This window comes from Ailuropoda melanoleuca, chromosome 1 (assembly GCF_002007445.2).
Source record: "Ailuropoda melanoleuca isolate Jingjing chromosome 1, ASM200744v2, whole genome shotgun sequence".
Lineage (NCBI taxonomy): Eukaryota > Metazoa > Chordata > Mammalia > Carnivora > Ursidae > Ailuropoda > Ailuropoda melanoleuca.
Genome location: NC_048218.1, coordinates 123016484 through 123078548, shown reverse-complemented (window position 1 = coordinate 123078548; position 62065 = coordinate 123016484). Strand labels below are relative to the sequence as shown.

Here is a 62065-nt window from a genome sequence, read left to right as displayed (position 1 = left end):
CCAGGATTCAAGGCTCCAGTGCCTCAAAATGCAGGCTTTGAGGTAGTGTTGAGTTGGTGAGGTGCTGACTACAATACTCTGCTGGAAGAATATTCCAGGGCCATCGTTCAGACCCTCAGCAGGTGTCTAGGGCAGCTGTGCTACAATGTGAAGTGGGAAAGAGCCTGAGAACCATGGTCACATCTGTGCAGGAAAATGGCAGATGGAAAGAGGTTCTATATAAGGTGATTAATGTGGTGGTGAGAAATTCGTTGAACATTTCTTTTTATCATCCTCTCTTTTCTAGATTTTCACCAATAAGAAAATCTTCATTCGGGGGAGAAAATCCACAGCCATCTATTCTTTTATGAAAATAAATTTTATTTCATGTTGTCAGCATTCAGAACTCTTAATTATTTCTCTCAATTACCATAAACTTTTCAAACACTGCTGAAGTTAAAGATTCAACAAGAGTTGGCCATAAGGAGACTTAGTGTGTAACGAAGTCTGTGCCAAACTTCCACCCAAATAGTCTCTGGTGTGTGTCAAGTGACAAAAGTGAAGCAATTCAGTGTGTAGAGTGTGCTGTCCTTTATTCAAAGGAGAGCAATCCATGGGTTGGGGAGCTCAGTGTCTCACAAGCAGGGGAGCACTCTGCCCCAGGGATTCAGGGCAAGAGGGAGTTTTATAGAGACTTAGAAGCAGCAAAGGGGGAACAGGGAGGATGAGCTGGGAGGTCAGGGGTTTCCTTCCAAGGCTGGCAGGTCAGTCAGGGAATGAGGAGAGAGTATCTGGCTTAGGTTGATTGCCTGGGGTTGCATATCTGATCTTATCACAGATTCCTGATGTTTGGGGCCTGACTGGCTGGGATATACCGTGTTTCTGGTCAAGGGCAGCATTCACAGGGACAGGAAAGTCACCTAAGTTTCAGTTTGCTGACTTGGCATCCGGGCAGGAGCGCCTCCGTCCTGGGCCTGGAAATGCATTTCTACAGGTGACAACTGTTTTCCGGTCCTCGTTCTCTCCCTGCTGTTGTGCGGCTGTGCTCTTCTGTAAATGGTCCTGAGAGGTCATACTTCTCTGAAATTGACACATGTTTAAAAAAATAATAGGAGGAAACTCTTGAGCGGGACAGCAAGAGTAGCCAAGCTCCCTCTGCCCCCCCGCGCCCTGTCAACAGATGATGAGAGTCAGGCTCCTTGGACATTCCTCACATCGGACTCCTTCAAATAGCTGAGCAATCTGATAATCATTGAAAGGGCTTTATCAGAAGCAATTAGCATCAGTTATATTGGCTACATTTGACTCTCCTCAAAAGTAAATGGACGTGTGTTTGTGTGTGTGTGTGTGCACCTGCCCATAGCAAATCATTTTGATAGAGGAAATACTAGTTCTTATATTAGCGTAGTAACTTAGTTTGACAGTTTGTTTCTCCTCAAGGGAAAAGGCAGCCTCACATAGCATTGACAGATCTAATGGGGAAAAAAGTGCAAAGTTCTGTGAAATATTTGGACATAAACTACAAAATTATTTGTTGTTTATTTGAAATTTAGGGAAATGCAAATCAATTCCACAACGACATATCACCTCATACTCGTTTGATTGGCTATTAATAAAAAGTACAAATAACAAGCATCATCACAGAAGCTGGGCAGTGAGGAAGGGCAGGGACTCGGGGTGACCGTCCTTTGCTCAGGGACCCTATGTGCCAGGGACAGGAGGCTGCCCCAGGAGCAGCTCTGAGAGCAGAATCTCCCAGGCAAGCTCGATGTCTTGCAGGCCTGGAAATCCTTGCTGGGCTAGAAGACTCGTGGTTTCAACATTAATAAAGTATAAAATTGTCATCACGCTAGAGTGGAAGGATAGCTCTTAAAACGAGCAAGTAACAAGAGAAATCTCCTCCACCGGAATGGTAAAGAAACCATAAAGCTCCAGCACCGAAAGGGGGGCGCTGTTGGCACCAGACGTTATTCATGGAGCACAGGGGCCCCAAGAGACAGTGTGGGGAGAGAGAGAGAAAGAAAATGAAAGCAATCTTAAATTTCCTCTGGACTTAGTGTTGTTTGTGATAACCTTAATGTTCAATATATTTGTATTTTTATAAATGTATGTTGATGGTGTTCGGCCCCAAGATTCCAGGGCAAGGCAAAAGGCAAATATACAAACTTTGAGGTTTACTAAAACACAATGATCTAGAACTTGAATCCATTTTCTCTAAAAATTATTCCTTTATTGGGTATCCACTGAGAAAAAGAGAAAGAAAGAATAATCCAGAAGAAATGAGCACTCCTAGCACGTGTATGGCAGGAACAAATACCTTTTCTTACTGCAAGCACCAGGGCTCAGTTGAGAAATGACTGAAAACAGAAGTAACACAACCATAAAAGAATCAACCACTTATCTGCCCGTTTCCATACAGACTCCGTTTCAGGCTACACAGAGCTTACGAATGACAGCTCTTCTCTACGGAATTATTACCACCGCTAAGTGCAGGAGGAATCAGAATTCGAGAATTCGGAAATCACCCCCAGGCACCCCCTAATGAGTCACTGGATCAGACACTGTCCCCAGGGGTCCGCAGCTCCCTCACTGGCACCGGTCCTGCTCCTGTCGTCCTTCTGTCCCTCCCCCCACTGCTCCCCCTCCTCACCTCCCTCTCTCCCCATGGCTATGCCCACACTCTTTCTTTTTCTCCTGTCCCGTTGCTGTCCTTCCCTCTGCGTCTTTCTCTCTTCATCTCCCCTTCTAGCTGGGTCTCCTTCTCCTGCTTTATTTCTCTTTATCTCTCCATTGTCTCCTCCTGATCTGTCTGTCTCTGTGTCTCTCTGTTTCTCTCTCTGTGTCTCTCATCTGTGTCTGGACTTCTGTCTCCTGATGTCTGTCTGTCCACCTCTACTTCCTAGTTCCTTCATTTATGGACATCTCTCTCATCTATTTTACATGCTATCTCTATCTCTCTACCTCTCTGTCCATGGTCACAGTAGCTGCTTTAAATTCTGTGTCATTCCGTCTGTGTCATTTCTCTGTCTTCTGATGACCACTGTCTGTTGCTCTCTGGCTCTCTTCATATAAGCTTCTTCTGTCCATCATCCCTTTCTTCTCTCTAGTCGGGTCTCCTGGAGCCTGTGGGATGCAGGTCTGTGGGTCTGTGCTCATTACGGTGGCAGGATGGGTCCAAGTTCACAAATTCTTTACTCCTTTGGCTTGTCCTATGATCGCACCTGACACACAGCAAGACATCAGAAAGACGATGGCAGTGACAGAAGACTTGTCACCAGCATTGCTGTCCTGAGGACACGGTCATTCCATAGACACTAGTGCTTACATTTCTATCTCAGGTGGTCGTGATGTGCTAATATCTACTGATATAAGAATATCATAAGATTTCATGACCTTTAAATGGGTCTCTCTCTGTGTCGTTTTCTGAACATAGTGGGACAGGACAATAATATTCTACATGACCTGTGTGAAGGCACATACCTCTGTATGGCGAGCTCTAGGAGAACAGCCTGGAATATATATATGAGATACTGCACCATGTGTATGTTTTAGAGAAGTCTTATAAGTATGTCAATAAAACTGAATAACATAGTGTGTCTTTCTTGCACAGCAGATGAGAAGAAACTATCAGCGAACAGTATTTTCATGCAGTCAGTCTGGGCTGAGACTTGGATGAGAACATGACTTTAAGCAAATCACCACTCAACACACTGGACTGAAATAGGGGTTGACAGTGGGGGAGACAGGAATCCAAACAAGGGCCCAGTTCCTGCTCCCGGGCCCTGTGCTCCTCGGTGCTGCCCAGCAGCTTCCCAGACACCAGCCCCATCTCCTGCTGGTGCTGTGGCAGGCCTGGCCCAGGACAGCTTCCAGAAGAGTCCAGGGGAGCCCAGGACACTCAGCCAAAGCTTCCCATCTGCCTGCGTTTCCCACAGGCCCTGCGGCTGCCAGGTGCTCGCGGTCTGAAGGGAATGGTGGGTTCAGACCCACTGCACGTGCCTGCCAGCCTCCCAGACCTGCTGGCCTCGGGAACGCTCCAGTCACGGGGCCCAGCCTGGGAGCCCAGCTCTCCACACAGCCCACGATGTCATCTGATCAATGGTGCGCTGAGGGGAGACGTCCTTCTCAGTCCGGAGCTCCAAAATGGGACACTTCGGAGAGGCTGAATGATACCTCCTAACTCTGGGAGGACTTACTGCTTCGACAAGGACAGGATGATGGCTCCAGTCCAAGCCCTGCCACTTGGAGGATGTCTGTCCTTGGGAAAGTCACTGAAAATGGGAATAATAATGCTCGCTTTGCAGACACCAAGCATCATGGACCTGGGATTGGGACAAGCTAGTTGCTTTGTAAATAAATACTATCAGTCGGTCTTATATCCAATGTGATTCTTACAACCATTTGTTCCTTATAATAACATGTCAAGGTAATTATAACACCCACATTTGACAGATCAGCTAATTGGGACATTTAAACCGTTCACTTGCTCAGAGTCATGTAAGTAACGGAGCCTTGATTCAAACCCAAGTGTAACAAAGTCCAAAACCTGTGACGTAATCCTTTCCATACATGTAGAACTCAACGTGTGTGTGTGTGTTGGGGGGTAAAATTTCTTTCAAGCTCTGAAGTGTGAGAGATCATGAGGGAAATTTCAGCGAGGTCGCAGAACTCAAGAATCTCTCACGTGCCAGGGAGCAAGGAGCAGAAGCTGTTCTTGGAGAGCAGTCATTCAGGTAACAGTGCTGGACCACAGAACGTAGTAGAGATGCTTCTAGCACTGGTGAATTACTAATAGTTGCTTGCCTTTTGTGAGAGACTAAATTTTTAAAGGTCATAACAGAAAACATTGATCCATTGAATAATGTCAAATACACTTTATTGAATGTCATACATGATACATACTGATTCCTTCCTTGCAAACATGAAGAAGGTGATATTCATCCCATTCTGCAGATGACACAGAGGCCTTGGGAGGTTGAGTCACTTACTTGAGATTGCCCTGCAAGGAAAGACCGCACCAAGAACGTCAAGTCAGCCAGGTTCTTGAAGCCTGTGGCCCACATAACCTGCTGGGATGTTTGTGACTCAGGAATTAATTTTGTCCTCATTGTGCTGTTGCTTTGAATTCAAATTGTGATGTTGATTTCAAAAATGAGCTTCCTGCTTAAAAACTCTATTTTGCTTGTTCCTTACACTGACTTCTCGTTCCCCCTGCTGGCCATTGCAGGTATGACATACACCTTACAGTCATCGGTTGTATCCCAGGTAAGTGAAGTCTATCACAGCAAAGTCTCAGCTTAGTTTTTGGAGGAGCCCAGAAATATCGGCAGGAAACCTGTCTTTCCAACTGTGTACTCAGTGTGCTTGGTAGTTTTAAGTAACTGACTCCTCCTTGCAAGGCCCCCATTGCCCCAGCCTCAAATTGTCTGATGCGCTTGGTGTCCGATGTACCCGTGAAAACTGCAGAGATTTGCTTGTGAATAGTGCGTATTTACATTTATATAAATGGCACACCATTCCCGTCAATCCATGTCTGTCCATCAGTCTGTCCCCCAGTTCACTGCTCCTCAGTGCTGCTCCTGGTGCTACTGGCCGCAGCCACTGCATGAATTCATCCACTGAGAGTGACAGACACTCGTCCGGTTCCCAGACTGGCTGTCACCAGCAAGGCTGTCGCCCACAGCTCAGGGCTCTGCACGGGGCAGCAAGCAGATCCCCGGGAATCTCATCCCAGGGTTGCGGGTCCCAGGAAACACCACACAGGTTCTCCATAAACACGGCCCGTGCTGTGTTTTCCGACAGCTACGTGTTTACCAGCCTGACGGCTCCCACGCAGGATCACGTTGTTCGAGGAGGTTATGGGCTCCTGGGTGATGAGGAGGAAGCCGAGGGTCTCTGTATCCCTGGTGTCCATGGAGGGTCTCCCTCAAAGAGGAGCTTCTCCGTGGGCTGCAGGTGCAACGATGGGAGGCCAGCTCGCAGAGGCTCGAGCGCACCGCAGAGCCAGGCCCCCTGCGCTGTGGCCGGGCCTCCCCCCCGCGCCGTGTCCTGCCTGGGAGCCCCGGAGTCAGCGCTCCCGCCGCTGTTTCTCAGCTCCTCGTCTGCACAAAGAAAAATCAGCAAAAGGGAGAATGGTCTTACATTCTGTAAACTTACTGAGTATGAGAATGTAAAATGCCGCCTCTTCCACGAAGCTCGCTCTGCTTGCGAATTGTGTGTCTGTGTTAGTATCTGTGTGTGTTTGTGTGTGTGTGTGGGCCCGCACCCGCGTACGTGCACCGGCTGTGATTTGCTAACAAACACTGACTAAACAGCTGTGTTAATACTTACAAAACCTGACACCCGATGTGCCCTGGCGCCCATGGTGTCAGTCAGGCTACTGTTGGCATCACTCTGGGCAGGTGTCATGTTGCTGGGAATCCTAGTTGGGGGTGAGGGACAAGGCCCAGGTCCTGTGGGATGATCTCTGGGCTCCCCAACCACTAGTGGGAGCCCCCCCTGCATTTCAGGGGTCCCTGCTGTGGGGACAGTGCCTTAGCCTGTTGCACCTTGTGGGGACAAAACTTAGTTTCCCAACACACTAACCTGCTAGACCCTGGGTGGAGGGAAGGCAGCAGCAGCCAGGGAGGGATCGGGCACCACGGAGAAGCCCACGCTGGCCCCGTGCGTGTTCAGGGGCTGGAGACACAGGGACGTGGGCAGGAGCTGGCCTGGCAGAGCTTTCCAGGCATTAGGAGATTCTGGCTCAGACGGGTGTCTTTTAGAAGCAGGTGCCTTCCCAACGTAAAATATGTAATTCGAATGATGCTGGATTTTGTGTCTGTCATCTGAGGACAGCAGTGACCAGTGCCTTTTACTCCCAAAGTGATCCTGTCACAGGTCCAGCCTCCCCCGTGTTCTGTACCATCACCGTCTATAATGGGGAAGCCTTGTTTTCCAGTGTGAGCGCCTGGAAACTGCATTTCCCTCTCCTGGTCACGTCTGTCCTTCTTGCTTTTCTCCCAAGGGGCTTTCAGCTACGTGCTGCCCATTATCTCATTCCTCCTTGCCTGCATGGAGACTTGGTTCCTGGACACCAAAGTGTCACCTCAAGACCCAGAGTAGGAACCAGTAAGTGTCTCCTGACGCTAGTCTCCTGAGACCAGCTAGGGACTGAGCTGAAGGAAGACCCTGGAAGTCCTGATTGGAAAGGAGCCGCACTCAGGAGAGGTAAGGTGGGTCTCAGTGGGCCCAGCAGACATCCAGAGCAGGTGGAGGACGGGATGGGGAGAGAACGTGGCTCCTCTCTCGAGCGGTCAGGCCAGGCTTCCCTAGAAGACAGTGTGAGGCCCCGGGGGGAAAGGACATTCCAACCGCAGAAACACCAGCCCCTCTGTATCCCTGGGATGGCAGTCCTAGGACACTCAGCACTGTGTGCGTCTGAACAGCCCTGTTCCTCAGGGACAGAGAGATGGAAACCAGTCGGGCTGAGCTAAGACGGCAGCTCTGAGAGTCAGCGACCCTCCAGCGTCTCCCGTGGCTGCCACGGAGCAGGGGGCGGCTTTGAGGGGCCACCGTCAGCACAGGTGGTGCCTGGAGGGGACGAGTGGTGGGTGAGGGAGGAACACGGAGGGCGGGAGGAGGGAGAAGCTGGCCAGACACCTGCTCAGTCATCCAGGCTTCCCCCATCCTCCCGTGGGGAGCGGAGGGATTCCCCGCGCTGTGGGATCCTGAGCCCTGCCAGGGGGTTACCGTCCCCTGTGGGCTTTGAGACCCCGGACGTTGAGTAGGAAGCCTCGTGACGGACTGAGCCGCACGGTGCGTTATTGGGCTGGAATTCTTCTCTGCACGACGGCCTGAGTGGAAGCCCAGGGGCCACCCCTGCCCTCTTGCTGGTGACATGATCAGACCCAATGCAGAGACCAAGGCCGTTTCCGCCCATGCTCTGTTTATGCTCAGTCAGGAATCTGGCTCCATTGGCCCTGCTTAATAGGAAAAAAGGTCTTATGTTTTAGAGGAAGTTACGCCTGATTATAACCTTAAGGAATAGTGGAGGAAAAATAACCTTGTAAATGTTTTTATTTTGGGTAATTGTATTTATAGAGCAGAAATCTATAGGACAGAATTATTGTTCAGGTGTAATTTTAAATCACCCGAATCAGATCAAGATACGTCTTCTATCCTCTGCCCTCTGTTCTTCTATGGACCCCGATCCTGGAGCAGCGGCAGAGAGAGCTAACGGAAGTTGCTTCTGTGATTGTGTGTGAACATCAAATTGAGCTTGGTTGAAAGCATATCACCTACTGATGTGAGTGAGGCTTGAATGCTTTCGTGATTCCACCAAATTCAAAGGCACTAATAGAGCAGAACGCAGGATGAATGCGACACTGAGAGCACCCGTGTTCGCAGACTCGGTAGCAGGTAGGATGAGACCGCTGCTTCCTCCAGCTTCTCCCAGGGTTACCTCCTCTGGGGTCCTGACCCTCACTGTGATGGTCCCTCATCACGTGGGAGTGTGCTGAGCTCCCACACCGGCCTTCCTCCCCCTTCCTCTTGTAATTCCCTTCTTTTAGTTGGGGACAGTTTTATCGAGTAAATATTTATTCACCATCTTAATGACACTTTATAGATTTATAAAAGGCTATGCATTTATTATGCTTTACAGTTGACATTTCTGTAATAAAATGCATCCTATAGGCCATTGGTCTGATCTGATTAGGGTTTTTGAATTGCTTTGTGTTTTTTTAATAATTTTTATTTTGTTATATTGGTCACCATACAGTACATCCCAGTTTTTGATGCAATGTTCCATGATTCATTATTTGCATATAACACCCAGTGCACCATGCAATATGTGCCCTCCTTAATACCCATTACCCAGTTACCCAATCCCCCACCCCCCTTCTTTCTGCAACCCTCAGTTTGTTTCCCAGAGTCCAGAGTCTCTCATGGTTTGTCTCCCTCTCTGATTTCTTCCTATTCAGTTTTTGTTCCCTTCCCCTATGGTCCTCCACACTATTCCTTATGTTCCACACATGAATGAAACCATATGATAATTGTCTTTCTCTGCTTGACTTATTTCAGTTAGCATAATCCCCTTCAGGTCCATCCATGTTGATACAAATGGTAGGTATTCCTCCTTTCTGATGGCTGAGTAATATCCCATTGTATATATGAACCACATCTTCTTAATCCATTCGTCTGTTGAAGGACATATCAGCTCCTTCCACAGTTTGGCTATTGTGGATATTGCCTCTATGAACATTGGGTTCATGTGCCCCTTCTTTTAACTACATCTGTATCTTTGGGATAGATACCTAGTAGTGCAATTCCTGGGTTGTGGGGTAGCTCTATTTTTCATGTCTTGAGGAACCTCCATACTGTTTTCCAGAGTGGCTACACTAGTTTGCATTCCCAACAACCGTGTAAGAGGGCTCCCCTTTCTCTGCAGCCTCACCAACATCTCTCCTTCCCTGACTTGTTAATTTTTGCCATTCTAACTGATGTAAGGTGGTATCTCATTGTGGTTTTCATTTGAATTTCCCTGATGGCTAATGATGTTGAGCATTTTTTCATGTGTCTGTTAGCCATTTGTATGTCTTCTGTGGAGAAGTGTCTGTTCATGTCTTCTGCCCATTTCTTGACTGGATTATTTGTTTTTCGAGTGCTGAGTTTGATAAGTTATTTATAGATCTTGGATACCAGCCCTTCATCTGAAAAAATGTCATTTGCAAATATCTTCTCCAATTCCGTGGGTTGCCTCTTAGTTTTGTCGACTGTTTCCTTTGCTGTGCAAAAGCTTTTTATCTTGATGAAGTCTCAAAAGTTCATTTTTGCTTTTGTTTCCCTTGCCTTTAGAGACATGTCTTGAAAGAATTTAATGTCAAAGAGGTTGCTGTCTATGTTCTCCTCTAGGATTTGGATGGATTCCTGTCTCACATTGAGGTCTTTCATCCATTTTGAGTTGATCTTTGTGTATGGTGTAAGAGAATGGTCCAGTTTCATTCTTCTGCATGTGATTGTCCAGTTTTCCCAGCAACATTTATTGAAGAGACTGCCTTTTTTCCATTGGATATTTTTCCTGATTTGTCAAAGATTAGTTGACCATAGAGTTGAGGGTCCATTTCTGGGGTCTCTACTCTGTTGCATTGACCTCTGTGTCCGTTTTTGTGCCAATACCATGCTGTCTTGATGACCAGAGTTTGTAATATATCTTGAAGTCAGGCATTGTGATGCTCCAACTTTGGTTTTCTTTTTCAACATTCCCCTGGCGATTCGGGGTCTTTTCTGGTTCCATACAAATTTTGGGATTGTTTATTCCAGCTCTGTGAAAAATGTCAATGGTATTTTGACAGGGATTGCATTGAATGGGTAGATTGCTCTGGCAGCATAGACATTTTCACAATGTTTATTCTTCTAATCCATGAACATGCAATACTTTTTCCATTTCTTTGTGTCTTCCTCCATTTCTTTCATAAGTGTTCTGTTGTTTCTAGAGTATAGATCCCTTACGTCTTTGATTAGCTTTATTCATAGGTATCTTATGGTTTTTGGTGCTATTGTAAATGGAATAGATTCCTTAATTTCTCTTTCTTCAGTTACATTGTTAGTGTATAGAGATGCAACTGATTTCTGTGCATTGATTTTGTATCCTTCCATGGTGCTTAATTGCTGTATGAGTTCTAGTAACTTGGGGGTGGAGTCTTTCTGGTTTTCCACATAAAGTATCATATCATCTGTGAAGAGAGAGAATTTGACTTCTTCTTTGCCAATTTGAATGCCTTTTATTTCTTTTTATTGTCTGATTGCTGAGGCTAGGACTTCTAGTGCTATGTTGAACAACAGTGGTGAGGGTGGGCATCCCTGTTGTGTCCCTGACTCTATAGTCACTTGTCCCTGTAGAGGCACTGAAATGACTCACTCTATGACATTCAACTACCCAGTTGCACTCAGGGCCTCCATATGTCTGTGTTCTTTGTGGAAAGAAGCACCTGCTATTGTGCCGTCTACCGTCTACCTGTGCTAGTAGCTTCATGGGCACGGATCTCATGTCACCTGCCTACACTGACACAATGAGACCGAAAGTCCGAGCCTCAGTAAATCACCTGCCGTGGAAAAGTGCAGATCCAGGTGGATCACCTAGTGCTACAGGTCTGCGTGCTGTTTCCTTCAGAACAGTGTCATCAGAGTGGCCTGAGGGTGCAGCGTCTCCACAGTCCTGGTCATACGACCCCAACTCACATAGCAGCTCCTGGAATGAATTTGGTATAAAATAGGGGGACCCCCACCCACAGCCTGAGAGTATGCTTGACAGCAGGAGCGTGCGTGTGCAGATGGATATGTTCTTCCATTAGCTCTGGCCTTTTGGAAGTGAGCTAGTTGGCTGTGGATTTAGTGTCCTTATTTCAATATACAACACCCAAGCTACAGCTTGAACAACCCCAACCAGAAGGGGCCGGTTTGACTCCAAGCATTTTCCACAAATCGAAACATTTGACAGAGCAGATGCTCAAAAAAAGCCTGGGAAAGTAGTACACGATCACCACACCAGCGCCCTCCTGCCCCCCACACCGTCTCCTGCTCCACCACCCTCCCCCTCTCTGCACCTCCCTGTCCAGGACAGCCCAGGTTGGGTTGCTAAAGAGTTGGAAGCCACAGGAGACACTGCCCAGGAGCCCCGGAAGTGACATCAGCCCACACAGCTGTCGGACATTGGTAGTTTCCCCTCTGTGCCTCCGTGCTTTCCACATGCAGAAGCATTTCCACATTAAGTAGAGGCCTAGGCATTTGTCCTAAACAGGTCCGATATATTCCTGAGACTCAAGGCGTAGATTGAAATTAAATTTCCTCTTCCTTTATCTGCTGGGTCTTAGGTTGTTTCCACATGGGAAACTCTACTTGGTTTCCAAAAGCACCTGTTTCACAGAAACTGAAGCTGATTGTAAATAAACAAAAATCCTTTCCAATTTGAAATGAGACATTGTTTGAATTCTAATATATAAAAGTCATTACTCTAAATGCATTCATAGTGAAAATAGGAAAACATACAATCACTAATTTTTTCACCAACTTATCACATACTGAACATTTTGTTTTACAGCCATGTTTGTAGAAATATACAAACAAATGTAAATGAGTGTCCTATATGTTAGTGTGTATGCTTGGACATGTGTGTTTCTATTATTTCTAACTTAGAGCTGCCAACAGTAGGTGCTAATGCTGTTGAGGATTTGTAGGTACCAGCAAAATTATCCCATCCATGCAACTCCAGGACATGGGGCACACTGTAACTCCATCTGACAAGTGAGAAAATTAAGGCACAGAGAGTTCAAGATTTAAACCCAGACACTTGGGATTCAGAGTCCAAGAACTTAACCCCTCCACAACCCTAACTTCCCAGTGTTAGTTAGCTCTCCTGTGGTTCTTGTGAAATCAGGAAACACGGCACCTATGACACACATGACACACTGGAATAGGTCTGAGCACACCCAACAGTCATGCGACTTGTTACACTGTCGCCACCAGAGTGTCTTAAACCAAATGAGCCTGAATCTGCTGATCTTTGAAGGAGAAATAACCTGGGCATCTTCACTGGCTGTGGCTCCCCTGGGGCTGGTGCCCCAAAGAAGGCATCATAAGGCCGATCTCAGGAAAAGAGGTAGAAATGCGGAATTGACCATTATTACAATCACTGCTGAATTGGAAGGCTTAGGTGTCATGCTGTCCCTTACCTTGGACTCTCAGTTAGATTGCACCAAATGAAAGAACACAGAGACCAAAGTAGAATTTTCATTCCTTTTATTGTGCCTATTTTGAAAAACACTACAAACTGCAGGTAGCAAGGATGGCAGATTTCAGGCATGGAAAATAAAAGGCTTCCAGGCAGTCATCTGGTGAAAGAGCCCCAGGGGACACGACTAGAAGCTGCATGCTGGCTGTGCACAGAGGCATGGGCACCAGTTGGCTGAGGAGCTGGTGGACATTAAAGAGAGAGCAGTGCTGAAGCCCCTGTGGATGGGTCCCCTGGTCCCACCCCCGAGTCATTTGTTCTTGCTGCAGAGTGAAAATTTCTGTTTGCCCAGTGGTGTGTAAACTCATTCTTCAGTAATGACACAATAGAGAAGACACATGTGAACTGCAATAACCCAATCTCAGAAAGAAGTCCCTCTAGATCCTCAACAGAAAATTTTAGCGACAATAGCCATGGAAAAAAGTGGACCCTTTGTGCCACCATGTGTTAGGAACTCTTCCCGTTGCCACAGAGCGCTGGTCTCCCGAGCAGACAGATGGCAATGATGGCGGAGTAGACCAGGGTCTTCACAAGGAGAAGGAGGTAAGTGTAGTAGGCAGACGTGTTCGTGAGCTGTAGCTGCAGGGTGTCTGAAAGAAGCATTTTATTAATTTCACATGTTGTTTTGAAAGGCTAAGACTTCTTAATGGGAGAGAGGTGATAGTATACATTTCTGATGACTAAGGTTGAAGTGACACTCTCACACCAGCAAAACCGGATAGTAAACACCAACACCACCACCACCACCACCGAGACAACTCAGAACCCAGTTTGCAGGTAAGTCAGTCAAACACCTGTGAAATTCACCTAGAATTTTCCGAAGTATTAAAAGTAATGTTGTGTTTATAATGAGTGAATCCAATGGGAAAAAAGCATTGGTGATAAATAGCCTTTAGCATTTCTTCATCCCCACTATGCCTCTAAGTAAGAATAAGGGGCAATATCCATTAAGTACAAAATAAATGTCATTTATTTTGAGATCTTTGTGTGCAAAGCTTAAATCTTATTTAATTTTCAATAACCTATGAAATTATTATTTTCATTCCCATTTTACAAATAAACTGAGGACAGAGAGAGAAGCCATTTGCCTGATTTCACGCAACTAGAAGTACTAGAATCCAGATTTCAATCCCAGCAACACGGCATTTAAGGACACTTTCTCAGCTGCTCTGAGATGTAATTCTGCATCTCCATGTACAAAAAATACCCAAGACATCAAAATGATTAAATAACAATATAAAGTTGGGTGATGATGATCTTGAAGATGAGATGATGGTGATGATGGTGATTGGAGTCCATACGTCCTTTGATATTGAACATGGAGCGTGGATCAGCAGGGCTAGAACCTATGATCCTTGTCATTTCCTTTCTACATATGCGGGAAGAAGAGCCAGGAGCTAGTACTTATCATCCAGCCCCTAAGTGAGATACCACATATGTCACGTTATATGTTAGATGTTATTGTTAGGTGTTATTTGTGTCATTTTTGGTGGGTTCAGAAAATGTAAATACTTTACCCATATCCATGCAACTGATAATTAAAAGAGTAGAGTTTAAGTCCAGTCCGAAGCAACAGAAGCCTTGCACTCACACCCCCTCCCCACGTGTGCACCTGTCTCAGGGTCTTGGCTTTGGGAGTTAGAGGAAGAATAAAAACTGAGTAAGTGTGTGAACTCTCGATTCAGATGGTCTGGGTTGAAGGTGTAGACCTCACTGTGTGGTGGAGACTTAAATAATTTGAGCTCATTGCCTTCATGTGTAAAACGGGAATAAAATCCTTCACAGTGAGTATTAAGAGACTTAAACAAAATGCACTCGCAGTGCAGCACAACGCCTTCTGTACAAGGAGCTCTCGGTGTCAGTTCATGTTATCAAATATGAGCAAAAACAGAGACTTAAAAAAATTTACAAGGAACTTGATATCATGTTTCCTCAGTCAGTGGAAACAAAGGTCACAGAAATGAATGAAGTTCATTGTTGGAAGAATTCAGAGCACATCACTGCAGCCCGAATTTATAGTCCTCTCCCACCCAAACCAGCACTCACTGTGTGAAGATGACTCCTGAGAAATGATGGATTGACCCCAAATATCACTCAGTCTGTTTTGCAAGATCCAGCCATTCTGAGCTTTCCCTTGTGGCTACAAAAGCTCAAAGGTTAAGTTGACCAGATGGAAAAAATGCTATAGCATAACATAAAGGTAAACATAGCAAAGACTTACCATTTTCATCATTCAGAGAAGCATCTGTGGAGTTAATAGCAGTGAGCTCTAAAAGAAATGAGAGCAAGTATTATTCAATTGTTCATAACCATACTTTTACATGTGTCTGTGTTGTGGATAGATGGATGGATGGATAGATAGATGATAGATAGATGATAGATGATAGAATTTGTAAACAAAGAGGAGAGAGCCGTTACTAAAATGCCCCACGATTCCAGAAACGATTGTTCTGAGTCTGTGAAATTCAGCAGATCAATTCATATAATACATTTCTGTACAGGAAGTTGCTGAAGTTCATGAAAGATGTACTTTTTTTCTTTTTTGTCACAACTGGAGGGTAAGTGCTGAACACCATCTTGTTTTGCTTCTGTGATCATAGCTCCTAGCACAGAGCCTCCTGCAAAATAGGTGATCTATAAATACTTGTTGAAAGGAAAAATAACCAGAAACATTGGCTGATCGACAGTCCTCAGCACCCACTGCTGACATGAAGGGTTGCTACCAAAATAAATTTGTCCATCCCTAGAATCCACAGCAGAATCGTACATGTTCGAAGGAGTTTGGTTTAGGTAAATTTCCCCTCTAAGCAAAAGAAAGCAGTCCTTTGTTTCAAATCACGCATGCCCCAGTATCCTCAACTCCTGCACATGTTTCTCTGGAGTGGTGGGTGGTGTTTGAAGTCATGACAATAATACTAATGAAGGCCAAAATCTATTGAGTGGTTATTACTGTGCCAGGCACTATGTGAAAGTTCACAGGCATTGTCTCATCTGATCTCTCTGTTACACTGATACAGGCTGTATTTGGAGGACTCCATATACACGGAATGAAGTAAGATTTACGATTCCAAGTACCTTGCCAAGAATCGTACCAGTGATTGTCAGAGCCTGCACTCAGAGCATGGTTGTGGGCGTTTAAATGAATTGGAGCAGGTGGAAAGCACCTTGTAAAACAACCCATAGAAATCAAACATAACTCCACCATTGTGGCCTCTCAGACATCATCTCTTCCAGATATCTTCATTAGTCTTAGCAAATGACCTTTTTATTACAGAAGCTCAGCATTTGAGCAGGGATAGAATGACAGGCCAAGGCACACTGATAGCCGTCTAAATACATAAAACCTGGGGTGAGAGCTGTACTTACCTACCGTGTAGAAAGACAAAACAAACAGAACAAAACAAATCACCCAACATACATACAAAGACAAAAATCCTTAAAATGATCATTGACCACTGGATGCGGGAAGAGAGAGTTGCCAGGTTGTTTCGGTTTGTCCTTTTTCTGCTCCGTGTGTCCTTGTCCACACAGACATGGTTCTGGTATGCAATTTTATGCACTCCACACAATCTTATTTTTGTTGTGCTCTTGAAGAAATGGATTTGAGATATAGGCCTTGGGGTAAATCCCAAGAAGAAAAATATTAGTACCATCATGTTAAATGTTAAACTATCCCAAATAGCCGACTTCACAGTGCATTAAATGTCACTTTCTTTTTCACACAGTGACTTCATTCATCATATTGTACACCTGAAACTAACATAACACTGTATTTTACTAACTGGAATTTAAATAAAAACTTCAAAAAAGATAAATAAAAAATATCTTATCATCATGTATCGATTCACTTAAAGCCAGTGAGGCAACAATTTTCAGAATAAAAGTAGAATGCGTGTCCTAGGTGCCCTTTCTCAGTCAAGGTCGGTCAAAAACGTGGACAAGATAAATTTTGTCTCTCTTCGGAATCACTTCATTGTTCTGTCCTTTCCTGTATATACACACATATATACAAGCTTTCATCAAAAAACAAAAACAACCAAAAACTTCCATGACCAGGACTAGAAATCTGCTGTAGAATTGCATTAACAGAAGTGCCCTCATTAGCTTTGTTGCTATGAGAAGACCTTGGGAGAAATTTGTTTCAGAAATAAGTGCCACGTAAAACCTATCATAAGCAAGAACGTCCCTCCTGCCATAATCATCACCATGGAACTTACTACACTTTTCACTTTTCTCTGCACACTAGAAAAATCAGAACCTAACAGGATACTTCAGCCCAGGGATTACATGAAATTTATGCCTTGCTCATTTGCTTTTCCTCTCTGTTAGCTATGGAAATAAAAAATTAGGGCCGTATGTGTAATATTACTTTAGTTAGTTTTAGGAAAGGATTAAATAAATACAATACATATAGAAATAAATTCATCCATGCTAGGTTTTCAACAGAGAGCATTTTCACTGACAAAATATCATTTGCTCTTCATCACAGGTCAGGTGAAAGCAAAGGTAAATGTTTAACTCAATTGTGATCATGGGACAAACTAGGACTGTGAAAAAACAAAAATTCAATTGAGTAAATTTTAAAGATCTAATTGGCTGTATTTATCAACCTGTTCATGAGTCGGGCATCACCCTATCTAGCAAGTAGAGGGGAACTCCAAAGGGTTACAAGAGATTTTTCAAGATAGAGAGGGTGTGAAAAACAAATTATTAACAAAGAATCCATTGTTTTAGGCAAGGTCACCCTCCTAAGGGGAACAGAATGGGTCAGTGAATAGACTTCCTAGTGCTGACCAGGAAATTCCCACCTGGACTGGTTACAGGTTACAGTTCTGGGTGTTCAAACTGCAGCTGGGGAGCTGTGAAGACTTGGTTACTGACTTGTGGTCTTAAGATAAGTGAGTACATTTTGAGCCTGTGGTTTTCCTTTTTTTTTTTTTTTTTTTTAAGATTTTATTTATTTATTTGACAGAGAGAAATCCAGTGAGGGAGGGAACACAAGCAGGGGGAGTGGGAGAGGAAGAAGCAGGCTCCCAGTGGGGCAGGGAGCCCAGTGCAGGGCCTGATCCCAGGACCCTGGGATCATGCCCTGAGCGGAAGACAGACGCTTAACGACTGAGCCACCCAGGCGCCCCTGTGGTTTTCCTTTTTAACAACCCTGCCTTTTGATCAGATTCTCAGCTTAACTGAGCGATGGGATCAAAATTGAGGCATTACCACCACTCTCAGCAACTGCTCTGAAGTTTTCACAGTATTTGTTGTTCCTCTGGGTGATATTCACAGCTCTTGGCCTTTTTACTTAACCCTTGTGACATTCACAGATTACCACTTCAGCTTTCCAGTTTTTGAGTTGGTCATTCCCTTCATTCTTTTGTGATGTTCTAGACTTAGAAAGATCATTTGCTTGAGAGTTACTGGCTTTGAATTTGCATGTCAAAGCTTCTGAGAGAACGTAACACACCAAGCAGGTTGTGATGATGCCTATAAACAAGGTAATTCCCCGTGTTTGCAGTGCTATTTGATGCCATGGTCCCCAAGACTCAAAGCGATTAAAATCACATAAGCAAGAAAGACCCTGCTGAAGGAGTCACTCTTTTAAGCCAAGTGGCTTGGCACCGTGATCTGATGTTACTGGGTTTTAACTTCCCCGATAGTGTTCATCTGGGTATAGCACGTGGTGTTGCCGACAGCACAGATCCAGCCTTGCTCAGCTGAATCATAATCAAGGGCTATCTGACTTTCAAGAACTGCTTTGGCCAGAGTCTAAGGATTTTTGTTGGGCAGCCATTGCTTCAGGAGTGATTCTGCAACGATTTCAAGAATGGAGGAGAAAGTCTTCATCATACCCCATTTACATTTATCCCTAACCAGGGAGGTAGGACAAGGCAAATTAGTGAATCCTGGCGGCTTCTTGGTAGTCCCTATTAACTCTGGATGTAAATTGAGGGGAGTCATCCAATGAGGCGTCTTATTTACCTTGAGAAAATTTAGGGCCAGGGTTAGATTTTTCTTCTAGCCTGAAATAAAATGTTGCTCTGAATTCCAGAAGGTAACCCCCTTGGCAAAGACCTGGGAGATACAGACCATTGCCAGAGTAAAGGAAATGAAAAGAGGGAGAAAGGATTTCATATTTAGTTCAAGTATGACGTCTTGAACCCCTGTTAGGTGAAGGCAGTCTGTTTGGATGTCAGCTACTTCTCTGTCTCTCCATTTGGTTCAGAAACTCTGGTGTCTGGGCAGACCCAGGTGTCAGGTGGAGACTTCTCTAGCTGTGGGATGTGCACCCTAGGCTCAATACTTTCTGGTTTTACAGCAGGAGCACGAGCACGAGGTAAGGTCCCTCTTCTACTGGGATTTGAGGGCTGTCTTCCTCTGATGGTGTGTCTAAAATACCTTGTCACCAGGCTGTAACCTGTGACCGACAGGACCTTTTTTTTTTTTTTTAAGATTTTATTTATTTATTTGACAGAGATAGAGACAGCCAGTGAGAGAGGGAACACAAGCAGGGGGAGTGGGAGAGGAAGAAGCAGGCTCCCAGTGGAAGACCCTGATGTGGGGCTCGATCCCATAACGCCCGGATCACGCCCTGAGCCGAGGGCAGATGCTTAACGACTGAGCCACCCAGGAGCTCCCCCCCCAACAGGATCTTTTTAATTGTGATCTAGGGAAGGTTTCCCTAACCTGGTGATGACAGGCTTGAGCATCAGACATTGGAGACTTACTCTAGCTGGTCAGACTAGCAGGCAATACAAAACACTGAGACATTCCAGGAAGTTTGAGAGGTTTTCTTAAAGGCTCCTGTGATTTGCCCAGTAACGTAGGAGCCTTGGTCACTGCATATCACAGAAGGTGTGGCCCAAGGGGGAAACCTGTTTTTAACAGTGTTTTCGCACAGTGAGAACATCAGTTTCTTGGCAGGGAAAGGCTGTAAACCATCCAGAAAATATACAAACAATGACAAGGGCATATTGACCTCCCATACTAAGCTACAGTGGAATGCAGTCTGCGCAGGTGTTCAACAGGTCCAGAGGAGGAGGCAAGAAGCCTCTGAAGAAAGAACAATTTTTCCAGGATTAGGGACATTGATGGATATCCATTTTGTACTATTATAAAGGTCTCCCCACTGACGTCAATTTATAATTTGAATCATTTTAAATGCCCTATGGTGGGTAGAGAAATGAAAAAACCAAAAACCAAGAGAAATAGGGTTTGTCAGGGAGCTTGGAAGAACAAAGCGGCTGTCCTGGTTTTCCCTTAGCCCTGAGTTTTTCTTTACTACACTACCATATATACCCTCTTTAATTTCTCTGATTCAGAAGCAGACCGGTGCTGTGTTACAAGGACATCAGGATAGCCAAAGTCTGGCAATAAGGTCCATTTTTTTCTAGAACCAGAATAACTTTATCTACATGTGCTACAGTCTTACAAATACAACATAAAGAAAACTTAGCATGAAGTTTTCTTTGACAATGCTTCCCATGTAATTTAACATACAAAATAAGCAAACTAGTTTAATAAATCCTTTGGAATGTTCCAGGTCAAAGAGACTTAAACAGACCAAAATGCTAAAGAAAACAAACAAACAAACAAAACCCTATCAAAACCATTTGTCTTTTGGCAGAGAGAAAACCAGATTCTAAATCTGTACCAGCTTACTTTTCATATGAAAATTCTTTATTCTAATCTTAGTCCCTGTCCTAAGATCCCCTCTGTATAAACCTCTTCAATTTTCTCTTTTACACTCAGATTGTTGTCCTGAGTTTGCCCTCTTTGTTTTTTTTTAAATAAAGGTTTTATTTATTTGAGAGAGAGAGAGAGAGGGCACAAGAGTGGGGGCAGGGAGAGAGGGAGAAGCAAACTCCCTGCTGAGCAGGGAGCCTGATGTGAGACTTGATCCCAGGACCCTGAGATCATGACCTGAGCCAAAGGCAGACATTTATCAGTCACCCAAGTTTACGCTCTTTGGATGACCAGCCGCCCTTTAGGGAAAACCCTTTTTTCCCGTCAAAAAATATATTTCCATTCCTCACAGTTTTTCTTACTAAAAACACACATCTTACTTTCCTTATATTCTGGGTTGTTTTCCATATTATTTCTGCATTTCCCATATTTTTTGAATAATTTTTATTTTGTTATATTAGTCACCATACAGTACATCCCCAGTTTTTGATGCAATGTTCCATGATTCATTATTTGCATATAACACCCAGTGCGCCATGCAATATGTGCCCTCCTTAATACCCATCACCGGCCCATTTCCCATATTATTACTACATTTAATATACTAGAATTCTTAACCCCTAGAAACCTTCACTTTTGAAGAAATCTAGTAAGCAAGCAGTTGTGAACTGTCTTTAACCAGCATTCTTTAGATTGGCAAACTTATGAACACATTTCATAATTTCTAGAAATGTGTGCTTCTTCCTAAAACAATCTTTCAGTAAAGCACAAAATACATTTATGACCAGGTCCACATTTATCCTCAGTTTCTCTGCAATAAGGAACCCAAAAGTAGATAAACCTACGTTTATTCACTAACACTTGAGTATTTTATCTTGCTTGGAAATGATCTAGATGTTTAATGAATATAATTTAATTTAGCAGTTGACCTATCTCAGCAAAGCCTTAAGGTTTAAAGCTCCCCGAAACATTTGGGAGACAATTTAAAACGTTAGCTAAAATTTTGTTATTAACAGATGTATTGTTATAAGAGATGATTTGTTATAAGAGATGTATTTTTTTACATCTCTTCGGTGTACTTGTTCTTAACAGTTTAGCTGAGATTACTGATAAAAACTTAATGAGACATGGGGAGGGATGAGTGAAATGGGTGATGGGAATTAAGGAGGGCTCTTGTCCTAGAGTCCATAGTTTCTCATGGCTCAAACTGAGACTGAGGGCTTCAGAGTGGAGAAGAAGTGGGGGCCTGAGATAGGCTGGTGATGGGTAGTAAGGAGGGCACGTATTGCATGGAGCACTGGGTGTTATACGCAAATACTGAATCATGGACCGTTGCATCAAAAACTAAGGATGTCCTGTATGGTGACTAACATAGCATAATAAAAAATTATTATAAAAAAAAAAGGAGGGTTCTTGTCCTGCTGCGTACAAGTGATGTATGGAAGTGTTGAATCAATATACTGTGCACATGAAATTAATGTAATACAGTGTGTTAATTAACTGGAATTAAAATAAAAAAATTTTAAAAACCTTATGAAGCATCAAAGTCCATCTTTCTCCCAAGCTATCTCCTGTAACATTTTGTAACAGAGATCACATCTATTTACTTGACTTTTAGTAAACCCAGACACCTGAAATTACTAATTTTAGTGCTGACAAAGCAATAAATATATGCCCATTTTACTAAACCCACAACCAATATTTGATCAGATCATGTGAGGATGAAACACATGTGGGTCAGTTTCAAATTTTCCGAGAGTTTTAGAATGCCCAGTCCATATAAGTGTTTATGTTCAGACCAAGGAAATAGAACTCTTTACAAATTAATTTCGGCAAAACCATCTAGAGAGAAAAATATCACACATTGGCAATGTATACTTATGGACACACAGACTGGTGCAAAGACTCTAGAGCCACTAATATTTATGGAGAAAATGTTAAGATTTGCATTTGTTGGGGCGCCTGGGTGGCACAGCGGTTAAGCATCTGCCTTCGGCTCAGGGCGTGATCCCGGCGTTATGGGATCGAGCCCCACATCAGGCTCCTCTGCTGGAAGCCTGCTTCTTCCTCTCCCACTCCCCCTGCTTGTGTTCCCTCTCTCGCTGGCTGTCTCTATCTCTGTCAAATAAATAAATAAAATCTTTAAAAAAAAAAAAAGATTTGCATTTGTCTCTGGAATTATTAAGGAGACTGTGCTAGGGGTTAGGCACAAGAGCCCTTTAAGCAGTTTGTATTTTAAAAGGCCTCTTTCCCTGGTTTCCCTCAGTCTCAGGCATTTGTGGGCTGTGTTTATATCTCAAAGACATGATAAGGTGTATAACCTTTAAGGACAGAGAAAGAAAGAAAGTTCCTCCAAGAAGGACTTTTCTTTCCTAAAGGTCATCATTTATAAGCCCCTTTCCATAAATAGGAGAAGTTTGGGGAAGGGTAAAGGAATAGGGGAACTTTGAATTGCCTCAAGACCTGCGTTTCTCTAACAAAATAAAAATTATTTAAAAAAAAAAACCACACACACACACAAAAGACCTGCGTTTCTCGTTCTATTAAGATATTTCATACGGTTGCTCTCAGTTACTCAAAGCCTTGGATTTACATGAAATGACAACATACGTTGATCCAACCTACCCAAGCTCACGAGCCTCAATGTGCGTCCTTCCCTCTGGGTGCATAGTTTTAACTTCAAGGATTTCTGGCAGATGGAATAATATCCATGTTCCCAGGATTCCCAAAGAAGGTGCAAAGGATATCACCCTCCCGAGATCCAGAGTCACTCGCAGTGAGAGCCAAAGGAAGAACCAACAAGCCGCACGTCCTCGGCAGACAGAACGCTAAGAGCAGTCATGCGGGATGCCACCAGCAGGAAGACAATAGCCATCTCTGCCAGAGAAATGATCAGTAGCAATGGATCTGGATTTGGAAAGGATGGGACAAGGTGAAATTTTATTCTCCTCTCTGGACCAGGCACTGCGGACAGAGATTCAGAAGGAGCTGATTCCTCTGAGGGTTTCCACCCATCCCTGGCTTCTGTCAGTTTTTTCAGGACCCCTTCTGCAGGCCCTGGAATTTACCAGAATTTCCACTTGGCTGTTTAAGAGAACAATGTGCTGGTTTGCCAGAAACCACACAGTTTCATCAACTCTGGGAGGGGCTCATTTGGGGGCCGTACTATGGAAGTAGATATGAGGGTGTCTGTAAGGCCATGACCTTGGAAGACTTCTGTTTCCACTTCAGACTAGAACGAGAGCTCCAAGGAGCAAAGAGGGGAGCAGGGGAGTTCCATCAGTCTTAGAGTCTTTTGTTTTAGATTCCTCTTCCACGGTTAATTTTTCATTAGCCTTTTGCAATAAGTCTTTCCATGAAACAACCTTGGAATATTTAACCTTTTGGAGACTTCTGTTTAATTGGAGAACCCTTGCTTTTAAGTGCACTTCTTAACGATCTTGTCTAATTGGGAAGTTCCCTGTTGTGGCCATTATATCTAGGTTGTCATTGCCCTGAGGTCTGGCAACAGTTTGCTTGGACACTCGCCTCAAATAGAGTTAACCCACACCCCAGTCCCACCATATCTGGCCGCAAGTGAGTTGTACCCCATATTTCTCTCCAGCATTATTTTGGGTTCTTCAACCCAATGGTTACCAAGCCAGTTCCCAAGGACATTTAGCAAACTTGATTTTGCAATTTTGCTAGGTATATGTCATCTGGGAATATAGTTCTTTGATGAAAAATAAACACGTTTACCAGACAGTTTTGTGCTTGACCCTATAGAATGTAAGGATCCCATTAGCTAAGACATGGGCTTCTCAGAGCCAAACTAACCCCTAAAAGGGATGTGTCATGGAATTGGGGACTGTGTGTGTTTTAGTGTGGCTCCTTGCACAGAAGTTTTCTTAAGGTTGATACATGACCTAGTGCTGATCCAACGCATTTCCTGACCAACTCGTACTATCGGGAGTGTTCTTGAAATAGCAAATGATCTTACAGCCTCTAAATGCTTGACTTGTGCCCACCAATTTTTGTGGCTTTTTCCACCTTCCTCTGTTAGCAGTAGCTTCATATACATGAATAAAGACAAACAATTATGTGCACATTAGTGTATGGACAGTAAGAGATGTTACTGTGTTCTGGCTGCAAGAAGATTGCGTGCACCACCAACAATTCTAGCAACTTGCTGAAATTTCTACCTGGGACTTTGATCTAAAAGGTTAGGGGCTTGGCTCTGGGTAGGCTTTTGGCTTCTGCCCCTTCAGTTGTCTCTGTGTAAATATGCCAGATCGACGGGGCTCCAAAGCTTCTAGCTCAGCTTAACACTGACATAACACTCTGCCAGCCGAAGCTGACCTGCCCTGTAAAGCAAAGCCAATTAGATTAGGATTCGAGCACAAAGAGAATGGAGCTTAGAACCAAGCACTCACCCACAGCCCTTGGAACAGGAGAGAAAGATCCTGAACTCGAAGGGCTCACAGTTACCACGTCTGTGTTTTGCTTTGTCTCTGAATGCCCCCTGGAGTCTGCTTCGGATTCCATTGCTGCCACCAAATCTGTTAAAGAACAGAAATTCAACAAAGTAAATGTTAAAGATCTAATAGCTCTATTAATTGATCAATTTATGAATCACACCACATCCCATTATCAAATAGAGGGGAGCTCCAAAGGACTTCATGAAAGGAAAAGGTTTTAACAATAGGGAGTGAAAAAAAAGGAAATAATTAGCAAAGAATCCATTGTTTTAAGCTAGGTCACCCTCCCAAGGGGAAAAAAGGGGTCAATCAGGAAACCTTGGGGGCTGACCAGGATATCTCCATGTTGACTGGTTAAAGGTTACTCTTTTGGGGGATTGAAACTGCACTTGGGTTAGGTATTAAGTCTTGGTTTAGTGACTTGGGGCCATAAGGTCAATGTTGCCCTTATTGGTCTGTGGGGTTTTTTTAACACTCCAAGAACACAAAGGCTTACTTCAGAAATTCAGACTTGTATATAGAAAGTTCTTCACACATCTTGTTATGCGCTTGTTCCCCACTGCTTAAAAAGTTCTTGCAAACCACAGGGAAAGTACAAACTGGTTCCTTCTGAGGGGCCCTTTGTGGCCTTGGTCTTGATGTTAATGCCAGGATTTAACTTCTGAGTCTAGTGAGTTACTGCATCACAGCGGCCCAGGGCACATCCTGCTGTCTGCCCACACTGTCTAAATATGACCAGCGTCTACACCAATGGGGCTCCTTTGGGTCACCATGCCTGAATCACGAGTGACCCAGAGTGGTTGGGAAAAGTATATTCTCTCTTCTGTAGGGCTCCTCCTTGGGACAGTAGTGTGTCCTGCATCCCTTCCAGGCCTGGCACACACTAGGACCGCAATAGTGTTTGCTGAGCCGCATTTACCAGTGGTAAGAAAGCCATTCCTTGTGTAGAATGGAAGAATGTTTGTACATATTAGCCTCACCCAATCTTTATTTACCAAATTTCACCTTATGGTGGTATATAAAATTCAAATCTAAAAACTCAAGACCATACTATAACCTCAGTAGCCAAATTACTATTTCTGGTTGAGCTGTGATCCGGGTCCATCAAATGAACCGCATTTTGTCCCCTGTAACTCATTGTCTACGGGTTATACTTTCAGTAGAGCAAGATTGAAGTGAGAAGGACTTTGACTACTGAGTAGAACATTGTGGAAAGATGTATAATTGTTCTTATTTCCCGATCAAGTAAAATCATCAAAAGCGGACTCTCTGAGCATTTATTATGTGCAAGGTTGCTAGGTGCTTTCCTGTGTATTATTTCATTTAATCCATGAAACGATTATAAAAAACATCACTGTGACATTAATATTTTGGATGATGAAACTGAGGTGAGAAAGGCTAAGTGAATTATTCTTTTTCTTCTTCTCTGTATGTCCAAAGCCCATACTATTTTTTATTTTTATTTTTCTAAGATTTTAGTTATTTATTTGTCAGAGAGAGGGAGAGCACAAGAAGGGAGAACGGCAGGTAGAAGGAGAAGGAGGCTCCCTGCAGAGCACGGAGTCCGGTGAAGGACTCGATCCCAGAAGCCTGGGATCATGACCTAAGCTGAAGGCAGATGCTTAACCGACTGAGCCACCCAGGCATCCTAAAGCCCCTACTATTTTTTTAAAGATTAATTAATTAATTAATTTATTTATTTATTTATTTAGAGAGACAGCATGATCCCACTCGGGGGACAGGGTAGAGGGATAGAAACTCAAGCAGACTCCGTGCTGAGCACCAAGCCCAAAACTGGGCTTGATCTCATAAACCTGAGATCATGACCTGAGCTGAATGAAGAGTCAGAGGCTCAACCATCTGAGCCATCCAGGCACCCCCAAAGCCCATACAATTTGAATTCTATGAGTAAAAAGCAGTACGTTTATGCTACCATTAGAGGCAACAGCATTAAAGAAAAAATTTCTAATTGCTTGTTTTCATTAATACTTGACAGAAAAAGTAGGGGTTTCCCTTTAAAACAAAGAGTTCTGGGAGGTTATATTCATGTTTATATGCACATACCTTTGTCTATTGAAGGAAAAAGAATCTCTTGATCAACCCCCTTTTTATTTTTATCATGTTTGACGATACATTTGTGTTCTTTATCCAACGACGCTTCAGTCAAGGTCAGCCAACTGAATTTCATGTACGTGTCCTCAGTCTTCACGGTGTCTCCCTGCTGGGATGTCAGAACTGTTTTGCCATCCTTTTCTTTCCAATCTATCTTGATAACATCAGGGAAAAAATCCTCAAGAAGACAAAGATATGTTCCAGCCTTCTGGACTTTTATTTCAGCAATTGAAGGAAAAAAAATTGTGGGCTTGGGGGATATGTCTTCATCAGGGCTTTTATCTGTGGGAGAAAATAGAATAACAATTAAAATGTAATTAGAGAAACACAGACATTGTGTGGTTTGGAATCACCCAGCACATAGTAAAAGGAAAGAAAGATGTCCATGGAATTAGTGCCTACCATGGCCTTTCATCCACAGTGGATTATGAGGTGCTTATTTTCTTAGTTTCCATGGGAAAGGAAGTTCTAGAAGTTATGTACTTCCCCAAAGTCACAGCTATTAAGGGAAAAGGCCTGAATCAAAACGTGGAATATTTTTACACAATACACAGTCACTTGTTTGAATGGGAATCTATTGAGTTGACCTTTTAGTTACAAATATGGATCCCATGCCCACCTCTGAGTACTAGAATTCTATTCTCCTTGATTTCTGATTTTATAGAACATCTCCTTCTCACATCTGAACAATGCCAGGATTTTGAGTAGGGCAATGTTTAATGCTGCACCTCCAAATTATTTACAAGCCTTAAATTTAGAAACAAAATGGACAGAGTTCCAAAACTTCTATTTTAAAAAACTTACTGATTATTTTCAGAAAATGTTCTTATAATAACCTAATCAAGTAAGCAGTGGTCGGAATTTTGTTTTGCTTCAGGAAAGGTTCACTAAAAGTATATTTTACCCTGGAATTTCATTTGAAGTTGAATTTTGACTAAGAAGACACCATATTTGACACTTGGCATCTCCCTTCAAATCTGAATCTGCCCTACAAGCCTGCTGAACTTGTTGTAGAACCCTTCAATTTTCTTTCATTTAACCTGCTGAATAAAGTCATATCTAATGGTGTCATGTTAACAGTCATCGTCCAGAGTTTCTTGTAAACATAATGTCAAATTATATAATGAAGCATCATGGTTTTCAAGGGCATGTCACTTGAAGGCTGGAATATTCCTTGGTTGTACATTTATTATTAATTAATAATTTAAATTATAAATGTAGAACCCTTTCCAATTTGAGTTTCAACTGAAACACAAATGCTTTACTGATTTTCTCTTTTAACTAGTTTGGAGTTAGAATAATAATTTCATGGGCAACTTCCTATGAAAAGAAGAATTGGATTTCTCTGTTGAAAAGAAAGGAAAAAAAATTCTCCAGAATTTTTGCCTATGCACCAAAGCTCCTAATTTTTATACTAAATGAGTAAGCAAACAATGATGAGTATTTTAATTCATGGTGTAAATAGGTATTAGGTCATAATGTACTCGTTTTAATTTTGTACGTCTTCCTTATAGTGCCAATAGTATTTTACTGATTGTAATTGTAAGACACTGTATATTTCCTCAACTATGTATTTTGTTTTTAATTTTAAAAGCATGTTATATAAAGCAAGATTTATTTTTCAAAGTACATGGTATTTACATAATTTTTGCCTCTAGTCAATACATTAGAGAATTTAGTTTTCATCTTAAAAAGTTTGGTTTTTGATAGGAATACTTCTGATTCATCATAGTAAAGAACTTGAAAACCAAATTTCTGGATGGTAAGACACTATATTTACCTCCTGTCAGTTTTCCTTAGCTAGATTCCTGAAGTTTCATTCTTTTCAGGATAGTGGGAATCTTGAACTTCCATAACCATCTCAATGTGATAGTTAACTGAGCATTAGTGTTCTTGATTATATATGGTCAGTGCCTATGTTTTACATAATCAAATTACATAGTTTTTCTTTCAGCATTCTTTTTTTTTTTTTAATTTTTATTTACTTATTTTAGAGAGAGACAGAGTGGGGGGGTGTGGGAAGAGTAAGAGGGAGTGAAAATACAGAGCAGACACCACGTTCAACCTGGAGCCTAACATGGGGTTCAGGGCTGGATCCCACAAACCTCAGATCATAACCAGATGCTTAACCAAATGGGTCACCCAGGTGCCCCTCAACATTCTTTATTAAACTTATTAAGAGTGTTTCTTATGGCCACAATCACTTGATGTATAAAATAGAAACCAGTTTACAAAATAAATTAATTTTTCCAATATGTTTATATATATTCATAATAAAAAAATTTTTCAGGTTAATTTCCTGAGTTGTATATATTTGATGACTATGAAGCAGTGTGAAACTATATGAACTAACCAAATGCAATCACATATTCAATTAAGTATGGTATTTCAAAACGGCATATTAATATTGTTTCAAAATTCCTCTATTTTATTCTTCTCATTCATCTTTTATTAAATAAATAATTAAAGCTATTTCATATGTAAATATGAATTTCAAATTTATGACATTTTAAAGTATATTTAAAAGTACTAATTGTACCTCTAACCGTATTTCCAAGTATATTCTAAATAAAATTTCAAATTTTAATTGTTTTTCTACTAAATACCAGTATGAAGCCCAAACTTGGTATTAGACATGATATCAATTAAGACAAAGGATTAAGATTTAAGTACATAGGACAACTACAAAAATACAAAAACACCTGACATTTTAACGTCATTTTTGTGCCAAGTGATGGAAAAGTCCATTAAACAAATACCTCTAAATTCAAGGGGTTTCTTTTAACATTTTTCAAAGATTTTATTTATTCATTTGAGAGAGAGAGAGAGAGCGAAGGAGAGAGAAAGAGAGAGAGAGAGACAAAGAGGATGAGCAGGGGGCAGGGGGAGGCAGAGGGAGAGGAGAAGCAGACACACAGCTGAGCAGGGAAACGATGTGGGGACGCAATTCCAGGACCCTGGGATCATGACCTGAGCTGAAGGCAGAGCCTTTTTTTTTTTAAATAATAATTTTTTATTATGTTATGTTAGTCACCATACAGTATATCCTTAGTTTTTGATGTAATGTTCCATGATTCATTACTTGCATATAACACCCAGCACACCATGTAATATGTGCCCAGACCCTTGACCGACTGAGCACCCAGGTGACCCAAGAAGTTATAAAATATTACAAGTGAATATGTGAGGAGTGCCTGGATGGCTCAGTCTGTTAAGCATCTGCTTTTGGCTCAGGTCATGATCTCAGGGTGCCGGGGTGCCTGGGGCACCCTGCTCAGTGGGAAGTCTGTTTCCCCCTCTGCCCATCCCCTCAGCGCCTACACGGGCTCTCTCACTCTATCTCTCAAATAAATAAAAAATAATACCTTTTTTTTTTTTAAAGTGAATATTTGACTTGAGGTAATGCTTCCTACATTCTACTCATTTTTAGAAACATGTAACAGTGAGTCTTAGAAATTGAAATTACTCTGCAAATCCTGACCAATCGTTCTAAAGTGACCTGTAAACTAGATCTTAATTAATGCATTTTTTTCTGTACTCCTGATTTAAAAACAACTCCACTAGGTGATAATTTGATTTTGTTGAACTGACTTTGTTAATGAATTACCAAGTCCCAACCTAAGCGGTAGCTATTTCCATATTTAATTTCATTTAGTTCCACGGCACCCACTTGAGATGGTTGTTGCATCGACAGAATGAATGGATGGAGATATAGCAATGTTAACAGAATAAGTGTCATTATAAATTTTTAATATTTTATTTTTTCTCTTTTCCGATTTTTCCTTAATGGGGATATATTATTTTTATACTGGTAAGAAAGCAATAACCAGTGAATCAAAATTTATTTGCTGAAGGATGATTATACCGAAAGTGATAGATCCAGAATCACGGTCCACATTATTCTCTGCACCTCACTCTCCTAAAAATTTCTTTTCAACCTCGTGAATTACATCTGTGTCACCGTTATTTAATTACATTGTTAGAATTTATATTGCAGTCAGTTGGAAAAAAGGGGACTAGAAAGTTGCTTTTCAATTTATGGACTCATCTGTGCCTATGATCACAACCAGAAAGACACCAAAATATATCATTTCTTTCATTTTCCAATGTTTTACCAGCCTTGTGAAAACTCCTTGAAAACATTTATTTGCCTAGATCCTATAGGCTAGAAGCATCCCTGTGAGATGTTCTCCCTCATCCAGGCAAAATTTTATCTCTAAGTCTACTGAAGGACGGACAAATTCAGTAGACTGCAATTGGAAAAAAACAAATCCAGCTTATGACATTCTTGGATACGTTTGTGCTGTTAAATATGTCGATACTTAATACAAATAGCCTTCAGACAAAATGGCAAGTTTACCAATTTTTTTGTTCATTCTTTTTCCATTGGTTATTTTTGGAATCAAATAAATAAGATACGCAAATTTATTTACAAATCTTTCAACACAGAAATCCTGAAGGAACCTCACATCTCCACCCCTCAGGGAACCCCTGTTGCTCTAGCTGGTTAGCTCTTTTTTAATTTCCTCCATGAGAACTCAGGCAGCAACTACCCCCTAAGACTGGGACAGAGTCAACTACTTCTCCAATGATCCCGCTGCTATTTATGACCACTGTGACCAAATCCTGAGCCAGAATTCTGAGCCAGCACCAACACCTAGCCTGTCAACACCTGCCTCCCCTCCCTCCCTTATAAGGAAGAAATAAATAATATTTTACCTGTAACCCTGAGCATTGTGCCAGGACCAAACACTTTGGTTTTCTTCCAGTTCTTCCACTGTCTGAAAAGCTTTTACAGAAATCTCCCTTTGTACCTCTTTAAAATTATGCCCATATTTTTTCAATACTTATATAAATATATAAAAATCAGTCTTGCTAACATTAAACAAAGATGAATCTCAAGCAAAGTCGCATTAGATACGAACAGAGTCAAGAACGGATGAACTGACCCCTCTCTGCCTGGTCAGCTTGGCTCTGTCTTCCATCTCACTCACACACATTGGAGAATCTGATTTTACCTTTCCTCATCATTTTCCTGATCCTTCCAAATCTTTTTTCTTAAACAGTCTTCATGTGGCCAAAAGCATGAGGTCCAATCAAACCACCATCTAGAACATGTATCCACTAGGCTACAAGCATGTAAGTGTTGGGACTGTGTCTTGGGCACCATTTAACTCTAGCGTCCAGCATAGAAACTGTCCTTCAGTAACTATTTGCTGAGACAATAAATGAACAAACAAGGATGTAAAGCTATGCTGACAGCCTCTTTGCATGGCCACTGGAACAGAAATGGTTTACTGAGCTCACAAATTCCATTAAACTGGATCATCTCTGGGCAATATCACAGGAGTCACAATAGCACAAATTCTGACCAGTCTCAGCCTACCCACTAAGAAGCTAGAATAAAAAGAATATGTTTCCCAGAGTCCATAGTCTCTCAGGAGGGGGTGGGGGAATGGGATAGGCTGGTGATGGGTATTAAGGAGGGCACATATTACATGGAGCACTGGGTGTTACACGCAAGTAATGAATCATGGACCTTTACATCGAAAACTAGGGATGTACTGCATGGTGACTAACATAACATAAAAAAAAGAATATGTTGATTTATTGATGTTCTATAGTCATCCACTGTAAGTGTTAAATTTTTTGCACTGCACTTAAAGATGAGATCGAAAGCAATCACAGTTTTTTCAGGTTATTAGAGAAAGGAGCACAATTGACTAATCAAGGAGCAGTGTTAATACCACAGCTAATTCATCAAAATGCTTCTCACTTAAAGAGCATCCACAAAAAAAACATCTTGAACCTACGCAAATAGTTCACAGACACGGTCACAGAAATATTTTAATTTCAAGCCTGCATCTATACTTTTGTGTGTATATTGTCTAGAAGTAGAATTTCAATCTGCTTGCAAATAGGCCAGTGAAAAAACTCTTTACCAAGTAGTTTTGTTTCCATACATGGTGACCAGTAGCTGCGTAATTGTTCTCAAAATGCTGAGGTGATCCTACATTGTGTTTTTTAAAAGCATCTATCAGTTTTTCATTCACAGGATCTAAAAAGAACAAAGTCACTTACCAGGAGGAGTTACTATGAGCCTAGTTCCTTCTGCAAATACCTTGATCCAGCCTGGTTAGAGGTTCTCACACTGGTTAGAGCCTCTACAAAAATGCCAGCCTTCTCCTGAGCTTCATGGCAGGACCAGCAGGTAGAAACCTTGTACTGGCAATTTGATCTTCTGTGGTCATTGAAAGTCCTTGAATATAGGCTTCATGGCATCTGATATTTTATACACTTTTCTCACAATAATTGACCCAAATGTCTGTTTTGATGGAGGCAGTAATCACAGAAAAGTGTTGATAGAAAATGGAGACAATGAGAACAAATGAAAGAAAGAAAGAAAGAAAGAAAGAAAGAAAGAAAGAAAGAAAGAAAAAAGAAAGAAAGAAAGAAAGAAAGAAAGAAAGAAAGAAAGAAAGAAAGAAATGAAAGGGAATGAGAGAGAGAGAGAAGAAAGGGAGAAAGAGAGAGGATAAAAGAAAGAAAAAGAAGAGATAGTGATCAAGTGGTAAACGAACTACTTTTCTAAATTACCAGAATCAATGTTCAGAGAATTAACAGGTTTTGATTCCCAGGTGTTGAGGTGTGTGAAACTGCTCAGAGATGCATCAAAGGAAAAGCCCTTCTGTTCTCATGAACACCAGGCCTGCTGTTTCAGCAATTTGGGACTGTATTTCTGAAAGAGGATATGCCTCAGTAACCGAAAAATTGAACATGCCAACAGAAATATACTTGAAAAATGTGAACAATGGTCTCTATTTTTTTAGTAAGCCACTTTTACCATTTGGAAACACTAATCCTTACCAGGCAAAGGAAAATGAGAAAATAATTTCCTTGATGAGAATATTTCCCTGGAACGAAAAGAAATTAATAGAATTCTATCTCCCCTAGAAAAATAGATCTCTTATTAAAACTCAAATTGGGAAATAAACCCAGTTCTCTGATATGTTGAATGAAGAAGCCTCTTGGAAGCTATTCTGTGATCTTCAGAAATGCATCTATAGCTTGCCTCTGTGGATAACTAGCTTTGGACAAGGCATTTGCCATCCTTGGGTTCCCACGTCCCATTTGCTCTGTGGGCATTGGGCTATGAATGTCCATAGGGCCTTTCCTGTTCCAGCAGCTTATGAACCTGTGACGAAGAGCAGGAAAGGGTCTGCTGTGGTTGCTCAAGTGAGAAAGGAGTTGAGGGTTAGTAATGGAGAAGGTTTTCCTACAAGTCCTTTCTGACTTTGTGACATTGTGAGATGCCAGCAGGCACGATAGCAGGTGGTTTTAACATCAGACTTGGGGACATTAAGGATTATCAGGAAAAAGACTACATTTCCAATCTCTGTCTGAGCAGGAATTGGGCTGGTATTGCTTGTAATCTTGCATGAACCATCCAGGATTCATTTCAGCAGCTCTTCTTTTTGTTGGTACCACTGCACACTGGCCTTCTCCAGGGAAACCTTACAGAGAAATCAGAGGCACTTGAACAACTTGACAGTGGGCATAAAAACACTGAATAGACAAAAAAGGAATATAAGGACCCAGCAAACCCAAGCCGAAAACACCTGTCCATCCAGGGGGTTGGCATTGCCCCTGGCTAGTAAGAATTTTCTCCAAGAGAGGGCATGCATCAGGACTGGGGAGGCGGTAGCAGCCCTGTTCTTCAGAGACCAGGACAGGAGAGGAAGGTTTGCTTTAGAACCAAGGAAAGACCTTCTCAGTAAGATGTCTCAGTGTTATTTTATTATCTCCTGGTGTAAAGAACTCACAGATCCCAGAGGACCTCACCAACACACCCATGTTATAGTAATTCATTGTTATCTTTCTTCTGGGGGCCACACCTTCACAGTTTTCCTTTAGGTTTTGCTTCAAACACACCTATCATTGAGCTCTTTTTCTCTCTAAGTTTTGTGGGTTTTTTTGGTTTTTTTTAAATATTTTTTATTATATTATGTTAGTCACCACACAGTACATCCCCGGTTTTTGATGTAAAGTTCGATGATTCATTAGTTGCATATAACACCCAGTGCACCATGCAATACGTGCCCTCCTTACTACCCATCACCAGCCTATCCCATTCCCCCACCCACCTCCCCTCTGAAGCCCTCAGTTTGTTTCTCAGAGTCCATAGTCTCTCATGCTTCATTCCCCCTTCTGATTACTCCCCCTTTGGATTTCTCACCATATTTGGCTAGAGTGTGGGGAACTATAAGGCTATCATGAAAATTGGAAGAAAAGACTTACTACTATGAGATAATAATCCCACAACTTTATGAAGAAATATATACATTTTATAGATCAGTAGTTTGAAGAAAGTTCACATATTTGGGGGAATGCTAACAATTGCTGTAGTTTTTGCTTTCGATGCTATGATGTTATTATACTCTGCTGTGAATGAAGAAAAATCTTGGAGGAAAAAAATCCTTTGTGTTATTACCCTGGACTCTTTTCCTATTCACAATTCTTAGCTTTTCAAAATGAAGCAAACCTTACTGTTGTTTGGAGGACAATGTAAGGTGTAACTTAAAGAGTCCCTGAGTTGCTGTGTTAGCTGAGATGGCTCAGTGAAGCAGCTTAGTTGTGATGGGAAAGGACACTGATATGTTGACCCTGTGCTAGACTGTCCTCTACGGAACCTCCTTCCGTCCCCAGCAACCCTATGAAAAAGGTTATGTAACTTGCTTGGATGGTGCTGTCAGTTAAGTGGCTAAGCAGGTATTCAAACCTAGTTCTCTATCACTCCAAAGGCCTTGTACTTTCCATCATTCATTCATTCATTCGTTGTGAGTCAGCATACCATTTTGCACACTGGTACAGCTTCCTTCCAAGGAAACTTCTTACAGATGGAGAAGCAGAGAAAATTCACACTTTCAGAAGCCAGTCTTGTCCCCAGAGAGGTAAGTATAGAAGATAAAGTGACCTTGGATCACGTGGGCTTGGGTTAGGTAGTCAGGGATTAGACTGGATTTGAAGTTTATTATTTCTATGCTATCAGGGTTGAAACTTGTTGTTGTCAGAGTTGAGACACTTAAAAATCCTCTAAGTCTACTTTGTCTTTGTCTCTTCACTTGTCTTTGAGTCTTCTCCTTGTTCTGCTCCCCAGAGAGAGTCTGTCTTTTGAAGCGCTCTTATCTCTATTCCACTGTTAATTTTATTTAAGGTTTGCCAGCATGGCAGTGAAAGGTCAGGAATGGAGACATTCTCTGGTATTGTTATTAAGTCTCAATTTTAAGAAGATGCAGTGAAAGTGGGTCTTAAGGATGTGGCCTCACAAGTGTTCCTGCCTCCAGAGGCGGAGCATTTTCAATCCTCGTTCCCCTCCCCCAGGTACAGGAGGTTCCCACCTACTTCAGGCCAAAGTTTTGATGCCCATCCTTCTGCAGATGTATACCTGTTACTTTTGGACACAGGGGAGATGTTCTGGGCAAGGTTTCAGTGGCTGCCTCCTTTGCCTTCCCTCAGCTGCAGCAGGATTCCACCAGCACCTTCCCCTGCAAGGAAGCCACTTGTTTCTACAGCGGTGATGGGCTAGATTAGGTCTGGGTGGATTTAGCAGTAGCTGTTGTTCCCCTCCTGTAGGGGAACTGGGAAGCTGTCTCTGGATTGTCCTTGATCTTCCCTGCAAGAATTTTGTGTGGTGTTGGAGAAGAAGCTTAAAAGGTGCTGGAAAATACCCTCTGTATGTTTCCAAGGGGTCACACTCTCCGGCCAGTATACTGAGCTCTTATTATTTCATTAACAGATTGTACTTTAATTTTGAGACCAAGTGAACGTGTTTGACAGTATCTGTCCAAGGTGAACAAAGGCTCACCTCCTGTTTCTCCCTACAAGTGCTTGTCTGTCTCCAGTTTTTATATAAATCACATACCCTGCAACATTGGTTCTCTGATGGACTCAAATAAATTATTAAATTTCATTTTTTTTTAAAGATTTTATTTATTTATTCGACAGAGATAGAGACAGCCAGAGAGAGAGGGAACACAAGCAGGGGTAGTGGGAGAGGAAGAAGCAGGCTCATAGCTGAAGAGCCTGATGTGGGGCTCGATCCCAGAACGCCGGGATCACGCCCTGAGCCGAAGGCAGACGCTTAACCGCTGTGCCACCCAGGCGCCCCTCATTTCTGCTTTTATGGATATTATTGTAAAATTCAGCTGTGCTATTTCCAGCTCTTTACATCTCTGAGCACATGTGAGTCCTCTGCCATTAGTTTTTGTTTTTGTATTTTCCTTACATGAAAATTCTACCAAAAACTGAAGAAAAGTAAATGTCAGGTGACTACTGCCTAAATTCTACTAGTTCTCTATCCCATTCTTTAATCGGGTTTCTTTTCTTACTATTGAGTAGTGATATTTCTCTCAATACTCTGAACACCAGTCCTTTCCCTGATTTGTTTTTTGAAAATATGTTCTTCTAATCTGTGGCTTTCCCTTCCATTTTCCTGACATTTCCATTTTCCTTGTTTTTTCAGTCTTGCAAGAACAGAAATGCTAGTTTTAGGAAGTGTAGTTTATCAAATATTTCTTTTGTGATCTTGCTTTTGGTGTCTTATATGAGCAATCTTTGCCTAACCCAAGGTCACAAAGGTCTTCTGTATTTTTATCCAGAACTTTTATTTTTTAGGTAATTCATTTACGACCTAGAAAACATTTTTAGTTAGTTTGTATATACGATGTTTGGTATCAATTGCGTTGTTCTTGTTTTGTTTTGTTTTTTTCACATAGATGAACAATTGTTCCAATACCATTTGTTGAAAAGTCTGTTTTTTGTTCGTTGGATTTCCTTAGCAACGTGTTAGAAGTTAGTTAACCACTTATGTGTTGCCCTAGTTCTGAGTTCTTTTCCTCTTATCTACACATCTATGAATTCACCAGTACTCCACTGTCTTGATCATTGAGGCTTAATATTAAGTGTTAAAACTCTTTAAAACTGTGTTGGCAATGGTATGTCCTTTACCCTTCCATATGAATTTCACAACCAGTTTATTGATTTCTATGGAAATTCCTCCTGGGATTTTCACTGGGGTTACATTGAATCTACTTACTCTTTTGGGGAACTTTTGACATCTTAAATGTATTGAGGCTTCCAATCTATGAGCAAGGTATACCTCCCCATTTATTTAGTTCTTCTTCAACTTCTGTCATTAAAGTTTTATTGTTTTAGGCATACAAATCCTTTGTATTTTTGGAAAATTTTTCGCTAAGCATCTTAAAGTTTTTTGATATTGTACTTGTTGCTATTATAAATGGTACTATTTTTAAATTTAAATTTCCAATTGTGGATTGTTGGTATATAATTTACAATTGATTTTGCATCTCACATCTATTTTACAGTGTATAGTCTTCCATTGCGCCATGTGCCATCATTTATTCGACCAATCTTTTATGTCTGGATATTTATGTAATTTCATATTTAGCAGTTACCCAATAAATACCTTTGTGCATATATATTTACATAGTGTTAAAATTGTGCCTTCAGAGTAAATTTCTGAAAGTATTTTTGCTAGGTTGGAAAGTAAATGCATATTAACATTTATTAGATATTTCTAAATCCCCCCACGAAATGGTTGTATTTTGCACCCTTATCAGAAATGTATGAGTGCCTGTTTTCTCTCACAGTTTTACCAACAGAGAGTATTGTCAAACTTACATTCTTGCCAGTATTATGAGTGAAATATCGCATCTCAGTGGTTTTAATTGAACTTTAACCTCTTATAAGTGAAGTTCATCAACTCTGTATAATTTTAAGATCTATTTGTATATTTCTTTTCATGAGTAGGTTTTTCATGTCTTTTGTCATTTTCCTATAGGATATTTTAAATGTTTTACTCCATTTTTAAAATGTATTTTTATTTTGGGGATAGTTGACCTTTACAAGCTGTAAAGGTTGTAAATATTTCCTTGGGGTTTGTCATTTGTCCTTTGATTTAACCCATGCTGCTTTTTGTCGTGCAAATTTTGTTTTCATTTTCATTGAGTAAACTTTACCAGTATTTTCTCTTTTTTACATCTTGAATTTTAGGTATAGTTATAAACTCATTCCCTTACACAGGAAGGGCTGTCAAATTTTTTCTGCAGGGCCAGATAACAAATATTTTATTTAGGCTTTTGGCCTTACATCTCTGTTGTGATTCATTACCTTTCCTATTGTAGCTCAAAAGCAGTCATAGACAGTTAGGAAATGCATAGGCGTGGCTGTGTCCCCGGAATGTCAACGGTAGGCGTTCTATTAGAAATGTCTGAAAAGAGAAGTTTTCTTTTCTCACTTATTTCTATTACTTAAAATAAGAAAGAAGGGGCGCCTGGGTGGCACAGCGGTTAAGCGTCTGCCTTCGGCTCAGGGCGTGATCCCATCGTTATGTGATCGAGCCCCACATCAGGCTCCTCCGCTATGAGCCTGCTTCTTACTCTCCCACTCCCCCTGCTTGTGTTCCCTCTCTCGCTGGCTGTCTCTATCTCTGTCGAATAAATAAATAAAATCTTAAAAAAAAATAAGAAAGAAAAGAAAAGAAAAGGTTATGGTTTCTGTTTCAAACGTTGCTATATTATGTTCACATATGCCATAATCAACCATATAAACAATGTAAAACGTTAAGTATAGTGAGCATTAGACATGTTCCAAGCACTTTTAAGAAGTTTATATGTATTATTTAATTTACTCCTCTCAACAGTTTCTCCAGGTAAACATAATTGTATTTTCCATTTTAAATGAGGAAATTGAATTAAAAATATGTTTAGCAATTTATCCAGAGTAAGAAAGTTAATGCGGGGAGGATGGATATGTAACAAAGGTTCACCGAGGAAACACAGAGAAATAGGGAAACATAAAATAAAAATAAATATAACTCTCAGTACGTCATTCTAAGGAGTAATTGACAAACGTGTTCTGAAGAGGGCCAAATGGTCAAATTATGGGCTTTGTGGGTCACTCTTGCAACTCTCAACTCTGTCTCTGTAGTACAAAGCAGCTACAGGCAATTTGTAAGCATACATTCAAGATTGTGTTTCAATAAGACTTTATTTACAAAATTGTGGCTTGCCTGGCATGGGCATAGTTAGTGAAATCCTTGGTCCATGGTAACTACTGTCGCCATTATGGTTAATTGTAGCTTTTTAGCTTTTATTTTTTCAGGGAGTTATAAAGTAGTCATAGTATTAGATGGGAGAATATAAATATATAACCATTTTAAGTGTCATATATACAGTTATATTTTGCATTCTTACATAAACAATCTTATTACTAAAAGTAAAAAAAAATATTGACTTCAGGAGTGCTGAAAATACTGACTTCACCTTTGGCCCTCCATCTTGTTCAAGTCCTCTCGTGGGGTGACAGGTTTTCAGCCCCGTGGAGCTTAATATTCACATTTTAGAAATGTCCACCAAGGCCCAAATCTGAGGAAATTTGCTCTGTCCCTTAGTAAATTTTTAAGCTTTACACATAATTCTTCTAAAGACAGGTTATTGATGGCTACATAGTATCTTGTCACTTCAATGCCACATGGGTAAGGCCGTCCTTTCCCTCCTGTTCATAGTGTTTCAAGGTTGTTGTGTGTCGAAAAGTCAGGGCGGCCCCATCTCCTCGTGTGGCCAATTCAGTCCATTCTGCTGCTCTTTTGAGGATTAAATAAAATAATCGGTATAAAATATTTAGCACAGATAGCGTGAGAAGCTTAATCTGTCTTTTCATTCACTTCTTTCTAGAAAGTGTTCATGTTCTCTGACTCCATATTTCATTCAGGGGTCTTCTTACTTTTGTTTCTATAGATGTGTTAGGAGACAAGTGAGGTCCGGTTGAGACCCAGGCTCTCAGGTTCCTCCCCCTGGAACCCAGCCCAGTCAGGAATCACAAAGGAAAGGGTGTGGGACACAAGATCCTGAGGTTGCCCTGGGAAGGGCTGACATGGCTGTGGGAGGAATTCATTCTGCTTCCATAGCGTCTCTGCACTTGATAGCACTGCCTGATTCTTAGAAGGAGAAACAGCATGAAAGTGTTGTCATGGTCTCAGGAACCAGAGGTGAACTGCATGCATGGTAACCATGTGCTCAGATATCCAAGTTACCAAAAGCATCGAGGTTTTCTGAAGTAAAGATCTTACCTCAACATTTGAAAGTGGACTCTCAGGACGTAGGGGAGGGGGTTTTGTAATTTCACACATGGCTTGTGTGTAACATTATTTGCTGAAAACTGGTGACCATCCATCTACTAATTACAGAATTTTATTCTCAGTCATGATTTTTAATTTTATTAATTTGTGAAAGACCTTTGCCATCTTTTCTTAACCAATAAAGGGAGCACGTGCTATCCTTCTTTTTAACCATCTGATCCGTATTTGGGATTTTTACTTTTCTTTCCACAGCCCCGGAGAACAAGGTCTCAGAGACATATCCTCCATGTTGCAGGCACCTGTTGCTCTCAGGGGTCTGTTCCAACGCAGAGTGTTCCTTTGTCCTGGTGTTGACCCCGAATGTGGAGTGAGGTGCTGCTTCTTCCTCTAGGATACGGGATGTACACCTTGGTGTCTCCCATACCCAAGTAACTGCCATATACTTAGGGATAGAACAGTCAGTAGATTCCTTCAGGATGGCCACAGGGTGGTGATAAAGGCATGGGATTTTTATTTGACAGATCATTCCACTTCTGAAAAATGGTAATGTCCATGAATAAAACTGGAAGTAATAATAAGAAATAATTACATAATCTTTATACCCCTTTCCTGTCTTCATTCTGAACCATGCAGGTACTAGAAATCTCTCTACAGTGTATTAACAAACAAATGGATTTTCCTTTGCACCATTCACTGTGTATCTTCAGCGTTCCCAGACAGCCTCATTTGGTGGGATATTGGTTCAAACTGCTTTGATTTGCACCATATTGCTGATACCACATGGGGCTCACTGTGTGAGCAGAATCTAAGATGTCTGCCTGCAGAGTTCCGGAAACACCGCAGAGGGAGCGGCTCAGGCTGCCACCCAGCTGCGCAGCCTCCGTGGTCGCCCGTATGGAGCAGGATGTGGGTGGGTCAGACCTGAGGACGGTTCTTGTGCAGCTTCTCTTGGCAACGCTGATGCTGTGGGTCCCAATCCAGCAGTCACAGTAGTACACGGCCTCGTCTTGTTTCCTTAAGAAATTTATTTTCAAGGTTGAAGTAGAAATTTGTTGTGCTTCCCACTTAAGTGACTGTAAGTAAGCTTTATTGAGACAAACGTGAGATATTATCTCCCTGATCTGGTTTCTGCCAGTCCCGGTGCATGGCTCCTTTGTTAACGTCCTCAGTGGGCACTTTTTTTTTTTTTTAAGATTTTATTTATTTGACAGAGAGAGAGAGACAGCCAGCGAGGGAACACAAGCAGGGGGAGTGGGAGAGGAAGAAACAGGCTCATAGCCGAGGAGCCTGATGTGGGGCTCGATCCCATAACGCCGGGATCATGCCCTGAGCAGAAGGCAGACGCTTAATAGCTGTGCCACCCAGGCGCCCCATCAGTGGGCACTTTTTAAGATATTTGGCTAAGCTCCTCTCTTGTTATAGAAAATGACATTGCAGGATGCTTCGTCTTTACCTGCCCTGGGTCAACTGCAAGCAAAGAAGAGAACTTTGCATGAACAAATGGTATGGGAAAAGGCAATCACGTGATATGGATGCTTACAGTTTTCATTCTATAGGTCAGGACAGTGAGATACAGAAGAGTGATGGGTGACTCAACAGAAGTCATGGGGCTGCTAAGTAGGACATGTACGTAAAGATCTTCCTTGAAGAAACTTAGAGAAAATGGATAAAGATGAAGATAAAAATCCCTACGAGCATCTTACCACAAGCAACAACTCTCTCCATTATGGTGTGTGGAGTTCTAGATTTCTTCTTTGCAGATACATGGACATAAATATTATTTTGGGGACTACAGAGACCTCAGTGAGTCACAGGTGCATATGCACAGGGTTTTGTATTCTTCTTGTTTCTGTTCACTTCATATTCTGAGCATCTCCCCATGTCACTGAAGCAGTTTTTCATATCTGAGGCTATGAACTGTTTATGTCTGTCACTCAGAAGCTGCCTGAAACTGTGCAAATTTCATAATCTCTTTCTGTCTTGAAATCTTCACCTGAAAATGGGTGAGACAACACTCCTACCTCAGAAGTTAGTGCACATTAAATACTGAGAGTATTCAGCCTTAATTTAATAACGCAGGTTCTGGAATATAGTAATTTTTTATAATAATTATATATTATTATTACTACCATCATGTCTCAAATTTAACATTCCCATACCCTCAACTATTATTGTTTTCATCAACTTTCATTGTGAAAATTCTTTAGTGACCATTTTGAAGTAGTAACCTGAAAAATCAGTCACACGTATTATTTGTATTTTATTTTTCTACATTTATTTTTCCATGTTCCTCTTTCCTCTATCCTTCCTTCAGCAAAGATTTTTGCTTGCCATTTATAATTACCAAGTGGTTTTCTCTAGATGTTTGCATGTATTAAAACGTGAAGCAGTTCTGCCTAAAACTTCTGTCTGGCTCTGTCACATACCATGTGGAGCTGACGTAAACAGTGGTTTGGGTCGTGCCTGCGGAGAAAGGAGAGGAAGAAGCCAGGATGGCTGGGTTTTCCTCCTGAGGCAGCTGCCCCATTGTCCCTGCTTTCCAATAAATACCATTTCTGAAGTGATCCACACTGGGCTGTTGAGGGTTGGGGAGGTGGAGGACAGTAGACCAGAAGGCCAATGGTCTACAACTAAGAGGACTGACTTCCTCTGCAGGAAGATGCCTCCTGGGAATGTGAAGGAGGAGGAGAAGGAGAAGAGACACAGGGCCACTCCGGAAGGAGGCCCCTGCTTCACCATTGCTGCTAAGCATTTCCTTCCAGACCTGTGTGGTTATGTGTGTGTATGTGTGTCCCTATGTGAGTGAGTGTGCATGTGTGTGTGTGCATATATGTGTGTCTGTGTATGTGGTGTATGAAGAAGGGTTGGCACTTGTGTGAGTGTGTCTAATTGGGAGAGTCCACACTTTCTACATGACTTTAGCTCAAGGAAGGCTGAGAAACAGTATCTGACATTTTTCTTTCCTATACTGGGAATGAATCCATTCTTTCACTAAGATCCATAAGGTGGGGAATTCCCTGGACCTAGACAAGGTTTCAGATGCTGGGAGCCAAGAAGGGAGAAAAATGGCCACTTCAGATACATTCATGGAAAAAATGTGTTTTCTTTTCATTAATTATTTCAAAGAGGGAAGTAAACAAGCAGAATTTATCTTGTATTCATTATTTTAAACACTTCTGTAAAACAGAAATGCTATTTTCTTTAGTTTTCATAACATTAATAGCTCACAATATTGAAGGCATTTCCACGTGGTAGGTGCTGTGCTACAAACTTGTTGGTTCCATTATCTCAGTTAATCTTCACAAAATGGGTGATTTTATTATTGTTCCCATCTTTCAGATGAGAAAATGGAGGATTTTGACACACCAACCATTTTTTCGGAGCTCTGATGGGAGTGAGTGACAGATAGTAATTTGCACCAGAGAATCTATGTTTGTAACCCACATTCTTAAACAAAATACTTTATTTCTTCCATATGTACTTATTATAACAGAATATAGTATATACTATTGTGTAATAAGAATGTGTATACATGTATATGTATATATGTATGTATATAGGTGTCTGTGTATATATATTTCTCTCAAGGTTCTAGAATGCCTGTTTAGGATTTGTTACAGGAAATACTCTAAATTTGCTTCCTCAATAATGCTTCCTGACATTCATTGATTCACACATGAATTCAGGAAGTGCGTACAGAGGCCGCCCTAGAGACGAGGATTGTGCGGACCCTGGCGAGGTCAGGCACCAGAGACAAGGGTCTTACTTGGGAGTGCTTGTATTCCAGCAGCACTTGCATTCATCTTCCTTCATTTGGTGCCACACCTGTTCCTCACAGTCAGGTCTATGACCTCAGTCATATGCCCTCCATCCATTTCAAACCCCTTGTTATGAAGCCAGTGTCATCCATACTGGAAAATTAGGACAAAGAACTGATTGTTCCTGACTCAGGCTGTTCTCAATAACCCCAGACAGCAGCTCTCATCAGGACGCAATCAGGTCCTTGGGAAGTTGGAGCTGGAGGCTGGCATCCTGCAAACGCAACTACTAACTGTCTGCTGCTTTCCCCCTTGTTGTAGGACTGAGGTACCTGTCAGGGAGCACAGGGTGGGGGCTGAGCTTGAGGCTGGGTCTAGGGCTGAGGTTGTCCATGTGGAAAGGGGGAGAGTCCAGAACTGAAGGAATCCAGAGATTCCTGGGGCTGACTGTCTGGCTCCTCTAAGACTTTGTACATTTGCACGTGGCTTCATCTACTGTGTTCTGTGGACTGCATAGAAAGAATCCCAGTGGTGGAGACGGGAAGTCTCAGTGCTGCCTGTTTATTGTTCTCATCTTACTGTCTCCGAGCAGGTGTTATAAAAGACCAGATATGTATCAGATACCCAAAGCCTGATTCTTTTTTTTTTTTTTTGATAGCAATAAATGACTAAGGGGCAGGTGCAATGTTGAGTATGGTAATAAATGCAATTATCCTCTTTTTCTACAATGGATATAGATATTTCTGGTTGTATCATTTTGGCTACTAACTGGAAAGAGGGAGAGAGTGAGGGAGAAACAGAGAGAACAGATTTTTCCTCAAAATATTCAGAGCAGGTGTTAAGGAATTTCTTAATGTTCTCATATAATTTGAAGAGATGGAAGCATGAATTTATTAACTCAGAGAAAAATGATGGATGGCCGTCTTGTCTACCCAGGCTTTGCCTCTATGGACAAGGTGGAGATCTGAGAACCCTGACGGCCAGAGGATCAGATCAGTGCTAGTGCTTCAGTTCAGTGTATATGACTGCTGGTGTCGGGAAGGAAATAGTGGGTCAAGCAGAGGCCACCATTCCATGCAATTTCTATTGAGATTTCTGATTTGTTTGGAGAATATTGGTCAGGTTTTAGCAAAAACAATCCCACCAGTCCATTTCAGGATAGTTAGATGGGAGTAAATGGATACAGACATAAATGATAGAAACAGAGGTGGGGATAGAGACATAGGCATAGATATGTAGATAGAGACATAGACATAGATATGTAGATAGAGACATAAATGGAGACAGAGATCAAGACAGAGATGGAGACAGAGACTGACAGATAAGTAGACACAGGCATATCTAGTGCAGATAGAAATATTGCAAATGTGACTCAAGGAAGACTTTTCTAAATTATTGTCCCAATTATTTCATGCTAAGGATATATAGAGACATGTGAAATTTAAAGGAAGTACTGATGATAATATTGAGTTCTCCTCCAGGCTGGGTGCTAAGCATCTTGGATTTCTCATCTCATCATCTCACACCAGTCGCTGGGGTGGGAGCACCTCTGCTCCACAGAAGACAGCTCTGGATATGCCCCAGCTGACCTCCTCCTCTGACCCCACAGTCTGGGACCCCCGGGGTCTATGCAAACACCGGCTTTTTTTGTTGTTGCCATTTTACCGCATTTCTCATGACTGTCGGTTTCTCTCAAGGCTTTGAATTATAAAATTTGGTTCCTAGATTCAAACAATAGTATTTTCCTTGGTTCTTTGATAACACTCTTTGTGGATTAGTTTATCTTATTTTTAGAGTCAGGAAGCTTCATAGATTAAGTTTTTTAAAACCCTGTATCTTATCTACATAACTCTATGTAGTTACTAACTCCTGAACAAAGTCTCTGTAGCACAGGAGTCTCCTTTTTAACTAATTAAAAAAGGCACCGACTTGGCAGAATAATTAGAAAAAGGCACTTTTTCTCCAGGCTGACACAGCCCTGCTCAGGGTATAGAGGGGGGGTGGACATGGGGTGGATTCTGTCCCCATTGTGTCCTCACGCAGACACCTTCGAGCAAAGCACACTGGTTAGAACAGACAGAGGCTACAACTCCGGGCGTGTTGCAGGGGAGGGAAGTGTCATTATTGTTAATAACTTATATATGTCATCTCTTCCTCATTCTGATATTGGAGGGAGTTGCTAACCTTACCAATTGAAAGCATTTTCTCCTTTGTCATGTTCCCCATCCGTTCTGTTTCTCTCTCTGTCTCCTGCTTATGCTGAGGATGACATCACTACACATGGGAGGAGAGTAAGCGCTTACAGTCTAGGATGAATGTTGCCCTGTTGGTCTTTAGGATTTGGCCTCCTTGTTAGAACTCTTGTGCAATTATCAGCCCTGATTCCACAGCTACTGACTCACATACGCCACACCATGGAATATAAAGTTTCCACCCTGCACCTTCTCCTCTAAATCCCAGGCAGTGCCTGCTCTTGTACCCTCCAGCTCCCTGACTGACGCTCTTAGGGGCCCTGAGAGACATCCTGCATGTGAAGCCTGTGGGGAAAGTCAGTGCTGGTTTGGGTTGGTATTTGCAAGTGCCACCATTGCCCTATTGCAGAAGGTTGACATCAGCCAGATATTCTCAGAGTCTCCCTCCATGTGTTTTGGGCTTCTGTTGAAGAAGTTTTTACCCTTTCTGGGTTATGACCCTCAGAGACAAGGGAACCAGAAAGGTGCTTGCTCTCTCCCCAGCATCTCACACTACATCCCAGCCTTGAGTATTAGTCTCCTTCTGGGGTTCATGCTAATTTGGCTTACACCACACCCCCACTTTTCTGCATCTAGAATCCAGTGAAATTCTGTGTTCCTAATTTGCCAGGCTTGCCTGACAATACATAAGTAGGAGATTTGGAAATTTAGAAAATCCCATTCTTTTCAATTAAATCTGACTTTCAAGCTCAGTATCTCATGATTAACTTGAGAAATGAGCTTGTTCTGGGCACAGCTACCATGTCCTTTCATGGGTGGTATTTCTCATGGCTTAGCCTAAACCGAGGAAGGGCTCCAGGTGACATGATGTATGTGGAGAGTAAAACTATGCCACCTACGAATTTCCAAAACGCCATCCTCATTGAACGTTTTGATCATTCACTTAAGTCTGTCTGTGGGGTTTTGAGCATGACTGTATATTTGACCTATGATACTTTCCACTAAACTATTTCACGAAACAGAGACAATATGTGATATTCTTAGCCTATTTCATTCCACTAGCAGGAAGAGTTCTGGGGCAAACTGTCTAGAAGGGGAACTCTTCCAGATGTCTGCCTACTGTGACCCTTTAGGAATGGCTTCTTGAGTGACCAGTCATACTGTCCCGACCAGGATCTGCTGTGCTGGGGGGCAGGCCTGGGACAACCCATATTTGCTCACAAATACCAGAGTATATTCCTGTCAAGTTAAACACTAAGGGAATTCAAAGTGCCCCAATAGAATATTGAAACTGCATGAACTATTTGTTTGGAAACGTTTCTGTTCCTGTCTAAGCATCAATTCTTTCTTCCCTGAAATAGGTGTGTTTGCAGGATTTTTAAGGTCAGCACATGATTCCCTTGAGAAGCTTACATCTAGCAAATTATCTGGCAGCTAAATCGATATGAATTCCATTTGTTCATTGTCTCCCCTTTCAGGCTGAGCTTTTCACAATTACTGAAAATCTCTGAGCACCTTACATCTCCCTGAGATACTCAGACCATTTCAAGATACAGTCTTTAAATAGGAATGCAAATCAATAGGAAATTATGTCAAAACAGACATTTAGGGCAGGCTTAGTGATATCTGTGGGGGTACCTTGAGAGCCATCGGACTCCCTTTCCTCTTTCCTCTGATACTGAGGCATTACATAAGCATATAAAGTCCTTAATACAACCCCTACCTAGTACAGAAGGAGTTCTAAGAAAAAAATAGCTATTATTAAAATCTTATCAGAACAATGTATTTATTAAATTTCAAAAAGAACTTAATTCTTTGTCTTTGACAAGCAAAGGAAAGCAACCAAAGAAATCTGTTGACCTGTGGACTACAAATGCTAATTCTACCACTTTGAGAATATAACTACAGATTTTTGGTAACTCTTTGGTAACTTCAATTTAGAAGTTAAAAAAAATCAAGGCAACAGAACTTACAGTAGATAAGAATGGTCAGTTTGTGACTAAAACAGTTAAATGGTGACTCATAGATGGCGGGAAACTACATGGAGGAAGGACAGAAAAAATAGATCAATTATAACAAATGTGAGAGGCTGGATTTTAGTTGACATTATGAAAGTGGCAGACATTTCTCTACTTTCTTTTCAGAAAAATTAGGATTGGTGCACTACTGAACACTTGTTTATTGTATTAAAGAACATAAAAAACACAGGGCTGGATTCATCATAATACTGGTTCATAAAGCCCCATAATCATTTATCTACACAGAGACCCCTTTATTTATTTTATTCTACTTAGGTGATAATGACTTACTCAATAACTTGGCAAATACCTCAGAATCCCTGATTCAAATGAAGAACAAAAGCATTAGAAGTAATCCACATTCTCCTCTCTACTATGTTCACCAACTAGAAAAGCACTGATGTTACTGATACTCTCTCAACACTTGTCCAGTTTCCTGTTTTCTTACTGAAGGAACAAAGCGCATCCTGTTCTGTAAGAGATGGGGCTTTGGTGGCTTTGTGGAAAGAGAAATGAAAGGAATTAGGTAAAATCTTCCAACTCTGCAACTTGTTTTACCTATTTGGGGGCAAATATAACCCATTTATGTGACTGTCTACTTGATGTTTATTCTCTCACTCCTCCAGATGGACAGTCTACCTCTCGTTACCGTGCCCTGGGCATGACGGGGTGGGCACTCGGGGACAGCACACATGGTTTCCCTAGTCTCTGGTTGCTGTTCGGGAGCAGCTAATGGAAGCATCAGCAGAGACTGAGAAGTGGGAGAGAGTGAGCTTCGGGTTCCTCCCTGAAGGGGGCCTGCATCCTCACAGGGGCCAAATACAGGTGCAAGTGGGAGAGGCCATTTCCTTTTATACCGGTCAAGCCACAAGAGGAATGTGTTTCTTTTTTCCCAGGGCTCTGGAGCCACAATCTTGGAAATCTTGTGCCCAAGAAGAAATGCTTTTGTCAGGTGACATGGTGATGGTTCTCTGAGCTTCAATTTCCATTGGCCAACTTCCCACTGGAAATCAGAGCAAAGAGTCCCATTACTGTAATCCACAAGGGTTAAGTTCCTGGGGCAGAGCAATGCGGACAAAGGTGGAGCACTGATCCTGAGGAGGAAACAGAAGATTTCACAAAATCCACCCTTTGTGCCCCTCAGCGTCCATGCTTGTTCTTTGGGGGGAAATCCATGCCCCCACAGCAGGGGACACAGAGGGTTCTAGCTGAAAGTCTGTTTTCTTCTCAGCCTCCAGATGAGCATGTAAGGCTGACTTTCTAGCAACTCCCATGAACAGTAGCAGATCATGTTTTCAGGAAATAAAAGTGCGAAACAACTACGTTGAACAAAACTATGGTTGTGTGCAATTCTGCTGGAGGTGATCTCATACCTGTTTCTGCATCTGGACAAAAGAGACATAAAGAAACCAAAGAACTTGTAGTATAATATCAACAAGAAGTCCAAGGATTTGTGCCCCTCTCTGTAGTACTTGGTATCTGTCCTACACAGGGGAAAAGACACATTCTGCCCAAGAAGCGACTCTGAGCTCTCCAAGCATGAACCTGGTGTCTAACTTGGCAGACAGAGTCAGTAGGAATCAGCAGAGAAAACAAGATTTCGTTTTGTAAATGAAGCAGATGTTGTTGGACAAGATGGGACAAATCGTGGTCAAGACAGAGGCTATTATACGCATTTCTAACCATCAGATCTCACATAGTATGTCTACGTGCTCAATAATATGCAAGAATATTAATACTAAGTAACGTGAATTCTTTTTAACAATAAATTTTAAAATAAAAATCAAAACCTTACAAGTTGTCTATGAAACAATAAGGGTATGGAAGTGACATAGTAAAAGCTCTCCTCGTTCCAATGTTTAGAAGTGACCTCTCCAAGTTGTGCCCTTTCCTCTACCAGAGACTGAGTCCCTGACGCATTCTGGGGGTGGAACACTAAGAACACCTGACAGAAAAGAGTCTGCATAGATTTCCAGGTGTGCCCAGAAATTTTCAGAATTCTGATTTTTAGATGACGACGCTGAGGTAACAGATATGACTTTTCCACAGTACTGGTGTGTGTGATCATTGGGAATGGATAACATAACTATGGAAACTATGTTTTTTTTAGATGTTCTTAGACTTTAATCACCATTAAGTTCATAATATACTGTTGCTTCTATTACTCAAAATCATTGTGTCTCACCCACCTCAGGAATGAAATAAATGAGTTGAGCCCAAATCATCAGGGTATTTCAACCATGCATCTATGCAAATTCCCCCACCTATGAGGTAATGTGAGCCCCTCTCTCATAGTCAAAATGTCCATGTCACTTCAACAGACATTAATGGAGTCACCACTGTACTGGGTCCCGTACATCTAACACGATGCTTTCAGTGTTGTTAGAATCTGCCATGTAGGGGCGCCTGGGTGGCGCAGTCGTTAAGCGTCTGCCTTCGGCTCAGGGCGTGATCCCGGCGTTCCGGGATCAAGCCCCAAGTCGGGCTCCTCCGCTGGGAGCCTGCTTCTTCCTCTCCCACTCCCCTGCTGTGTTCCCTCTCGCTGGCTGTCTCTCTGTCACATTAAAAAAAAAAAAAAAAAGAATCTGCCATGTAAACAACCATTTAATTAGCAAACATTTACTTAGGATGGGAGGGCTGGTTGGTCTCTGGCTGGTTTGGCTTTACTGCGTGTGGCCAAAGTGTCTTTGGTGAAGCTCACCTTAGCCACAAGGAGAAGGGTAGGAGGTAAGAAATTACTCCAAATATGGGCTTATTCCCCCCCCCACAGGGGTTGTTTACTACATGTCCAAGGTCACTGTCCTCTCAGGATGTAACTCAAAGGCATGTTGAAAACTGTGATTTACATTGACTTGGGATGACTTCTCATGACAGCGTTTTCATATTTAGCTGATTTCTCTCTAACCAAACTATAGTAGTCAGGTCTCAGTCACTATTCTGTGGAGTCAGGCACTGAGAGGAAAGGGTTCAGGTGTCCTGGGAAATGGGAAAGACAAATGAAGGAAAATCCTCAAAACAGAGCAAAGGTAAGTTTCTGCCCCTCCTCCCCCACCTTTTCCTGCACCTGCTGGAGGTCTTAGCCTTGACCCAGCCTTCAGTAGAGGGTAGGGGTGTTCCTTGGGCTCTTTCTCTGCCCTGCATGTCCTAAATACAAATCTTTCACCCCAAAAACAGAAGCTCAGGGAGATAGATGAAGAGTTAATGAATCTGAGGGACCAGTTTCCTTCAGGTCATGTAGACTTCCCTTTCAGTAATCATGTTTACCAATGGTATTAACTTGTACATAGAATTTGAATTTTCTATTGAAAATGCATTTAATTCAGCTTAGATCTCCTAAGAGAGCTTTTTCTTCTTGCCCACATAGGACAGCAAGGGGTTTCCTGGTTGGGACTGGAGGGTCAGTAGCGTAGCTTTTCTTTCCTCTTTCTTCTGTTTTCTTTCTTTTTCTTTCTTTCTTTCTTTCTTTCTTTCTTTCTTTCTTTCTTTCTTTCTTTCTTTCTTTGCCAAGAAGTTGACTAGCTTTATAAGATGCCAGTGAACATAGTGATATCCTATTGGTATAATTTTGCTTTAATACAGAAATCACGTATTAAATAATGTCCCATTATTGTGACAGTTAAACCACCTCATTTTATAGAGGAGAGAACAGAGGTCCAGGGAATCTGGTCACAGAATCCCATATGGAGTAGCGTTCGGGGAGAAGCAGAGGGCTGAGGCCCCGGTCTCACCCAGGGCTGATGCGTCAACCTGCGTGAGGGCCATGTCCCCCCATCAGCGTAAGGGCCAGGCGTGCCAGTGCACGAGGGTGCTGGGAAGTTAGAGAGAATGTTCTCTGTGCTTCTGCTCACTGAGTCTCCACTGCAGAGTAACCCGCAGTGGGTGGGGAAGCAGCTTAGACCCTAGAATCAGGAGATGACTTCCAATCTCAGCTTTCAAACATTTTATGGTAAATCTCCAGAGAATCCTTCATCCTTGAAATGATTTGCACAATATTTTATTCTATTCTTCACCGGAGATGGCCAGATTCTTCAATCACTGGCCTGTCACAGCTCTGTTCAGTAGAAATAAATATAAGTCACAATTTGAGACACATTTTCTAGCTGCTGCATTAAAAAAAAAAGTTAAAGAAACAAAATTCTAGGATCATTTTTACTTACTACGAGATATCCAAAATAGCATTTCAACATGTAATTAATAAAGAAATCACTTAAGAAGGTATTTCATCTTTTTTTTTAATAGTCTCCAGAATGTGACTTGTATATCACAAGCAGCCCATCTCAGCTTGGACTAGTGGACTAGCTACATTTCACGTGCTTAGGAGCCACGTGTGGCTAGTGGCTTGTGGCTCCTGCCGTGAGCAGCACAGATTCTGCTGCAGATGCTTCAGAAATGCCGCACTGAACGATCTTCAGAGAAGTCCCTCCAGACAGGACAGCTCCCTGGGTCCACGCCAGCCTGGGCACCGGGGGTCCTGAGCCTCCAGGGTTCTGTGCAGTCGCCCCCCGTGGAGGGGGCATTAGCGAGAGTCCGGGGTGCTGAGGTCTGACCCCAGGGCAACCCCAGGAACCCAGACACAGTGGACAGTGCCAGACATGCAGGGTCCTGGGAGACAGAGAGCTTTTTGCTCAGGGACCTGGTCCCAGTGCAGGGCTGTGCGCTTCCCAGGCAGCGCAGTAGTACACGCCCTCGTCGCTCTTCTCCAGCTTCAGCACAGACAGGTTACAGCTGTAGCCATCCCTGCCCTTCTTGGCATTGACTTTGTCTGCTTTCAGGACCAAATCCCTCCTTGCAAATGACCCAGACACGTCAAAGTAGAGGAGCCTCTGTGGGGCACTACCCTCCTGGTAGCGGTACCAGTGGATGTAGCTGACCCGGGTGTCGACTTTGCATGGCAGGCTGGCCGTCTTGCCCAACCGCTCCACGACCACATCTGGCTGATCCAGCTTGAGCCCTGCTCCACTGCCTGAAGGGGGAGAGGGAGACAGTGGTGAGACAGGGATGGCAGGGGGACTCAGGGCCTCCCCTGTACCCTGCACGGGGGAACGAGTCGGGACTTACCAGGAAACAGGAGGGCGCACAGGATGGCAAGGGGACCCAGCATGGTTCTGCTTCCCAACTGGTGGAGAGAAGCGCAGGGTGACCCCACGACTGCACCTGCTGGGAGGAGACTGGCTGGCTGGTGGCAGAGGGCAGATTAAGATCTGAGCCTCTGCTTCCCTGAGGCACCTGCAGGTACTGGTGAGAGAAAGGCAGGAGGGAGGGAGGGAGGAAGAGAGGGAGGGAGGGAGGGAGGGAGGGAGGAGCCAGAGGGCTGGGAGAGGTCTGACCACAAGGGGATGGTGAGGGACCATCAATGGTCAAGACGCTAGAAACACTGAAGAATGTTAGTGCAACGAGAGCACCAGCGATAACAGCAATCCCTGATTGGAGATCCACTGCACTGAGCACTGCAGTAACTGGTTACTGCTCATTGTTTGATCACATCCTAAAAACCACCCTGTGGGATGAATGCTAATACCCTCAATTTAGAAATGGGGAAAGCCTGGCTAGTATTTTAAGCAACCTTCCAAGGCAGCATGCCTAAGGGGAATAGGTGATGGGGATGTGAGCCAGGTCTGCCTGGACACAAATCTCAAGCCTCAAAGGGCCACTCGGTACTGACTGAGCACTGGGTGTGCAGGCTGCTCGGGACGCAGGGGCAGCACAGAGCAGAGATCCTGCTGGAAAGGCAGCAGCCCCCTGAGCTGGCATTGCAGCATTTCTCCCGGCGGTCTCCTCGGAAGATGGAAATGCCCTAACGTGACATGATAGCTGTGTCGTGTTGGACAAGCTAGTTCTCCTCCTTGTCCTCACATTTCAGAGCGAGCTCATTAAGTTGCATGCGGAGTAAGCAGGGTGTGTGAGCAAAGCATGTGTCCTGTCCTGGACGCACAGAACAAGCTCAGGAAATCCTGGGGACTGGTGTTTCACCTTAAAACTGGACTGGTTGCATAGACGATTCCTGGGGTCCTCATAGTGTAGAATTATAGGGAATATTACAGTCATGGGAAATCAGGGATGTGATTGTGTGTGTGTGTGTGTGTGTGTAGACAGAGAGAGAGAATGAGTTTCTGTCAAGCTCTAAAGAGTAAGGGGCCATGAGGAAACTTTCAGGGAGTTTATAGAACTCCAGATTCTCTCACATGCCAGGGAGAAGGGAGTATAAGCTGTTCTTGGAGAGCAGTCATTCAGGTAAAGTGCTGGATCTCTGAATGTAGTAGAGATTCTTCTAGTACTCCTGAATTAATAGTTGCTTGTCTTTCATGACAGACTATTTTTTCTAAGGTTGTAAAAAGATTACAACAGACTTTTCTTAAAGGCTATAACAGAACATATATATAACATATATATAACATATATAATATATATATTATAATAATATAACAGATTATTATTAAATAATAATACAAATACACTTAATTGAATGTCAAGCATCGTGCATATTGATTACTTCCCTGCAAGCTTAAAGCATGAGTTACTCATCCCATTTTGCAGATGACACAGAGGCTTATGGAGATTGAGTAACATACTTGAGATTGCCCAGCTAAGATAACACCAAGAACGTCACGTCAGCCAGGCTTGTGGCTGAGATATTTGTAATTCAAGAATTAATTTTGTCCTCTTTGAGCTGTTGCTTTGAATGCAAACTGTGCTCTTGATTTCAATAATGAGCTTCCTGCTGAAAAACGCTATTTTGCTTGTTCCTTACACTGTCTTCTAGCTCCCCCTGCTGGCCATTGCAGGTATATCATGCACCTGATCGTCCTCTATTGCTCCCCAGTAAATGAGTCTATTACAGCAAAGATCAGCTTAGTGAGTAGAAGGGCCCAGAAACACTAGGCAGGAAACTTGTTTTTCCAATTGTGTACTCAGTGTGCTTGGTAGTTTTAGGTCAATGGTTCATCCTTGCAAGGCCCCCATTGCCCCAGCTTCAAATGAGAGAATTGACTGATATGCTTGGTGTCCTATGTACCTGTGAAAACTACAGAGATTTGCTTGTGAATAGTGCATATTTACATTTATACAAATGGCACACCATTCCCATCCACCCATGTCTGTCCATCTGTCTGTCCCCCAGTCCACTGCTCCTCGGTGCTGCTCCTGGTGCCACTGGCTGCAGCCACTGCATAAATTCATGCACCGACAGTGACAGACACTCGTCTGGCTCCCAGACTGGCTGTCACCAGAAAGGCTATCGCCCACAGCTCAGGGCTCTGCACGCGGGCAGCAAGCAGATCCCCAGGAATCTCATCCCAGGGATGCGGGTCCCAGGAAACACACACACACGTTCTCCATAAACACGGCCCGTGTTGTGTTTTCCGACAGTGACGTGTTTACCAGCCTGACAGCTCCCATTCGGGATCACATTGTTCGAGGAAGTTATGGGTTCCTGGGTGATGAGGAGGAAGCCGAGGGTCTGTGTATCCCTGGTGTCCACGGAGGGTCTCCCTCAAAGAGGAGCTTCTCCGTGGGCTGCAGGAGCAGCGATGGGAGGCCGGCTCGCAGAGGCTCCAGCACACCGCAGAGTCAGGCCCCCCGCGCTGTGGCCGGGCCCCCATGTCCTGCCTGGGAGCCCTGGAGTCAACGCTCCCACTGCTGTTTCTCAGCTCCTCGTCTGCAGACAGGAAAACCTGCAGCTGCCTCACAGGCTCATGAAGATGAACTAATGTACCACGTGCAGAACAGTAAGGAGCGGGCCCGGCTGATAAAGTCTGTTAGTTATTATTATTTACTAATATAATTTACTGTTAACAGTAATTGATTAATATTATATATGAATACAAGTAAAGAAATGATGACATTAACATTAAATTAGTAAAATTGAGATTATACTAATTATTTCTAGTTACTTATGACTTGAATGAATTTAGTCTCTTAGATATTTATCCTTTCTGAGTTTTAGCCATTACAAACATCCTCAGCTAATCTATTATCTGAACTTTGTCTAAAGCACTTTCATTAACTAGAGATTCTCAATTTTGTAGTCATTCTCTTGTGGACAATATACTTTGCATACTATGGAGTATTGTTTAAGAAAACGTGTCCCTCTCCCACCCCGTGAAAGCATTCTCTTATTCCTCGTGATGTTCAGGTTGAGATTCGAATCTGGGCTGATCCTGCGTCAGCGTGTCTGGACTTCTGTGAACCCATCATCCCTCAGTCTGTCCTTTATTTGCTCCTTGCACGTGTACAGACGATCCCTGCAGCCGATTCAGAACACAGAGCAAGTCGGTAGAGACTTTATCAGTTACTGGGGAAATGAAGAAGGGAGTTATATGGATTTTACATGGAATTCAGTAAAAACCCGAGGGGGTGCTGGCAGAGAAGCGAACGGGTGGGGAACGCTAGTGATGATCCTTCCCGATGAGCTTACATTGAGTACAGAGTTACGGACGGAAAAGTAATCCAATGAAAGATATTAAGAATATTCTTGCATAGATATTGGGCCTGTGATTGGACATTTCTATTTCATATGATCTATTAATGTTATATGCCTGTAAAGGTGAAACATCAGAAAAATATTGACAAAAAATGTGGCTGGTAAAGAAGAAATTGCTGATTATGAAGGTTGTCAGATTTTTGGTGATACATGGATGTTAGGACTACATTGCACTAGTGTCAGCCTGTTATCTTAATGAGTATCAAAACATAAAATGCCTCCTCTTCCAGGAAGCTCACTCTGGCTATGGGTGTGTGTCTGTGTGTGTGTGTGTGTGCTCGTGCCCCCTGTGATCTGCTAACAAATGCTGACCCAGCAGCTGTGTTCATACTTACAGAGCTTCACACCCGGTGTCCCCTGACCCCCATGCTGTCAGTCAGGCTACTGTTGGCATCATTCTGGGCAGGTGTCATGTTGCTGGGAATCCTGGTTGGGGGATGAGGGACAAGGCCCAGGTCCTGTGGGATGATCTCTGGGCTCCCCAACCACTAGGGGGAGCCCCGCCTCTGCATTTCAGGGGTCCCTGCTGTGGGGACAGTGCCTTAGTCTGTTGCACCTTGTGGAGACAAAACTTAGGTTCCCAACACACTAGCCTGCTAGACCCCGGGGAGGAGAGAGAGCAGCAGCAGCCAGTGGGGGGATCGGGCACCACGGAGAAGCCCACGCTGGCCCCGTGCGCGTTCAGGGGCTGGAGACAGAGTGACGTGGGCAGGAGCTGGCCTGGCAGAGCTTTCCAGGCATTAGGAGCTTCTGGCTCAGATGGGTGTCTTTTAGGAGCAGATGCCTTCCCAACATAAAATGTCTAATTCGAATGGTGCTGGATTATGTGTCTGTCAGCTGACGACAGCAGTGACCAGTGCCTTTTACTCCCAAAGTGATCCTGTCACAGGTCCAGCCTCCCCCGTGTCCTGTACCATCACCGTCTATAATGGCGAAGGCTCATTTTCCAGTGTGAGCTCCTGGGAACTGCATTTCCCTCTCCTGGTCACGTCTGTCCTTCCTGCTTTTCTCTCAGGGGCTTTCGGCTGCGAGCTCCCCATCATCTCATTCCTCCTCGCCTGGACTGAGACATGGTTCCTGGATTTCAAAGTGTCACCTCGAGCGGCAGAATAGGAACCAGTAAGTGTGTCCCCAAGTTAGGCTCCTGAGAGCAGCTAGGGACTGAGTTAGAAGGAAGACCCTGGAAGTCCTGATTGGAATGGAGCCGCACTCAGGGGAGGTGAGGTGGGTCTCCGTCTCCATCCTTCAGTGGGCCCAGCAGACATCCAGAGCAGGTGGAGGACAGGATGGGGAGAGAACGTGGCTCCTCTCTCGAGCGGTCAGGCCAGGCTTCCCTAGAAGCCGGTGTGAGCCCCGGGGGCGGGGGGGGGGGAAGGACATTCCAACCTCAGAAACACCAGCCCCTCTGTGTCCCTGGGATGGCAGTCCTAGGACACTCAGCACTGTGTGCGTCTGAACAGCCCTGTTCCTCAGGGACAGAGAGATGGAAACCAGTCGGGATGAGCTGAGACAGCAGCTCTAAGAGTCAGCGACCCCCCCATGGCTGCCATACGTGCTGTAAGCCTCTGCTTGAAGGGCCTGCCTGCAGCCCCAGGACCTCCCGTGTCAGTGATAAAGCTTTCCACACCCTCTGTGTGTGCGGTATCATCGGTCTCATCATCCGAATCAAATTGTGGGTGTGCCCCTCCCCCACTGCTTCTGCAGGGTGACCATTACCAGTCCTCCAACTTTGTTCTCTTTCAAAATTATTACATTTATTCTAGGTCTTTTGGGTTTCATGTTAATTTTAGTGCAAGCTTGTTGTCATGTCCAGAAAGCCTGCTGCGTTGAATGTTTAATGAATTTGGTAAGAATTGTCATCATGGCAATATTTACGAATCCATGAACGTGGGCCCTCTCTCCATTTATTGAGACAGTCTTTAATTTTTCTCCGCAATGTTTTATAATTTTCAACATACAAGATTTGCTCTTCTAGTGCTAAATTTATTCCTATATGCTTTATTCTTTTGGTTCTGTTGTAAACCTAATTGTTTCCTAAATTTCATTTTCAAGTTGTTCATATAAGTGTATAGAAACCCGACTGATATTTTGTACATTGAACGTGTGCCTTGTGACGATGCTGACCTTGTTTGTGAGTTCTGCCTTTGGTTTTGTGTGCAGGTGGATTCCGTGGAATCATCTACAGACAGGATCATGTCATCTGTAGATGAGGACACTTTCACTTTTCCTTTTCGATCTGCTAGAGATCTTTATATTTTTTTCTAGTTCCACTGTCTAGGACCTGTATTACCATGTTAATTAGAAGTGTCAGGAGCAGACATCACTGTCTTGTTCCTGGTCGTTGGGGAAAAGCATTCAGTCTTTCAACATTAAGTATGATGTCGGCTGTGGCTTTTCACAGATGCCCTTTATCAGGTTGAAGAAGTTTCCCTGTATTGAGATTGTTTCTTCTGCCAACGGGACTGTTCTCTCGAAGCGCTCTAGTGAATAGTTCACTTCAGGTTAAAACTTTTCTAATCCAGATTTTATTACCTTTAAATATATATTCTGTCTTGTAACTTTGGTATACTTCAATACAATATGTATTTGTTGACTTTTGTTGTCATATTTTCTTTAGTATTTTAAATATGTGTTTTTTGAACATATTTGTTATAGCCACTTCAAAGTATTTGTCTGCTAAAAAGAGTATCTGCACACCTCAAGGACAGTTTATATTGAGTTGTTGGGGTTTTTTCCCCTAAGAATAGTCACACTTTTGTGATTCTTTGCCTGCCTTATTATTTTTAATGGAAAAATATTTTGTAGAAAATATATTTTGTAGCAACTCTAGATTGTGACTTTTCCCCAAAAGGTTGCTTTCATTGCTGAGAAAGTTGCTTGGACTTAATGTGTGATATTCTGTCCCCTGCAGGATACACTGCTCATGACTGTCCTGTTTCCTGTTTCAGCCTAGCTTCCTGGAAATCACTCTGTGTCTAATAGCCTCATGGTCACTACGATCACTCAGGGCTATGTCCCAGCAACTTGATTAAGACTTCGCCTCCGCCATATGGTTTTGTCGTCGGTATTGGGTATCATGTTCATGTTTCAGGCAATTAGCACATAGATGTGCATGCTAAAGTGTATGTCTCCCAGCTTATACTTTCTGAGTCTTTTCATGGTTCCTCTGCATATACCAGTCACTTCAAGGTCAACCAGCAGTGTTTGGCTGGCTTGGACTCTTTGGATCTCTGCTAAGCGTGCACACAGCTTCAGCCAAGCACATGCTTGCTGCAGCCATGACCCCAACCGCAGACCAGCAGAGCCCCTGGCCTTCCTGCTTGCACACCACACGGCTTATCAGCTCACCTTCACATCACTCCCCACCCCAAATTAATGCAGCTCCTTACACTGTGTAACTTTGATGCCGGTCCTCACAGCCTGTCCTATTTTGGAGGAAACTCTATGCTCACTCTGGCTGGTGTGGGAGCTGGAGAAAGACTGGGAGCAACTGTAGGCAAGGGCACTGCTGTTGTTCCCTGGATTCTGCCGGTTTTCAAACATAAAAAATTATCAGACTATTGTGCGAATTTGGACATTTCCCATTACTGAAATGGTTAGTTTTGTTGATCTAGTCCAGTTTTATTTTTGGCATCCATGGGATGATTTGTTGGCCATAGAGAGAGGGCCTTGCTGACATACACTTTTAAATTAAGCAAACTATACATATTATTATGTTTTAAACAAATGTTTGGCTTTATTTAGGACTCCCAAATAATTCCAAGACACGTCAGCTCCTTGCAAGCTCAAATGCCATTAGCTGGACAGGTGGACCATAAGCGCGGAAACAGGTAGACATGGTATGACCTTCTTCCTCAGATTCAATTCCAAGTGAGAAGGCATTTAATCTGCCCCAGTGTCTCTACACAGTTTCATAGGCTGGGAAGTGAAGTCTTCCAACAGCGATACCTTTACCTATTTATGTTACCAGACTTCCCCTGAACTGTGTGAAATATATGAGACTAAGATGGGGGACGCACCTTTTCTTAAGATTCTCTGCTATTCATTCTCCTGTACCAGATTCATTCTTGGCTATAATGCAGACGGACATGCTCAGGAGAAAAAAATGTCCTAGTTGAGGTGTATTATCCGACAAGATTAAAGCACCTGCGAGGCAGGCAGCTTCCTCTGTGTGCAAGTAGGTTCTGTCCCTCACCTTGGTCTTCCCGTGGCTCCTCTTTTTTATGTTCCTTCCCTGATTGTGAGAATAACACATGGTTTTTGTAAAAATGTGCATAGAACTATAATCACAGAACCTGTCCTTCAAACTCTGTGGCCACATCACTGTGGACAGTTTCCTTGGTCTCTTGCTCAGTTTGTGTTTGTATGTTCACATAATTGTGGTCGTACGGCCAATATTATTCATACCCTGTTTTATTTCTAATGTAAAAGTAACAAAGTCATTTTGCTGTAGAAATTTTGGA

General features: G+C 42.7%; 1 protein-coding gene across 5 annotated transcripts; it reads right to left on the bottom strand.

Moving 5' to 3' along the window:
• Window positions 1-12739: 12739 nt before the first annotated feature.
• LOC100464472 (T cell receptor gamma constant 2) lies at window positions 12740-54377 on the bottom strand. Of its 5 annotated transcripts, none has more exons than XR_004627028.1 (8): window positions 54182-54377; window positions 53778-54086; window positions 31717-31773; window positions 26950-27279; window positions 24841-24966; window positions 23054-23335; window positions 14970-16363; window positions 13238-13338 (listed from the first exon to the last, which is right to left on the bottom strand). XR_004627028.1 is itself a non-coding variant. In XM_034665897.1 (7 exons), exons 1-7 carry the CDS (start codon window positions 54222-54224, stop codon window positions 13196-13198), a joined length of 1056 nt encoding a protein of 351 aa, XP_034521788.1. In that variant the 5' UTR covers window positions 54225-54375; the 3' UTR covers window positions 12740-13195. The 5 variants fall into 5 exon arrangements, 3 of the variants coding, with proteins under 3 accessions (XP_034521788.1, XP_034521798.1, XP_034521807.1); XR_004627029.1 differs by having other exon boundaries at window positions 13264-13338; window positions 14970-15017; XM_034665897.1 differs by lacking the exon at window positions 23054-23335 and having other exon boundaries at window positions 12740-13338; window positions 14970-15017; window positions 54182-54375.
• Between the last annotated feature and the right edge of the window lie 7688 nt (window positions 54378-62065).

Excerpts from the sequence above, each read along its gene's own strand:
- LOC100464472 (XM_034665897.1), bottom strand. The coding sequence starts at position 54,224 with ATGCTGGGTCCCCTTGCCATCCTGTGCGCCCTCCTGTTTCCTG. Across the intron at positions 54,087-54,181 it reads GTGCGCCCTCCTGTTTCCTG|GCAGTGGAGCAGGGCTCAAG; the intron begins GTAAGTCCCGAC and ends CTCCCCCTTCAG. Across the intron at positions 15,018-24,840 it reads TCCTGTTCCAAGGGCTGTGG|AGCTCACTGCTATTAACTCC; the intron begins GTGAGTGCTTGG and ends CATTTCTTTTAG.